General features: G+C 33.2%; 7 protein-coding genes and 1 long non-coding RNA gene across 13 annotated transcripts in view; 4 read left to right on the plus strand and 4 right to left on the minus strand.

Moving 5' to 3' along the window:
• Positions 1–5,599: 5,599 nt before the first annotated feature.
• On the plus strand, positions 5,600–9,561 carry LOC140835341 (U-box domain-containing protein 13-like). Its single transcript, XM_073200833.1, has 4 exons — positions 5,600–6,136; positions 6,798–6,914; positions 7,139–7,594; positions 8,039–9,561. The coding sequence occupies exons 1-4, from the start codon at positions 5,867–5,869 to the stop codon at positions 9,188–9,190; spliced, it is 1,995 nt and encodes a 664-aa protein (XP_073056934.1). The 5' UTR covers positions 5,600–5,866; the 3' UTR covers positions 9,191–9,561.
• Positions 9,562–23,387: 13,826 nt separating this feature from the next.
• On the plus strand, positions 23,388–26,586 carry LOC140835347 (putative E3 ubiquitin-protein ligase XBAT31). Its single transcript, XM_073200838.1, has 8 exons — positions 23,388–23,859; positions 23,951–24,010; positions 24,288–24,359; positions 24,606–24,727; positions 24,844–24,984; positions 25,072–25,179; positions 25,432–25,690; positions 25,927–26,586. Exons 1-8 carry the CDS (start codon positions 23,680–23,682, stop codon positions 26,293–26,295), a joined length of 1,311 nt encoding a protein of 436 aa, XP_073056939.1. The 5' UTR covers positions 23,388–23,679; the 3' UTR covers positions 26,296–26,586.
• An 866-nt stretch (positions 26,587–27,452) lies between these two features.
• LOC140835353 (probable protein phosphatase 2C 23) lies at positions 27,453–30,724 on the minus strand. The gene is made up of 4 exons (XM_073200842.1): positions 28,819–30,724; positions 28,607–28,720; positions 27,822–28,086; positions 27,453–27,723 (listed from the first exon to the last, which is right to left on the minus strand). Exons 1-4 carry the CDS (start codon positions 30,502–30,504, stop codon positions 27,608–27,610), a joined length of 2,181 nt encoding a protein of 726 aa, XP_073056943.1. The 5' UTR covers positions 30,505–30,724; the 3' UTR covers positions 27,453–27,607.
• A 15,947-nt stretch (positions 30,725–46,671) lies between these two features.
• LOC140835359 (fasciclin-like arabinogalactan protein 4) lies at positions 46,672–48,333 on the minus strand. Its single transcript, XM_073200849.1, is given in 3 exon segments — positions 46,672–47,607; positions 47,609–47,977; positions 47,980–48,333. Coding segments are annotated over 3 exon segments (1,248 nt in total). The 5' UTR covers positions 48,220–48,333; the 3' UTR covers positions 46,672–46,968.
• Positions 48,334–49,655: 1,322 nt separating this feature from the next.
• LOC140835363 (lysine-specific demethylase JMJ21-like) lies at positions 49,656–53,724 on the minus strand. Of its 4 annotated transcripts, none has more exons than XM_073200853.1 (6): positions 53,457–53,724; positions 52,144–52,398; positions 51,786–51,870; positions 51,436–51,662; positions 50,105–50,270; positions 49,656–49,920 (listed from the first exon to the last, which is right to left on the minus strand). In XM_073200853.1, exons 2-4 carry the CDS (start codon positions 52,293–52,295, stop codon positions 51,507–51,509), a joined length of 393 nt encoding a protein of 130 aa, XP_073056954.1. In that variant the 5' UTR covers positions 52,296–52,398; positions 53,457–53,724; the 3' UTR covers positions 49,656–49,920; positions 50,105–50,270; positions 51,436–51,506. The 4 variants fall into 4 exon arrangements, with proteins under 4 accessions (XP_073056954.1, XP_073056959.1, XP_073056966.1 ...); XM_073200858.1 differs by lacking the exon at positions 53,457–53,724 and adding an exon at positions 52,513–52,648 and having other exon boundaries at positions 52,144–52,393; XM_073200865.1 differs by lacking the exon at positions 53,457–53,724 and having other exon boundaries at positions 51,436–51,655; positions 52,144–52,502.
• Positions 53,725–64,064: 10,340 nt separating this feature from the next.
• Positions 64,065–67,608, plus strand: LOC140835378 (uncharacterized). Of its 3 annotated transcripts, XM_073200874.1 has the most exons (7): positions 64,090–64,108; positions 64,247–64,358; positions 64,540–64,606; positions 64,851–65,072; positions 65,414–65,469; positions 65,565–66,915; positions 67,468–67,608. In XM_073200874.1, exons 4-7 carry the CDS (start codon positions 64,919–64,921, stop codon positions 67,557–67,559), a joined length of 1,653 nt encoding a protein of 550 aa, XP_073056975.1. In that variant the 5' UTR covers positions 64,090–64,108; positions 64,247–64,358; positions 64,540–64,606; positions 64,851–64,918; the 3' UTR covers positions 67,560–67,608. The 3 variants fall into 3 exon arrangements, with proteins under 3 accessions (XP_073056971.1, XP_073056975.1, XP_073056980.1); XM_073200870.1 differs by lacking the exon at positions 64,540–64,606 and having other exon boundaries at positions 64,065–64,358; XM_073200879.1 differs by lacking the exons at positions 64,090–64,108; positions 64,247–64,358; positions 64,540–64,606 and adding an exon at positions 64,363–64,477.
• A 984-nt stretch (positions 67,609–68,592) lies between these two features.
• LOC140813354 (uncharacterized) lies at positions 68,593–69,469 on the plus strand. The gene is made up of 2 exons (XR_012113897.1): positions 68,593–68,808; positions 68,918–69,469. It is a non-coding gene; the product is annotated as an uncharacterized lncRNA (long non-coding RNA).
• Positions 69,470–71,110: 1,641 nt separating this feature from the next.
• LOC140835388 (heterogeneous nuclear ribonucleoprotein 1-like) overlaps positions 71,111–72,089 on the minus strand; it is a 2,392-nt gene continuing 1,413 nt past the window's right edge. Inside the window, exon 6 of the mRNA XM_073200882.1 lies at positions 71,111–71,900. Coding sequence (XP_073056983.1) covers positions 71,400–71,900 — 501 coding nt within the window. The 3' untranslated portion in view covers positions 71,111–71,399. The remainder of the gene's footprint in view (positions 71,901–72,089) is intronic.

A 72,089-nucleotide genomic window follows, 5' to 3' on the forward strand; every position in this document is an offset into this window, starting at 1 on the left:
TAAGATGTATGATATTATATTTAATATTTGGTATGATTTTAATGAGAGTGATTAAATTTATATATTAGATTATAATGACAAAACTAACCTTATCATAATAAATTTTATAATTTCAAAGTTGTTGCTTGAGTTCATATTTTTTATTTGTTCATACGCCGATAGTACTTGCATGATTTATTTATTTTTACCTAATTTTATATATTATATAATATGATAATTGAGCCCTTGATTTTGTGAGTCAAGTCAAATATCAATTTTTAATGTTAATCGGGTGATATTAATAATTTTATTAAGATTTATAAAAATTATTTATATAATTATCTCGAATTCATTTATATAATTATCATATTATATAATATATAAAAATAAATAAAATATTTATTTTATTTTAATTTATACCTACTTGCATAGATTTAAAAAAAATCATTTATAAATTGAGGGTGATTAAGTCATTTGTAATGTATTTTATCCCTAAATAAAAATTATCACACCTAATAGAAGAGATATTTTATCTTTCAAAAAAATTATTTATCAAGGGCCCATGATATTATCATGAGCTTTTTAAAAATGTACCAAACATGGGATAAGGAAGATTATTTATCAATCATTCCCTTATCTCATGTACCAAACTATGCCTAAATGTAAAATTGATCACTTAAAACCAACCCTCGGTTAGGGATAAATCGCGCGTCTTTTCTTCCTTGTTCTTTTTATTTAATTTCTCATTTATGAAATTGGTGAGTTTTGAATAGATTTAAGAGTAGGCGTCTTGTGAGACGGTCTCACGAATCTTTATCTGTGAGATGGTTCAACCTTATCGATATTCAAATAAAAGGTAATACTCTTAGCATAAAAATTAATACTTTTTCATGGATAACCAAAATAAAAGATCTGTCTCACAAAATACGACCTATGAGACCGTCTTACACAAATTTTTGCTTATATTTAAATAGTCGGTAAAAACTTGTGTGAGACGGTTTCACGGGTCATATTTGTGAGACGGATATCTTATTTGGATCATCCATTGAAAAGTATTACTTTTTATGCTAAGAGTATTACTTTTTATTGTGAATATAGGTAGGATTGATCCGTCTCACAGATTAAGATACGTGAGACGGTCTCACATGAAACCTACTCTAAACACTCAGACCTTGAAAATATTCATCATTAGTTGACACAAAAACCCAACACGAGTCATATCCACTCAAAAGCTCAATTATACGACTACGAGTTTGAAATTTTATCTTAAATTCAAGATTTTGATATCGATTAAACTAAAAATCATATATGTTTAGACATTTATTTACTTTTCTGCCGACGTCTATGTTAGGTGAGGGGTTAGATTTATTTAATGTGGTGGGGCCCACACATTAAATAAATAATAAGAAAACGAATCCCACATCGAAAAACTTAGAAAAATGATTGAAGGTTTTAGTTATAAATAGAGCTCAATTCCTTCAGTTATTGTATCCCAAAATCAAAAGCTTTTCAGCTTTGATAAAAAGAGAGTGCATAGAAAAAATGAGTGTATTTTTTTCTTGAGTGCGGGAATTCTCTTTTGTGAGTTAGAGAAAATATTTTCTCGGTATACTCGGGGTTGGGATCGTGAGATATTGAGTGTATTGGTGTATACACTTGTTGTAATATTTCTCCCGGTTATAAAAAGTTGCAGTGCTCCGTGGATGTAGCCTATATTGGGTGAACCACGTAAATCTTTGTGTTCTTGTTGGTTGTTTTATTCCGCAATTTTTTGGGTACTATTATCATCGTGATCGGCATCGCTTCGGGGTGTAATTCCCAACAACTGGTATCAGAGCCTTGTTGTGAAAATTCTTAAAAATTCTGAGTATGCTCTGTGGTTGCAGCTTTGTCTGATCTTCCACATCAGAAAAGATTTTTTAGATTTCCTGTTAAGGCTAGAGAAGTGATGGCCGGAGATGATGGATCGGGACCGGGAATCAACAAGTTCGACGGAACAGATTTTTCGTTCTGGCGGTTACAGATTAGAGATTATCTGTATAGCAGGAAGTTGCATCAACCTCTATCTGGAAAGAAGCCAGAAAAGATGGAGGATGATGACTGGAAGCTTCTTGACCGACAAGTGTTAGGGGTAATACGATTGACCCTAACGAAGAACGTGACACATAACGTGGCGGAGGCAAAAACAACTGAGGAGATGATGTCCATTTTGTCGGACATATACGAAAAGCCATCGGCAAATAACAAAGTACATCTCATGAAGAAGTTATTCAACTTGAAGATGGGAGAAGGTGCTTCGGTGGCTAAACACATCAATGAATTCAACACGATTGTTTCACAGCTAACATCTGTTGAAATTAAATTTGATGATGAGATTCGGGCACTTATTCTTTTGGTGTCTTTACCAGACAATTGGGAACCAATGCGGGCAGCGGTTAGCAACTCTGTTGGAAAAATAAAGCTACAATTTAATGATGTCAGAGATCAAATTCTTGCCGAGGAAGTTCGCAAGATGGATTCTGGTGAAAGAACATCATCAAGTTCTGCTCTAAATCTCGAGAATAGAGGAAGGGGCAGGAGTGGCGAAAAGAGTTTTAACCAATGGCATGGTGGGTCCAAGTCAAGAAATGGAAAAGACAAAAGCAACTTTGAAAAGAATGTGAAGTGCTGGAGCTGTGGTGAGACTGGTCACTTGAAAAAGAATTGCAAATCAACAAAGAACAACGCTAATGTTGTTACTGAGGAGGTACATGATGCTCTGCTATTATCCATGGAAAGCCCTGTTGATTCTTGGGTTATGGACTCGGGAGCTTCGTTTCATACCACTGGTAATCGTGATGTATTCGATAATTACATTGCGGGAGATTACGGAAAAGTTTTCCTGGCTGATGGAAAACCTTTGGAAATAATTGGTATGGGTGATATCCGGATGAAGATGACAAATGGATCTGTCTGGAAAATCAACAAAGTAAGGCATGTACCAAAGTTGACACACAATCTGATTTCAGTGGGACAGCTTGACGACGAAGGCCATAAGGTGACCTTTGGTGATGGTTCCTGGAATGTGAGAAAGGGAGCCATGATTGTTGCTCGAGAAAAGAAAACTGGAACACTTTATATGACTTCCAGTTTGAGAAATAAATTAGCGGCTGTGGATGCTGGAGCTAATTCAAGTCTATGGCATAGTAGGCTTGGGGATACGAGTGAAAAGGGAATGAAGATGCTTGTTTCAAACGGAAAGCTACCGGGATTAAAGATCGTTGAGCACAAGCTGTGTGAAGCTATATTTTTTGGAAAGCAGAAAAATGTGAGCTTTTCAAAAGAGGTCAGAGAACCGATATCGGCGGATTTGGAGATGGTACATAGGGGTGAGTATTCGGTTAATTCGGTTATCGACCGAACCGAATTAGCCATAACCGAACCGAACCGAAATATTTAGCCATAACCGAACCGACCGAATTAATTTGCATAACCGATGAAAACCGAACCGAATTAAAATCGGTTAATTCGGTCGGTGACCGAATTAACCGATTAGTTTAAAAAAAAATTGTGATTTAACTTTAATAAAATTTTTTAACACTACAATTTACACAAATCCATAAAAACATAAAATCACACACATCACAAATGTATAAGTTTTATTTGAACACAATTATTACATATTATATCGATTTTAAAATTAAAAATTAAAATATTTATAAAAATTGTTAAATAAAAAAATTTATTAAATAATAATATTTATTATATCGGTTAATTCGGTTAACCGATTTCAAAATTTTGAAAACCGTAACCGAACCGAATTAACCGATATAACCGAATTTTTTTAATTTGAAAACCGAATTTCCGAAATAACCGAACCGAATTTTCGAATTGGCTCGGTTCGGTCGGTTAATTCGGTTTAACCGAATTCTTGCTCACCCCTACTGGTACATACTGATGTATGTGGACCATCTCCTGTGACATTCCTTGGAGATCACTCCAGATATTATGGCACTACTGTTGACGATTCGAGCAGGAGATTTTGGGTTTATTTTGTGAAAAATAAATCGGATGTTTATGAGACCTTTAAACAGTGGGAGTTAGCCATGGAAGATGTGATGGATTTGCTGTCATCCAATCACATGTGGAGGTTGTCAGAACTTCCTGAAGGTAAAAAGGTTTTACAGAGCAAGTGGGAGTACCGGTTAGAAAATGACGGTAGCAAGTGGTATAAAGAAATACTTGTTGTAAAAGGTGAAAAGAAAGTCATTGGTTACACTGATATTTTCTCTCTGGTGGTAAAGTTAACTACTATCAGGACTGTACTTGGATTGATGGTAAAAGAAGATTTACATCTTGAACAGTTAGATGTAAAGAGAATGTTTCTTCATGGTGAGCTAGATGAAGAAATGAATCAATCACAGGGATTTGAAGTACGAGGGAAAGAGAAAATGGTGTGCAAACTTCAGAAGAGCTTGTATGGTCTCAAACAAGCTCCAAGACAGTGGTACATTGATGGTGTAATGAATAATGATGGTTTTCTGAGGTATCAGGCTGATCACTGTTGTTATGTGAAGCTTGATGATTATTATATCATACTACTGATATATGTAAATGATATGTTGATAGCAAGAGCTTGTCTGGAGGAGATTGATAAACTCGAGAAAGAGTTATCAAAGGAATTTGCTTTGAAGGATTTGGGTGCTGCAAAACAAATCCTTGGACTGGGGATCCTTAGAGATCGGGTGAATGGAGTCTTGAAGCTTGAGAAGATTCCTGAAAGCAAGAATCCAGCTGAGATGCTCACGAAGGCTGTTATCATTGAAAAACTGAAGTTGTGTTTAACTTCAGTTGGTCTCCTGGACTAACAAAGGAGGAATGAGCTGCTGCACTGATGGTGTGAAGACATGATTGAAATCAAGTCTTCAAGTGGGAGAATTGTTAGGTGAGGGGTTAGATTTATTTAATGTGGTGGGGCCCACACATTAAATAAATAATAAGAAAACGAATCCCACATCGAAAAACTTAGAAAAATAATTGAAGGTTTTAGTTATAAATAGAGCTCAATTCCTTCAGTTATTGTATCCCAAAATCAAAAGCTTTTCAGCTTTGATAAAAAGAGAGTGCATAGAAAAAAGGAGTGTATTTTTTTCTTGAGTGCGGGAATTCTCTTTTGTGAGTTAGAGAAAATATTTTCTCGGTATACTCGGGGTTGGGATCGTGAGATATTGAGTGTATTGGTGTATACACTTGTTGTAATATTTCTCCCGGTTATAAAAAGTTGCAGTGCTCCGTGGATGTAGCCTATATTGGGTGAACCACGTAAATCTTTTTGTTCTTGTTGGTTGTTTTATTCCGCAATTTTTTGGGTACTATTATCATCGTGATCGGCATCGCTTCGGGGTGTAATTCCCAACAACTAACCGGCACCATCAAGTAAAAGTGGTTAGATTAATGGACCATCTATCTAAATTTAAATTTTAAAAAGCAGAAGTTTCCCATTTTTTTAATGGGATGGGTGGGTCTTCAGAACTTCCACATTATTAAATTTTTGAAAAATAGTTGGATCAATTTTGCATTATATTTAATTTTATCCAAATCCAAATCCAAATCCAAATCCAAATACTTTTTCACTCCAAATCCAAGCACAGCCTAAAAGCTTAATTCCACCATACCTTCACCAAATCCTACTCATCTCCGAGAAGCCTGATCCTGACCCTGACCCTGACCCTGACCCGAATCCGATCTTCACCTGGACCCTTGACCCGATCAGTTCTTCCAGCCATCCTTCAACTTGGGAACGAACCCACCTTCGTTGACTCCAAAACTCCGTCTGTTACTTAAATAAACTATCGTCTTTTAAATATAAATATATATTCTACATTTCTGTTCAGATCTCTTTGTGATAATGGACGAAGATAGAGCCGCGTTATCGCGGAAATTGATCGAAACAGTCGATGAAATTTCGGCGATTCCGGAGTACCGAGCTGCCGTGAAGAAGCAGTACATGAATCTAGCTCGGCGGTTGAAGCTGTTGTCTCCGATGTTTGAAGAAATTCGCGATAGCAAAGAGTCGATACCCGAGGATTCCATGAAAGCATTAGCTTCTCTAGTGAAAGCTCTGGAATCTGCCAAGGAATTACTGCTGTTTGGCAGCGAAGGGAGCAAGATTTATCTGGTCTGTATGGAATGGTCATTATTGATCTTTATTGTTGATTTTGGGAATTTTTTCATTCTCTTCAAGTTAAATCACATGGCCACAGTTTATAATGTTTTTCCTTGTTTTATTTGATCTCTTCGATTTTTGTTTGTCTGTGACTCTGTGCACTTTTCTTTCTGGAAAGTTGGAGATTCTAACTCGAATCTTGTATCTGATCAGAGTTTTTTAAAAATTATCGTTTCATTTTTCTTATATTGTTTGGTTAATCATGTATGAGTTGCTTGTCGCAAAAAATTCCGAGAATGGTGAGATGTTTATTAGCCCCTGCTAACTTTTTAATTCCATTGCTGAAAATGAAGGAAACACAAGAAAAGTAAATTTATCTTGTGTCTGGTGTAAGATTTGCTTTGGGTTTGAGGAATCTTGGTTGAGATTGTACGTTATCAAAATTTTCGTTACTGCAGGAATTATGGAAAATTCTGAGATAGTCCCTTAAAAGCGTAGGATTTTCCACTGATGGCAGTTAAATTAATCTCTTATTTTCCCTTCAGGCTGTGCATTTTTAGATTGCATTTATAATTTTTTGCGTGTTGTTGAAAGTTGAAACAAACATAATCTGCATCATGTTTTTCCCATTAAAATTAATTGTAGAATTAGAAGAATTCTTCTCCACTTACAGGTATTGGAGAGAGAGCAAATCATGATTAAATTTCAAGAAGTTACGGCTCAATTGGAGCAAGCGCTGAGTGGCATTTCATTCGAAAAACTTGATATATCAGATGAAGTAAAGGAACAGGTAAATACAGGCCCCTGCCATATATTGGGACGCTGTTTTATGCATCCATGATCACAAATTATGATTTCATCTGAGAACTTATGTACCGCAACGGTACATTTCACGTCACCAATGCACTTGAAGATGTTTGTTTGGTGTTGCTAAAAACCATCGAGAATGTGGCGGCTATTCACTTGATTGAGGGGGATAGTCTCTTATTCTATCTTTAAAACCATCTTTTTCAGGTTGAGCTTGTTCTTGCTCAATTCAGAAGAGCAAAGGGAAGGGTGGACGCACCAGATTTTGAGCTGCACCACGATCTTTTGTGCCTTTATAACCAGAGTAATGATGCTGCAGAAGATCCAGATGTATTAAGGAGATTGGTTAAAAAATTACAGCTTGACGGCATATCCGACTTAACTCAAGAATCAATAGCTTTGCATGAATTAGTTGCTGAAACTGGTGGGGATCCAGAGGAAAGCATAGAGAAGATGTCGATGCTATTGAAGAAAATTAAGGATTTTGTGCTGACAGTAAACCCCAACATTGACTCCACGGCAACGAAAAAGTCTGTTCCTGCAAGTAGCAGTGGGAAAACATTGACCGATGGAGATCAGACGAACCTTGTCATACCAGATGACTTTCGCTGTCCTATCTCATTAGAGCTAATGAGGGATCCTGTCATAGTATCAACAGGACAGGTATTGGTTCAAATTTTTTTTTTTGCCTTCGCGTTGTTAATTACTGTTGTTATTCGATGTTCTTCATCAGAATGTAGCCTTTGAATTGAATCTTGTCACTTTATTTCTTTTCTTGCTAATCTCTTTCAACGAAAGTATGTGCTGCAATCTTATGTCTTGAATGAAACCTCCATGTTTTGTGGTTACCTCTTTGTGCAATCAGTGGATGACTATCTTTTGGAGCACCAGAAGTAAATGATTGAAAACAGAATGACAAATTTATTGATAACAAAACGGGTATCTTGCCGTTTTTTTTATGCTGTTGATTTCACCCCTGGGGTCGACCCTGGTTTGTATTTATTTAACTAATTTTTTTCCTGTTATAGACATTTGAAAGATTTTACATTGAATAAATTTTGGTTCTTTCCTAGCTATTTAACTGGTAAATTCTTTTATTTATTGTAGACATATGAAAGGTTGTACATTGAACAATGGTTGCGGGAAGGGCATGGTACTTGTCCCAAGACACAACAAAATCTTACTAGCAATTCTGTAACGCCAAACTATGTTCTTCGAAGTCTTATTGCACAGTGGTGTGAGGCAAATGGGATCGAACCTCCAAAGCGACCAAGCAGTTATCGAGCCACTAAGACTACATCTGCATGCTCTCCTGATGAGCTTATCAAGATAGAGGCTCTTCTACATAAGCTAACATCCGCCAGCCTCGAAGACCAACGGTCTGCAGCAGGCGAAATCCGCCTGCTTGCCAAACGGAATGCAGATAATCGGGTGGCAATAGCAGAGGCTGGTGCAATCCCTTTGCTTGTCCAGCTTTTATCAACTCCTGATTCTCGAACTCAGGAGCACTCCGTTACTGCACTTCTTAATCTTTCAATATGTGACACCAACAAGGGGAGCATAATATCCTCTGGTGCTGTTCCTTGTATAGTTCTCGTGCTCAAGAAAGGAAGCATGGAGGCACGGGAAAATGCAGCTGCCACCTTGTTTAGCCTGTCAGTAGTTGATGAAAATAAGGTGACAATTGGCTCTTCAGGAGCAATTCCACCACTGGTAACACTTTTAAGTGAAGGCACTCAAAGAGGGAAGAAAGATGCTGCAACGGCACTCTTCAACTTATGCATATATCAAGGTAATAAAGGAAAGGCGGTGAGGGCAGGAGTTATTCCCACATTGATGCGGCTACTTACTGAACCCCAAGGCAGCATGGTGGATGAGGCATTGGCAATATTGGCAATATTGGCTAGCCATCCTGAAGGAAAGGCAGCCATTGGAGCTGCAGTGGCCGTGCCTGTTTTAGTTGATGTTATTGGTAATGGCTCCCCGAGAAACAAAGAAAATGCAGCAGCAGTGTTGGTACATCTATGCTCTGGAGACCAACAACACCTTGCTGACGCGCAGGAACTAGGCGTTATGGGACCACTTCTTGATTTGGCGCAAAATGGCACAGAAAGGGGAAAGAGAAAAGCTTCCTTACTGCTTGAACGGATGGATAGATTTGTAGAAACACATAAGCAGGTGAGAGTGCAGACTGAGACTCAGACTCAAAACTCAAACTCAGAATCAACTATCACAACCACGGCCACCGCCATCAGTTGACACTGTTAATAGATAATAATTGTTTCTATTTCTTTTTGGGTTGGTTTGTTTTCGGTCCTTATAAAGCGTTGAAGGAAAGGCATATAGAATATAGCTTGCTTGAAAGGGAAAAGGTGAAAAGATCACCTCTCCCAATGTTTAAGTAATTTATTCCGATTGATTAGTTGAGGACAATATCCACTAAAAAAATCCATGTAAAGGGATAGAATGCGGAAACAGAAGCAGATATCCTTTGGCATGCGCAGTTATCCTTTGGCATGATGTGGATATATTTCAACTTGAGAAATATGTAAACATCCTCAGTTTTTTATCGGAGAAGTTGTATTAAATCTCTAGCTCCTCAAATATATATTCTTGTGTTATATTTATGCGCATGCCACACCGGTGTAACCCTATTGACAAGTATATTATGAAACCTCCTAAAAATTCAACCTGGTACACCTGTATTTACACACACCAATGTTATAGCAAGTTGTGATGCTCAAGGTGCAACATTGGAAAAGCTTGACCCCCAGGTAAGCCGGCAGGGGGCTAGCTGTTCGCAAGAACCAAGCTTGCAACAATGAAAAGCTGCTATATTTATCATTAGGGAACTTTAGTTCCAACATGCTAATAGCTTTGCTCGGCTAATGGTTGCCCTATGTATGCATAGACATAGCTCATTACATATTATTTCATAAAAAGCCATCAATTTCTTCCCTTTGAAGCGTATGCATGTAAAAATAATGGACGACAAATACAGTCCTACGTAACATTTTCAACTCGAGGATCCATTTATAGATTTCTTGGTAAAAAAAAAAAAGATCAATGCAAGTGCAACTATGAAATTACCGGATGTAATATACATGGTAAAACTTAAAAACTTTGAAAACTATATTATATAATTTGATAATCTTTTTACTTGAAAACATAACTAGCTTAAGGTTGAACTAATTTACTAGAATGTCCTACTTTAGTTTGATCCATATGTTTAATCATTAATGATGAAAGACAATTCATCTGATATAGATAGAGGCATGAAAGAGTGTGTTAGTGACTTGATGGCGAAAATGATGGTTGTTCCCCCTCCAATACTGATTAGTGCAATTTTTACCCTTATATTATGATGAGTATCGATTTGAATTATGTTAGTTTTGGAACAGTGTCATGCGTTTTTATGTTTGTTTTATTATTTGCAGGAATTAAGACAACAATCAAGTATCATGACATTTTTAGGGTGAAAAGTGAACAAGGATGGAATGAAGAGTGAACGAGGAAAGACTTAAGTCGGTGTATTCAATCTAAACTTTTAATGACTTTTAATGACTATTTTTAAAAAGTGGACTTTTGTGGAGTTGATGGATTTTGATTGACTTTTATAGAATCTCATGGAATTGTAAAACATATTTCATAGACTTTTATAGACTTTTTTTCAAGATTTTTGTAGACTTTTGTAAACTTTTGTAAACTTTTATAATTGTGATTTATTTTTTTATTAATTTTTTTAAATAATTATTGGACATGTATAATCTATTAAATTTTAATTATTTTTTTTATTTATGAAAATGTAAATAAATTTTACTTATTATTTAAAGGTTAAATAAATTTAATTTGTGAAAAACGACAAATGAACTATCCAATTTATTGAAATCAAAATTTCAATTCTTTATGTCAATTCAATATATTAATGAACAATATTTTTATAAGTTCATAATAAAATTTTATTAAAATGAACAATTTATGAAATACAATAATCATAATGATTCAAGAAAAAAAAAAACAACAATTCATCTATTTTTACACATAAATATTGGCAATATAATAAATTCAAGATTGACCAATCATACCTTTGAATAGAAGAAATTTTTTTGAGAGAGAGAACCCTATAGATGGCTTGAGATAGAAGAGAGATAGCGTATTTTTCAAAAAAGAAAGTCCATCAAAATCTTTGGTATAGGTGGAAGAATATTTTAGATTTTCTGCAATTGTACATAAGGCTTCAAGGTTTGTACATGAAAAATAAAATAAGAATCCTTTAAAATCTATGGATTTTTTGGATACCTCTTGACTTTTGTAGAGTTTTAAAAAGTCAAGTTTGAATACCACATGACTTTTTAAAACTCTACCAAAATCCATGTTGAATACCACTAAACATATATAGAGTCATTAAAAGTTTAGATTGAATACCTCTAGATTTTAAAATTCCATAAAAGTCATTAAAAGTTTAGATTGAATACACCCCCTTAAATTCGAGAGATAGGTACCTCAGCGCCTACCTTCAGGCACCTCAGCGCTTGATGATGTAAGAAGATGAAATTGAAAGAGAGACGCTTCAGCGCCGAACATTCAACACCTCAGCGCCCGTGCATCAAGAGAACAGGCACCTTAGCGCTAGTCACAGGTGCCCCATTGACTAAGCCTCGCATATTGAATTTTCGAAAAGCTTATACATGCACCTAAACGCTCGTTATCAGTGCTTGGAGTCCTACAGAACAAGGAGACTTTGAGTTTTATAAGTTTAAAAGACCAACCCTAGCGGTTTTTAAAGGACTTTTTGCAGATTTTCGAGAACAAGAAGAGAAGACGAGTGAGAGACGAAACACATATATTGGAAAACGAGTGAACTGATATATCGTTCATTTCTAGATTTATCTCCTTCTCTCATCTAAGGCGGCAAGAATACGATGGTTCTATGCTTTATTGAAAGATCCATAACTCTCACACTAGATCAATCAATAAATTCTGTTACACATGTACCGCTATTTATGTAATTCCTAGTATGTTGTTATATATGATTTCAATCACATGATTTATTAAATCTCTATAACACAAGTTAACTTGTGTGAGGTGATTTAGAATAAATAATAAAAAACAATAATCTTAGTATAAAAAGTAATAATTTTTCATGGATGACCCAAATAAAGTATCCGTCTCACAAAATACGATCCGTGAGACCGTCTCACTCAAGTTTTTGCCTTTTTTGAACATTCACTCATGACTCAACACTTGTAATAAAAATGAGTGTACGTAGACACAAATAATAGAGTAGAGAAAGCAAACAAATTAACTGGTTCAGCAAATTAGAAATCAACGAAATTTCGGTTTGAAACATATATATAATATATGAATCATGGAAAAGACGATAACATGTATGATATACTAATACGGATGACAAATCAATTATATCTCAAGAACAAGATCGATAATATGAAATAACAAATTTCACTCGAATCCACAGCTTAATTTATTTCTTAACTTTCTTTATCTTACCACTACAAAATAATTCAAGAAAATGGGAAGGAAAAACTGATTCAATTTCATCGATGGAAACATCAAGCAAAGCTCTATCCATTTTTCTCTTTGTGGATGGCAGTGGTTTGGGTTTTCTGGGAGCAGGTGGGCATTCCTTACAGGTATCCACTGCTAATTTCGGCGTTATGCAGCCTTCTTCTTCTTCGTGATCGTCCCGTCTCGCGACTAGTTCAGGTTCTGAAGATGGCAGTTTGATATTCGAAACAGAAACTGAAAGCATGCCTTTGTCTTCTTTGTGGAGATTTCCAATGAAGTCGTGTTTCTGCATTGCATGCAGATCTAATTTCTCGGACAGAAATGCTTGATCGGAAACAATTTTTCTCGTCAAACCCATCAAGTAAATAGGCTCTGAATCACAGTACATGAAAGGTTCGAGACGTGTGAACTTTCCATAGATAAATATATGTGAGAATATTAATATCCGATGGAAGTCGTGGTAATATCGTGTCTAAGATTGGAGGAATAGAGAATGTGATTCTTTATACCTACACACACACACACATGTACATCTTTTAAGTTTATGTATTTGACTTTTTGTTGATGATTTTAGCTTTTCCGATGTATAAGGGGGGTTATTTTTCAAAGTTCTAATGTTAAATTTCTTGCATGATCCCTTTCTGGTGAGGAATCCAAAGCAAACAACTTTTCTTTCGAGTGGATTTTGTCAATCCTTGGAGTTGTCTTTCTAAATCATTTCCTATGTTTCACTAAAAAAACATTATGCGAATGACTTTGTGATTATATACCAACTTTTAGGAGATTTGCATTAAATTCCCAAGTGTAATAAATGAATACATTTCCGGATTTATTTGTAATAGTAAATCCATTATCCAATGAAATCATTGTTTCACATTTACCCATATCACCTTTCTGGTGTCTGTCAATAAAAATCCAAGTTGTTCATCGTATCATACGTACATATATTCTAGGTATTCGGTAATAAACAGTTTTTTTAATATCAAAATTTGTTTAAACTTCCTTTTTTACAATCATTTTTGAAACAAGTGGAAGCAAAAAAAAGGATGGTCCCAATTAAATAATTAAATTAGAGGTCTTGAATTCCATATTGAACTTTATTTTTTGAAATCACGAGTTTTAACATTTGTTTAAAAATTACGGCATGAAATTTTTTAAAAAATTAAGTGAGATTTAGCTACCTCAGTTGCTTAACTTATCATCGCAATCAACGTAAAAATTCAGATTTTTTTAATGAAAATTTATCAAAGAATGAGCATCGGATACTCTTCAATTTATATATGATGTTTGATTAGGTGAGAAGTATTTAATAGTAACCTGACTCAAATCGATACTCATTTTTTAAACATTTTTTTTGCAAAAAAAAATTGGTGAAGACGTTGGTTAAAATTGGATTTCGAACTGTAGATCTCATTTCAAACTTGATATTTTATGCTAGATGAGCTATAAGCAATTGGCAAAAGCATTTTCAAAAATTCGAAATCGGAAATGACGTTTTTTTCTTAAAAACATATTTTCATTTCATTCATTCATTTTTCTGTACAAGTTTATCATACAATCTTACATTTTCAATTGCTGATCTCAAAACATATGAGTTTGAACTGTAAACAAGAGAAGGAGAGCCTTTTATACCTCAAATCACAACTGCCCTTAGTGCTATCAAATTGGAACCAACTAGTTCAGATGATAAAACAGCAGATCACCTGAGTAATGACTTCATGTCATTACTTGTGAAGAAATTTGATAAATTCATGAAAAGAAACTAAGGTTCATTCCATAGGCAATATCAGAAAAACAGCTCTAAAAAATAACCAAATTCTTGCTATATTTGTCATAAGCCAAGACACTTTATTGCTGACTTTCCTAAACCAAAAAATGACAGTAGAAATAGCTCGCGATTTATTAGAAAATAAAAAAATATGAATGAATATCAGGTGACATCACTAACCTACTCATACATACATGATATAATATATGTATAATATAAAAATTATATACAGAACAAAATCAAGATATGAATTACTTTCTTTAACATAAATATATAATCCTTTTAAACTAATATAGTTAAAAATAAAAATAAAAAACGTATACATTAAAACCAAACATATATATCCATAATGTTGTCATTCAAGGGTGACAATTCAACTATTCCACACAACAAAATGGATTAGTTGCAAGCTACCCTATTCTTTGACTCTCCCACCACTCCAATAATGTAGTCCTATGATCGCGCATTCAACCAGATATTACAAGAAGTCGGTTGAATATGTAAATAATCCCAGAATCTGTTCGAATATTTTTAAAAAATAACCTGAATATTGTCAAAACCGGACAGACCTCTAACTCGTTTAATTTCACTCTTCATATTTTCGACGAAGTCGAAGATATATGTACAACTATATATAATTGTGTGTGCTAACTTCTAAACAATCAAACAAAAAAAAACCCTCATGTGAGATTGTTCATTAATGTGGCTGATTGATCATAGCCTTAGTCACATGCATGTACTAATACAAAAATAGGGGGGCAATGCATGTTGTTGTTGTAGTACTGTTATGTGAAGTGGAAACATGCGTGATTTTTTAGCAGATTTTGGATCCATGTTCCCACTTTGGATTTGGAAATTTGGCGATTCTTGAATTTATTTGGTTTCCCCCACTTTTCTTCAAGTGGGATGTAGATTTTTTGTAAATTACATAATGTTGCGGAGCAGCTTAAAGTGATGCATGGGGCCAAGATTCAAATAATGCATCATCAAGAGGGATGATGATTATGAGGAAATATATGCTTAAAGTTGGGGATCCAAGGAACCAAAGCTTGGAAGCTACTGAAATCCATGTCATTATATTAAGATATCACTTTTTTATATATCAAAAAAGTATTTCGGGAGAAAAAAGAATTTTTTATAGGGTAATTTGTAGAAAAATACATCTGTTAATCAATTTTTTAAGATTCAGTACCTATCAATTTTATTTTGTATTTTAATACCTGACAAGTGACCAACGTAGTTTTTTGTACATGTTTCAAGCATTTTTACTTTTTTACCATTTTTAATTAATAAAAAAGTATATAAATCCTTATTTTTGTTGGTCAAATTCTCTTTCCACTCATCATTCTCGATGTATTTTGATGACATGTACATTGAATTAAATAATTTTTATTTAAAAAAATTCACAAATAAGCATTGAACTCTTTGAAATACTTAGTTTTACTTGCGAAATACTTAATTTCAATTTTAAAATACTTGATTCAGTAAATAACATACTCAAAATATGTATTAAAACACTGGATATTCGAATATGCAATGAAAGTTCACCAAGTGTTCGTATTTCCATCCAAGATCCATTTGGATGGCATGTTCATTTCATTTAATTATTTTTTTGTTTTTAAAAAAACAAATTCGCAACTAAGCATTAAACTTTTTCAAGTAATTAGTTTTACTTGCGAAATACCTAATTGCAATTTTAAAATACTTGATTTGGTAAATGAGATACTCAGAATGAGAATTAAAATACTGGATATTCGAATATGCAACGCAAATTCACCAAGTGTTCGTATTTCCATCCAAGATCCATTTGGAAGACTTGTTCATTTCATTTAATTTTTTTATTTAAAAAAAAAAACAAATTTGCAACTAAGCATTGAACTTTTTCAAGTACTTAGTTTTACTTGCGAAATAACTAATTTCAGTTTTAAAATACTTGATTTGGTGAATGAGATACTCAGAATAAGTATTAAAATACAGGATATTAGAATATGCAACGTACTTTTCAAAAAAAAAAAAAGAATAGGCAACTTAAGTTCACCAAATGCTCGCATTTCCATCCAAGATGTATTTGGATGACATGTTCATTTCATGTAATTATTTTTTTTATTGTTAAAAAAACAAATTCGTAACTAAGCATTGAAATTTTTTCAAGTAATTCGTTTTATTTGCGAAGTACCTAATTTCAAATTTAAAATACTTGATTTGGTAAATGAAATACTCAAAATGAGTATTAAAATACTGGATATTCGAATATGCAACATAAGTTCACCAAGTGCTCGCATGTCCATCCAAAATGCATTTGGATAACTTGTTCATTTCAGTTAATTATTTTTTATTTAAAAAAATTCACAACTAAGCATAGAACATTTTGAAGTACTTACTTTTATTTGTGAAATACCTAATTTCTAAAATACTTGATTTGGTAAATGAGATACTCGGAATGAGTATTAAAATATTGGATATTCAAATATGCAATGTAAGTTCACCAAGTGCTCGTATTTCCATCAAAGATCCATTTGGATGATTTGTTCATTTCATTTAATTATTTTTTTTATTTTAAAAAAACAAATTCATAACTAAGCATCGAACTTTTTCAAGTACTTAGTTTTATTTCCGAAATATCTAATTTCAATTTTTAAATATTTGATTTGGTAAATGAAATACTCAAAATGAGTATTAAAATACTGAATATTCGAATGTACAATGTAAGTTCACCAAGTGCTCTCATTTCCATCCGAGATGTATTTGAATGACATATTCATTTCATTTAATTATTTTTTTTATTTAAAAAAAAAAACAAATTCGCAACTAAGCTTAGAACATTTTGAAGTACTTACTTTTATTTGCGAAATACATAATTTCAATTTTAAAATACTTGATTTGGTAAATGAGATACTAAGAATGGGTATTAAAATACTGGATATTCGAATATGCACGTAAGTTCACCAAGTGCTCGTATTTCTATCCAAGATACATTTGGATGACATGTTCATTTCACTTAATTACTTTTTTATTGTTAAAAAACAAATTCGCAAACTTTTTCAAGTAATTAGTTTTACTTACAAAATAACTATTTTAAGTTTTAAAATACTTTATTTGGTAAATGAGATGCTCATAATGAGTATTAAAATACTGGATATTCGAATATGCAGCGTAAGTTCATCAACTGCTTGCATTTTCATCCAAAATGCATTTGGATGACATGTTCAAGGACTTTTCAGCAGCCACAAAGCTTTGAAAGAGAAAAAAGGCTTGGAGCAATGAATTGAAGATTTTCGGAACAATGTTCTCCGAGATAATAGCCCGTGATAGGAACGAGTAGCATAATCCATGGATTTACAATTTACATATAAATATGAAGTCGGATACATGTCGATAGTCATAGTCCAGTAGGTCGAAAGCTAGGGGATTTAATAAAACAAACATGCAATTCACCATTGATAGGAAATCTCGTCGAAAGCATAGATCATTGTCGACCGAATTAAGAAGATTAGCGAGGGATAGGTGAACCGAGATTCTCCACAAATTCATTTCTCATTGAACTTTAATCAATCATTCTAGCTTTATTTATTTCATCATTTATTCCTTGAACAATTTCTTTAAGTTTTTATTTAATAATTGTAGTAGTAAACAATCATCTGAAGTATCACTGTTAAAAATTGAATAACTGAGAATAGGGGTGGGTACGGTACGGTATACCGTACCGAACTACGGTACCGTATACCGTACCGAAAATATCGGTATGGAATTTTTCCATACCGATACCGAAAATTCGGTATACCGCACATTCGGTATACCGAATTTTCGGTATGGAAAAATTTCATACCGGTACCGTACCGACACCGAAAATTTTGTCGGTATACCGACATTTTTTCGGTGTACCGAACTTAAATTTTAAAAAAATAATAATAAAAAATTATTTTCGGTATTTCAGTATTTACCGAAATACCGAAAAAAAAATATTCCATACCGATACCGAAAATTTCGGTACGGTATGATACCGTACCGAAATGTTCGGTATACCGATTTTTTCGGTAAAGTCGGTATTTTTTTAGGTACGATTTTTCGGTATTTCGGTATTTTTCCCACCCCTAACTGAGAATAATAATTGAGAAATACAGTCCTTAGAGGAACGATACTCGTACTCTTGTACACTATATTATTATTTGACATCGTGCACTTGCGATTATTTTGAGCTTGAGTATTATTAATTTTTACTAAGAATTTTACAATAAAAAGTTTTGCTCGATCACTAAGCATGGAACATTTTGAATTACTTACTTTTACTTGTGAAATACCTAATTTTAATTTAAAATAATTGATTTGGTAAATGAGATATTCATAATATGTATGATAGAATACTTGGTATTCGAATATGCAACGTAAATTCAGTCATGATTGGTTTTTTCAACTAAGATTCATTAGAATACTTATTCATGTAATTTATAGAAATGAAAACAGTTCATTACTGATCGTGAAGTAAGAGTAAGTTGTTTGTAGATCAAAATAAGCACTTACTTTTAACAAAAATATAGTAGCTTACTTGTCCCGGAGTAAAAGTAAGTTCTTTCTTTGTATGCCGAAATAAATTGTTATTTTTATTTCATAGAGAGTTATGAACAATGTATTTGTTAAAATTTCAATTGCATTGAAATTGCACCATAATGTATATTAGAAATATTCATTATTTTATTACCTATTCTGAGTATCTCATTTATGAAATCAAGTATTTTGAAACTGAAATTAGGTACTTATCAAATAAACTAAGTATTTTAAAAGTTTCATGCTTAGTTGAGAATTTGATTTTTTTTAACAAAATAGATATCACATGATAAGAATATGTCGTCCAAATGCATCTTCCAAAAAAAGACCAACACTTGGTGAATTTACGTTGCATATTCGAATATCCAGTATTTTAATACTCATTCTGAGTATCTTATTTACCAAATCAAGTATTTTAAATTAGGTGTTTCGCAAGTAAAACTAAGTACTTGAAAATGTTCAATGCTTAGTTACGAATTTGTTTTTTTTTAACAATAAAAAAATTAAATGAAATAAACATGTCATTCAAATGCATCTTGGATGGAAATACGAGCATTTGGTGAACTTACGTTGTATATTCTAATATCCAGTATTTTAATACTCATTCTGAGTATTTTATTTACCAATCAAGTATTTTAAAATTGAAATTATGTATTTCGCAAGTAAAACTAAGTACTTCAAAAAGTTCAATATTTAGTTGTGAATTTGTTTTTCTTTTAAAAATAAAAAAATTATTTAAATGAAATGTACACGTCATCCAAATGCATCTTGGATGGAAATACGAGCACTTAAGTGAACTTACATTTCCTACTAGAATATCCAGTTATATATTAACTTTTATGAGTATCTCAATTATCAAATCAAGTATTTTAAAACTGAAATTAGGTATTTCGCAAATAAAACTAAGTAATTGAAAAAGTTCAATGCTTAGTTGCGAATTTGTTTTTTAAAAATAAAAAAAATAATTAAATGAAATGAACAATTCATCCAAATGGATCTTGGATGGAAATACGAACACTTGGTGAACTTGCGTTGCATATTCGAATATCCAGTATTTAATACTCATTCTGAGTATCTCATTTACCAAATCAAGCGTTTTAAAACTGAAATTAGGTATTTCGCAAGTAAAACTAAGTACTTGAAAAAGTTCAATGCTTAGTTGTAAATTTGTTTTTTTTAAGAAAAAAATTTTAAAAATTAAATGAAATGAACAAGTTATCCAAGAGCACTTTGTGAACTTGCGTTGCATATTCGAATATCCAGTATTTTAATACTCATTCTGAGTATCTTATTTACCAAATCAATTATTTTAAAACTGAAATTTGATATTTCGCAAGTAAAACTAAGTACTTGAAAAAGTTCCATATTTAGTTGCGAATTGTTTTTTGTTTAAAATAAAAAAAATAATTAAATGAAATGAACATGTCATCCAAATGGATCTTGGATGGAAATACGAACACTTGGTGAACTTGCGTTGCATATTCGAATATCTAGTATTTTAATACTCATTCTGAGTATCTCATTTACCAATTTAAGTATTTTAAAATTGAAATTTGGTATTTGGCAAGTAAAACTAAGTATTTCAAAAAGTTCAATGCTTAGTTATGAATTTGTATTTTTTAAAATAAAAAAATATTTTAATTTAGTGTACATGTCATCAAAATACATCGGGAATGATGAGTGGAAAGAGAAGATGACCAACAAAAATTAGAGATTTATATAATTTTTTATTAATTAAAAAAGGTAAAATGTAAAAATACATAAAACATGTAGTGAAAACTAAGTTGGTCTTTTTGTGAGGTATTAAATTACAAAAAAAAACTGTTGGGTACTGAATCTTAATTAAATCGTTGACAGAGGTATTTTTCTCCAATTACCGTTTTTTATTCCGTCTGACACCAAATTATATTAAGAAAATTGAAGTGGACAATAAGTTTTAACCAACAAATCTAATTTACTATTGAATATTTAGTTTTCGAGATTTTTTTTAAAAAAAATAATTTGAAAAATAAGGTAGATGATGGAGTTTTACAAAATTAATGTGAACCACCACCTTCAATGACGGACATTTGCAATATATTTTGCAGCGTCCAAGCTGTCATCTGCAGCTGCAAATGATAGTTTGTCAACATGGCAGCGGACACTGTATTTTTTTTTTTGAATTTGGACATATATATTATTAATAAAAATAGATCACTTTAAATGGTGAGTTAGTCAACCGGTTTTTTTTTTAAAAAATCATTTATTTGTAAAATATTAATTATTTTCTCTTTAAAAATATTGAACTTATTTTTGTTTTTTAAAAATATTTATTTAAATATGTATTTGTTTAATTTTCGAAAAAAAATATATATGTGTATCCATTCATTTTTTTTATTTTATTATCATTAATAATATGACTAATAAAAAAATAGTTGGAATATGAAAATTTTAAAATTTTATGCAAATTTTTTGAATTTTTACTCTTTTTATTTTTTTAAAAAAATATTTTATTTATTTAAATATATGTTGATTTAGTTTTCAAAAAAATAAAAGAATTCCTGTATGTGTATATTATTTTTAATTTTTTTAAAATTAATTGATTTGAGTTCCAAGTTCCAACTTTCATTTTTTGTAAATAGACTAATTTGAAAGATAAATCACTTTTTATTTTTTTCGTAGGCAAACATTTTTGAATCTGTCTAAATTTTCTAAAGATAAATTTCTTAATATTTTTAAAATAAAACTTTTTCTAAATTGTTAATCGGTTAACCATTTTAAAGTTATTTATCTTTCAAATTATTCAATTAAAAAAACCCAATTTTCATTGACTTCTAAAATGTAGAAAATGTCATGTTGTGGGTTTCACTATAATTCTAATCCGTTATTTATTTAAATTTGTGATGAGTGATGCAATGCAACGCAATCATGGCACATAATTAATTAAACCTCATGCTTTAATCATATTGTTCCCAACTCCCACTGTTGTGTGATTTTCTGTGATTAGCAAAATCATGTTTGGTGAATTTTGATTATTTAGTTACATTGTTAATTATATTAGCACTTCTCATTAAACAAGCGGCGTTCCTTGTGAATATCCATAATGTTGAAAATATGATTCTCTTTACTCTCATATGGGGCTGCAATTGAGTCTTCGTCTCGTACTAAAAAAAATTTCTGATTAGCAAAGGTCTTTTTCGTCGCTAAAACCGTCGCTAAACAAATTAGTGACAACCCGTGGGATTCTTTACAAATAAAATTTTAATAGTTGAGCTTGAGTAACTTAGGTATTACTTGAGTTGAACATACGTTGAGTTCGAAAGGCAGTCACATGCAGATTTTGTTGTCCTAGTGCACTTTCTCCCCATATGAAAAAAAAAAAAAAAAAAAAAAAAAACCCTTTTCTTTACCATGTGAAGATATATTCTGACGATAGTGAATTCGGTTCCTAACCAAAAACACACATGACCCCAACATGAAATTAATAATATTTAAAATCCTGCATTATACTAATTAATAGTAAATCCCTGAAAAATGGTGTAAATGTATTTTTCAGTTTAGATAAGATGTTGGGTAAAAACTTGTGTGAGACAGTCTCACGAGTCGTATTTGTGATACGGATATCTTATTTGGGTATCCATGAAAAAATATTACTTTTTATGCTAAGATTATTGCTTTTTATTGTGAATATCAGTAAGTTTGACCCGTCTCACAGTTAAAAATTCGTGAAATCGTCTCACCAAAAGAGATACCCTGAGATGTTTTTATATCAATGAACTTTATATCGATTTGACTAAAAGATAAGGTCCTTAATGTGAAGCAGCCCATGATGATATAGTTTGGGTTCACTGCTACAAAAGCAGGCTCAGGCCCATTTTATTATGACATTTCCAAATTTTGTCATCTCTGTGATTGCAAACAAAAGAAGTTCGACATTATAATCACGGGACAGTGCGACGTTAAATGGAGCCCATATTTACAGTTTTAATATGGCCCTCACAAAAGTTATCATCGGATTCAACGAGACAAATATATCTATATATATATATATATATATATATATATATATATATATATAGATGATGATTTCACCTTAAGTCAAAGACAACTATGAAATTAAATAATATTGTTAAACCCGTGTGTTTATTTTCAAGATTTGTCCAAGGGAACCTCAAATTTCGCCAGTTTTCTCTAATTTACTAATAAAGAAGTCATCATGGTGTAAAGGTCACAAGTTGATTCCAAATTTGCACCAAATTAGTAATATAATATGACCAACTCTACATTTTTTTTATTTTCTTCTTCGTTTTTTGGTGATTTTTATTTGTTAACAATTTACTCACTTAACTTAAATTTCGAATTTAATAAAATCATGTCTGAATCCAAGCATTTTATTACTATTAATCCATAATTATTATCAAATTGAGGAGCAATCGAGTAGGTATGTGAAGATGACCAACCGGCCCCAACGAAATATATATATATATTTTTTAAAATAAATTTTATATAAAATAAATAAATATGAAAAAAAAAATATTTCTTAATAAATATAGTAATATTCTGAACTTGTTTTTCAAAGGTATATGGTGAAGAGTGGCAATTTGAACAGAAAGCAAAAGACCAATCGACATTGAGTCTCAGAGTTGAACAATCAAACGACAACAGGTACTCTGTTCCTTTCTATTATTGTAATGGCAGTGTATTATTTGGGAATCTAACTGCCCGTAAAATATCTCACTGCTGCCCGTCCTCACACGCTCTCTCTGACACGGTCAGCTTTTCTTCCTCCCTCCCAATAAATAACTATGTAAAGCACTTTCCTCACCACCCGCCACCACGTCCAGACGGTGGCGCATATCTCCGGTTGGAGTAGGACCGACGCCACCTGTACGTACAAAGCGATCGCATGTATTGATTTTGAGGAGGAGGAATAATGGGTCAGGGTCTGAGTTGCGGAAGTAGTGATGAGTTGGGGTTGTTCAGTGCGGTGCAACTGGGAAATTTGGAAACTGTCAAGGAAGTTATGGGCAAGAATTCAGCTTTTGTTCACAGCTCTACGGTGTATGATCGCAACTCGGTTTTGCATATTGCTGCCGCCAATGACCAGATCGAGGTGGGATTTTTTAATTTTGTTTCTCCGGGTTTATGAAGTTTCTTTGCATGTTTAATTTGGTTTTTGGTGGTTTCTCTTTTGTGGGTTTCAGGTTCTTTCTTTTCTTCTGGACGGATCTGTCAATCCGGATGTGTTGAATCGACTCAAGCAGGTACTGTGCCATTTTATTTCTTTTCTCCTTTTAATTTGTGTATAAATAATGTCAGCTTGAGGGTAAAGTTAGGAGTTTGAGTCGAAAATTATGGATGTGCAGTCCTTCGCTTGTAGACGTTCCCATGAATTTAATATTACCAGCAACCTATTTTATTGCGGGAGGGGAATTTTTTCAGGTTTTTAAAAAAATTGCTCATGAATTTTTACTTTTTTTTTCCGTGGGTGCTACTGACAAATTAAAATTTTGATCTTGGGTGTGATTATATTGTTTGTAGACTCCATTGATGTTGGCTGCAATGCGTGGCAATATCTCCTGCGTGAAGAAGCTGATTGAAGCTGGTGCTAATGTATGTATACCAAACTAAGTTTCATTCTTGGCATTCTTATTCTCCGAATGCCAATATTAGGATAATTCTAATGTGCAGAACCTGAAATAATAACAAGTGGAACGATGGAAGTTTTATATAAGTTTTATATAAAACTTCATTTCTTTAAATATGTAAAAGCAACAAGTTTTGATACTATTTCTCGGTGGAGTGAAGGGTGAATTCGAATGTTACTTTACAATGCCTAACTTTTAGCTTTGGAGACAGATTTTAATGTTTGATTCGCGTAGTGGGAGAACCTGCTTGCATTATGCCGCTTACTATGGCCACTCTGACTGCCTTCAGGCCATTTTATCGGCTGCCAGCACCTCCCCAGTGGCTGCTTCTTGGTGGGCCCTCTTCCAGCTTTGATTAACCTAGTACGATACAGTGATATTCCTTCTAATCTTTCATTATAAGGCGCAGTTCTCATCTGTTTTTCAAACCGTGTAAAAAATTGTTATAGGGGATATTCCCGTTTCGTCAGCATTAGAGATCGTAAAGGAGCAACACCGTTGCACTTGGCTGCTCGTCAAAGACATCCTGAATGTGTTCACATATTGTTGGACAATGGAGCCCTTGTTTCTGCTTCAACTGGTGGATACGGGTAGGGTAATGTTGTCAATGCAAGTCCTTAGTCGTGCCCAGGGTGTATTTGACATGGTTTTTCTTATCATCTTGTGCTATACTACAGCTTTGCGGGTAGTAATCCCCTGCACTTTGCTGCAAGAGGAGGTTCTCTTGATTGCATTAGAGAGTTGCTGGCTTGGGGTGCAGATCGAATTCAGCGAGATGTATCAGGGTATTTTTCTTGTAACTTTTTCATTAGTTTTTATGTACAGAAAGCAACTTACACTTGGTTAATCTTTTGCATGCTTGCTACAATAAAACATCATTTACTTGTCAGCTTCTTCATAAGGAATATTGTTTATTACTTTTGTCATATGGAAGGAAGAAACTTTCAAGACAAATAGACGCAGGCAGTTTTTTCATAATATCATTTCATTTTCCAATGAACGTAACATAAATGTGGATTTTTGTTAACATGATTCAGGAGAATACCGCACACAATAGCTTTAAGGCATCACCATGAAGCATGTGCAGCTTTGCTGAATCCTTCATCCCCAGAGCCTCTTGTCTGGCCGTCATCTTTGAAATTCATAGGCGAGCTTAATCAGGAAGCAAAATCTCTGTTGGAACAGGCCCTGATGGAGGCCAATAGGGAGAAGGAAAAAATTATATTAAAAGGAACCGTTTGCTCGCTGCCATCTCCATCAGCATCTGACTCTGGCTTTGATGATAACATATCTGAGGTAATCCACTATTATCTCTGTAAGACGTTCCTTTCTATCTGCTGCATCTCCCCTGACCTCTATGTGCATATTAGACGGAGGACTTGTAGGCCTACGAGAATGTCTTTCTTTTTTTTGATAAAGTAATTTCTCTATATAAATACACAAGAATTTTACATAAAGGTTCATGATCCAATCTTGGCAATTATGTATTGGCTCGAAGGAATCATGTGATCTATCCAAATTTTCTTTTGTAGGCAAGTGACTCGGATCTTTGCTGCATATGTTTCGATCAAGCTTGCACCATTGAAGTTCAAGAATGTGAGCACCGAATGTGTGCGCATTGCACACTTGCCTTATGCTGTCACAACAAGCCCAACCCTACAACCGCGTGCCACTCTGTACCCGTTTGCCCTTTCTGCAGAAGTAGCATTCTCAAATTAGTGGTGGCTAAGGTGGTTAAAACTGAAAATGACATTCCTAAAAAATCTTGGAGGTCTCTGAACTGGAGTGAGGGAAGTAGCAGCTTCAAGGGCGTATCGTTTGGGAAAATGGGTGGCCTTGGTTCAGGCACGATTATATCCGAGGACGAATGGCTCGATAAACCATTAACTCTGGATACATAGCAGCACCCCCCCCTCCTCGTGTATCCAGAGCATCGACTTGGGATCGAAGGGATCAAATTCACTTTAAGTATATTATTTTTACAGAGCTTAATAAATAAGTGAATCTTTCACATCATCAGGTATGAAATCACTTGTTTGTAAAATAGCAAGGGTGTTGATTCTTTTCAATCTTGAACTTTAAAATTATTATATTCGTTGCTTCCCTGTCTTGTGAAACTTGTAACAGTAACGCATAAAAGTTTTGTGTATAAATGTGAACCTAGTCAATGAAAATGTACTAGTTTCTACATAGTCGGCCTTTCGTGAAACTGGGGAGACATTGCAATGAATAATTTGGACAGAAGACCGCTGCATGTCATGCCGTCATTGTCCTATATTTGGTTTTATTTAATTTAATGTTACTCTCTGTCAGTCATGATAACTTCTTTTTTCATAACTATTTTGCCATCATTGATTTTAACTAATTTTACTGAATATTCTATCTATTTACTCTTTACGACGGGTCAAATATAAATTTTATATATCAAAATTCATAAAAATATGAAAGACTTACATACTCTAATTGTATTAAAATAAAGTGATAAACACTATCGATATAATATAGATTAACCTATATATAATTCGTGTTTCTGTGTCAAGTAACTTTTTTACAGCCTAAAAATTGCGCCAATAAATACATGTTAGGAACAATGAGATACAAATATTACATCTAAGCATAGCCTACTTGAATTGTTTGTCCAATATTAATGATTTTCTGGCAGGTTCTCTTCCACCACCATTACTGATACATATCTGATATCTACTCCTTCCCCAACCACAAATGCATTTATTCCTTTATCTGCTCAAAATTAGTTAGTAGTTAAGTTTTAAGAATTAAGGGGTTCGACCACATTGCAAGTCCTACATTTTGATGGATTTTTTAAACAACCTGGCGTCCATATACATTGCTAGGTCTGGTTACATCTATTTTTTTTATTTATTACATTTATTTCTATTATGATAAAAAGATATTATGATAAGTTTTTATGTTTAAAAACTCACATTTCAAGCTCTTTTTATACAACAAATATTAAATTTAAGCTCCCCAAAACAAAAGAAATAAATTCTTGGGATGTCATTTATTTCAAAAATTTACAATTTGCTATGGCAATAGATGATGGAGGAATGTTCATCTTTACAATACCAACGGCCAAGTTTCTCTTAAATCTCAAAACTTAGTCGTCTTCATAGAGAAAAATCACAAATGGGTGTCCCTAGCTTTTTCTTTGCTTGGAAAATTATACAATTATCAGTTCTACTTGGTTCTCACTCATTATGCACAAGATCTCCAAATTCTTCCTTCCAAAGAGATGACAATAATCGAGACATCGTCATGGTAGCGACGTCTATCACCTTGTGGTATCTCGAGCAACTCGTGAAAATCTATACCTGAAATCGAACGTAAACAGCAGATGCGACGTTTTTAGCATTCCATATCATGAAAGGAAATATAAACATTTTGTTGAACGTAAATAATACATATGTACCTGCTCGTTTTGCTGCACGAAACAACAGTTCCTCGACCAGATGTTGTGCAGGATCTCCCTCTGGTGACCAAGAGATGAAAAGTTCCACTTCTGATACAGCTTCTTCATTTGTGAAGTATTGGTAAAGTCCGTCCGATGACAATATTAGAAACCGATCTCGTGATCCTAATCGGTGATGGTGAAGTGAAGGGATGCAGTTTATATATGGTGATGGCCCGACATAGTCGATTCTAAACATTTCTATAAGTGCATTGTTCCATTTAGGCTGCAGAAACAAAATCAAGAATAAAAATGAGCTACATTTAAAAAAAAATCTACTCCACTCTTTAGCAAATTGTATTCTTGACAATCAATTTCAGTATAATCTCTTCAAATTCCTAAGGTATGAAGGAAAGCTATTGCTGATATGAAATCAGCGATATTTTTTTCAGTGTCGGGCCCGCCCCAAAAAAGGACTCAAAAACCAGAAAAGCAACCAATTGTCCCACAGGAATTCCAACTTTATACTGAGATTACTAATCCGTGTAGTTGTATATCGCATGATAGTGAAATACAGTAACAAATTTATCATAAAAATATCAATGAAAAATCCAAAAACACGAAAAATAATATGCTCCTAGACAAGTAAAGAAAAGTCACTTTTCTCTGCCTCTTGGCGTTCTCACAGGTTCTCATAATATACCACCAATCCTCTTACTTTCGATCTTTATTCGTTGGTAGAACATTTCATTGTCATGAATAAAAGAGAAATCTGCTTATTAAAAAACTTATCTAACACGCCGCACCTGTTTGAGAAAGCCAGCACCAAAAGCCCGAGTCACCTTTAGCGAGCCTTTTACACGGTCATTAATCACTGCCGAAGCATCATCGGGATGCTCATTTCTAACCCTCGCAACTTCCTGAAGACAAAAGACAACAATATACAGCGAAATGATCAATCAAACACGAGCAACACCAGAACAAATAAAAAAAATCGGTTTCATTTAGCGGGTTTTACCTCGTCAATGGAGGTGCTATGATCCATGGTTAACTGGCAACTAGCCAAACTCGGCTGCAAATTCGACGTATCGCCATCGAAAGACTCGAGATCATACAATGTTTCCTCGTTGATTCTTTCCAAATCTTGGCTCCAAAGATCGGGCTCTTTCTTCTGAGCCAAAACAGCTCGACTATCGCCCACATTCAATACGTAAAGGTCGTCTCCCTTCATCAACATTACAAGAACACAAGAACCCATCAAGGCCAACTCAGGATTATCCATAACCATTTTATCAGCAAGATCTAGATAAGCATCCTCTGTTTTCTTCAATGCTTGTGAAAGAGCCTTTAACACTTCAGTATGATTAGTCGCATCTGTGCCATTCGACCTGTTTTTGTTCAATTGTTCCTTTAATCTTCTATCAAGTTCCAATCTTTCCCTATCCCATTCACACCTCCATCTCTTCTGATTGTCCTCCCATTTTTTCGCAACGCTGCGGTGCTTAATCTTTGAATATCTTCCCCTCCTTTTCCTGTACCAGTTATCTCCGTTTGCATGAGGGTAGTTCTCTAGTTCTATACATTTTGAGCAGCTATTGATCGTTCTATCCCGTAAAGATTCATCAGTCAAACTAGGATTTGGATTACAGTCCGGTTTTATCGAACAGGAATTGTCTATTGCGGCACATGGATTTGAAACGGATGAATTATCAGACTTGTCATTCTCATCCCAAAGCAGACCTTTCAGCTCTTTATGTACAGCTGAATACAAATTGGACAGCAGATAATCCGGTGCATCGGGGCCATTAAATCCATCGTAAATTCCCACGAAAACCCATCCATGTTCCTCGGAAACCACTACATGAACTCGATCCTCGCCGGCTTTTCCCTGAGCCCACTGAAGATTCTGGTTTTCTAGTGAATCGTAGTCATCCAAACTATATTCGCTGCTGAAATTAACACTACTGATTGTTAATTCATTTTGCTTCTCCGACCCCACTATCCAATCGTGTTCCTTCATCGAAACCACGCCTTTGATTGGTGCAACAATGGATTTCTGACCTCTAATGATGCCTTTCGAAAAGGCCCGCCTAACGGCCCGAATAAACGACCCTTTTCTCGATCTGTGCCGGAACGCAAATCCGCCATGGGAATAGCTTCTCGGGAACTGATCAGAGCCACCCTTGTCTAGAGGGCCCGAGAACATCCCACGATCAAGTGGGCCCGACATGAAGCCTCTCTCAATCGGGCCTGACATGAATCCCCTCTCCATCGGGCCTGAATTCGGAATCAAGCCGGATTTAAACAACGGTCCAGAGTATATAGACGAATTTCTCGGTACAAGCTGAAGAGGGATGGAAGCAAATGAGGTTGAGCCCTCGAACGCGGAGGCCCGGTCGATACTGTTGTAAGAGTAAAGATCGAGCGAAGCCGTGGACAGCGGGGTCGAAGTATTGGCACTCACGGAGGCGCCGGAAATCAACTTAAACGTGGTCGTTGCAGGTTCATCAAATTCGGAATGAACTTTAGAGGATGAGAGCCGCGTCAACTCTGGCCGGACGTAGCAGAAGGAATGACCCAGATCATCCAACGGATCTGATATCATCAAACCCGCCTCCATATCCTTCCTCCGCCGCCGAGTATAGTCGGCGGTGGGTTCCATTCCAGTGAAACAAACCGTCAGCTTCCCCACTCCGTTGCCCATTTACGTACTTGTTCTTTAGCCAAAAAAAGAAGAAGAAAAGATTAAACAAACGAACTCAAATTGTTTTCAACAGAGAGAATGGAGTAGTTCAGTTTGTTCATATCCAGCGATAAAAATGTGCAATTATGAGTAGGAGACAGAGACAATAAGCGGTAAAGTTGAGAGAGAGAGAGAGAGAGCCGTTGACTTTGGGTGGACAATAGGACTGGAATCGGGGCTAGGTGGACGATGCTTTGTTTTGTATTTATTTTATTATTTTAGTAAGGGGACAGAGGTTGACCTGATAAATGTTGAATTGGACGGGTTAAGGTTTTCGTTTCTCCACGCGCATCATATTGCGCGTGCCACACATTATTCTCTATTTACGCAGATGTTTTTTTTTTTATTTTTTTACAGCCACAATACAAAAAATTAGTATATATCCATCGATATTAATAAATAAATATATATATATATATTATTTTTAAAAAAAATTATGCAAATATCATTATAAAATTTCGAATAAAATGAATCCGCGAGTAAAAAGGAAGCAATTTTTCTAATCAATTAGTTTACATAAAATGTATATAAACAGATAATATACTTAGGATTTTGTTTCAGAATGTTCATTTAATTTATTTTGCAGTTTCGATACAATCAGCTTTTTATATTTTAAATTAGAAATGATAATAAATATAGAAATTATTTTGATAATTGCCGTTAAATTATCTCTTGATACTCTACCTTAAATTGGAATTAAATCGAATTTTTTTTTAGAGAAAAATAAAATTTGTCATAAAATTGGCTATCGAACTCATTGATGTCATATTTTCACGTGCTTTACGTAAATTTTCGAACTAAAACAATAAACTGAAAAAACAAATTAATCAGATAAAATACATTGAACAAACTATGTGCAACATAAACATACCATTTTTATTAAATTGTGTATAACATTTAAATACATTCTCATCAAAAGAATCATCTATACCCCTTAATATTCTAAATAATGACTCGTAAATTTAAATTCATTTGATTTCGAATTAATGATATGTGTGCTTGTCGATCAAGTCCCTTAATATTCTATTATGAAGTTCATGTCCCACAATGGTTATAAATAAATGTTTGAACGAGTAATGAGCTATATATTGATTCATACAATAATTTTAGTTACCCAATTTCGTAAAACATTAGAGTTGTTGTCAAGAGATCCATTGTATTGTATAGTTGCGTATATGTAGACTTGGATTGGAGACGTGACAATGCTTTCCCAAAAATAGCCTCACAAGTCACCAGATAAACAGGATTTGATATTTTATACTCTATCCAAGTATTATATTGCCACATATATTATATTGACAAAAATTTATGTGAGACGGTCTCACGGGTCGTATTTGTGAGACAGATATCTTATTTAGGTCACCCATGAAAAAGTATTACTTTTTATTGTGAATAAGGGTAGGGTTGATCCATCTCACAGATTAGATCCGTGAGACGGTCTCACATGAGACTAACTCAATTATATTTTCTCATATTTGAATTATTTCGAACAAGTCATCAATATTTACTAAATTGTTGAGAACAATAAAGAAAGGTCGTTTGTTGATGGCCTTTGGCAAGTAAATTAACCAGCCAATTTCTGTTGTTCATGGCGAACTTTTGGCAATTAGGGAGGGTGTTAGTCTCCTTTACGAAATGAATTTTAGAGATGTGCAGGTGGCATCTGACTCTCTTTTGGCAGTGCAAGCAGTCACTACCGACAAAGAGGACCATGGCTACACTGGAGCTTGTGCAGCAGAGATTTTACCCATGTTAAAGCAGCCAGTTGTTTCAGAGATAGTACACGTTCGTAGGGAGGCTAATAGAGTAGCTCATACTATTGCTCAATTTGTTTTTTCTTCCCCTTCATCTTTTGTATGGGTGAATGGTGAATTTCCTTCTTGGTTGAGTAGGACTTGTAATGGAGGATCTAAAATAATAAAATTGCAAGCTTTCTTGTCAAAAAAAAAAAAAAAATATATTATAGAAAAAATAACAAATACTAGAAATCCTCATACCCAATTACTTATTTATTTAATCGAATAAAAAATCCAATCTATATCCCACTCCATTCGGGTCATATATCATATTCTCTATCAATTTGAGACAAAATTGTCATTCCTAAGCTTCCATGGCCTAGTTTGAATGAAGGATATTAAGAATTTGGAAACGTGGAATTAATTCATCGATCGTCCATCAACGTGTGCCTACACCCCATATCAACGGTTGAGATTCCACTTCATGGGGGAAAAAAAAAATTAAAAAAAAAATTGTACCAGAAAAAATTCCAGCTCTTGGATGTACCCTGCAGGCACTGCCTGCAGGGGTAAGATGGAAACAACTTCGAGTCAAAAACTGACGATTGCCAAAAAATTAGCATGTGTCTTTTTATATATTTGCAACCCATTTTTTGTTTTATATATATATATATATATATATATATATGTCTTTTATCATATATATATATATATATATATATATGTCTTTTATATATTTTGCAAATGTCTTTTTATATATTTGCAACCCATTAACATTATGATATATAAAATATACTTGAAAATAACGCGATGGTCTTAATAAAGAATGTCACGGTCTCGTTTTTGACTTATAATTTTTTTTATGATTCATGACAAATAAATGCGACAAACCTTTGAAAAGTAGTATGTCATAAAGTTTTCAACTATATAAAAAGTAAACACAATTCGAATATAATAGGAGCTTATCAATTATCACACGTAACGTGAAGAGTCGACTTTTATAAATTCCCTCACCACAAAATTTATATGTGAAATACTCATAGATGTTTATATTTAATTAGAATAATTATTATTAATTTTAATATTTTTATTAAAAATAATATTTAAAATTTTAATTAAATAAATATGTAAAATAAATAAAAACTGTTAGGTTTATTTCGTCCGACAGATATCAAAAATAATGAAAATATCAGAATATGATGTAAAAAAGTAAATTCGTGTTTTATCAGAATTAGATGTTGTGTCAGATGTTACAACATCTCAGACAACATCTTAATGCAGCGGAATATTAAAGTTTGTAACACAAATTCGCTTTAAAATAAATCGATGGACAAGATTAAATATGCACAAGTATAAATACTTGTGCGGTGCCTTATGACAAAAATTAATCACTAGAAAACCACAATGTTTACACAAAAACCTATCACTAGTGATTGTACCAAAAATCAATTTTCTCAACAAGTTAAGAAAATAAAGCTTTCTAAAAACAACCAACAATATTAAAATATGAATAAGAAAGCAAAAACGAGATCCCTAAAAACACGAGCAGTTAGATGTAATCTTCAGTCAACATCGTTACGGATGTTGACTGTAGATGTTGGCAACATTCAGAGCAACACGGGATCAACACTCTTCAAATCACAGCAACGTCTTTATAGAATTATTTGTCTCTGAAATCTCGACATGCAAAAGTGCATCAGTTATGCATTCATGAAAACCTCCAAGCGAAGAGTGAAAAACAAAACGGACGACTCCTCTTCAAAACAGCAACGCCTTTGTAGGATGTTTTTATATGAGAACCATGACGTGCACAGTGTCGTGTATATTGATTGAGAAGAGAGAGCCAGCATCAATGTCTTTGATCTCTTATATATAGACATAGACTTTATATTCACAAGGAAACCTATTTCACAAGGAAAGTGAGAGTTTAATTAGAAATAAACTCTTTTAAAACATTGATATCATATCTCATTAAATCATTATCATATATATAATATCTAGAAAAGGCAAACCCAATATTCCACATAATCTTATCAAGAATGATATTAGATTTAAGGAAGATATTATATCACAATAAAATCTTAACATAATTATCTAGAAAGACAAAACAATAATTAAATATTTCAAAATCATATCAAGAAGATATTATTTCAAGGAATAAATTATATCTTGAAATTCAAGATTATTTTTCCTTTCAATCTCCCCCTTTTTGCCTTTCTGGACAAAATCAAATCAAACTCTATTTCTCAATTAAACTCCAGTTAACTCCCCCTCAATATGAGAAGTTTTCTCCCCCTGAAAAAAATCAAGTTAGTACGGATGTTGTTCGTGGTGTTGGCAACACCTGAGACAACACCTGCAAAAATCATTAACAGTTCATTAAAACAGAAACACATCAGGGAAAGCAGAATAAAAAAGAAATCGAGCAAGGGAATCAGATAGATGTTATCATTTGATCATTTCAATTGACAGTCATTTGAGTTTGAGTCGCATCTTCTCCCCCTTTTTGTCTAGAATGGACATCTACCTCTATATCCAGACGATAGTCAGAAGCTAAGTTCTCATAGGAGACAATATCAACTTTAGCATGTAATCACTATCCAAAATTACTGAGATAATTGCGTCAAAAGTTATTTCAAAAAAAATTTCCAGAATTGAAACACACATCGATTTTAACACCACTGAACCATCAAAGATCACAAATATTCAATTTTTCGTAAAATCTGGATTTTCATCGAATTTTCTTCGTCGAAATACTCATGTCCTCATGACACAACAATATTCACAATGACATGTTTATGCATGACCTATTTATGCCTAAAACAGAATGTAACAGAATTAGAAACATGAAAACAAATATGAGATATGTTCACAAATGAAGTGTTGGCACAAATGTTGGCAACATCTTCTGACAACACGCACAATTTCAGAAAACAATTTTGATTTTTCTTCACACTTGGTGATTTAACAACTTTATGATCATAGAAGTGGTAGCTCCCACACTAGAAGAACGGTCTTCTTTAGGACTCCTCTAGGTAGCTTTTTCCAATTTCTTCTATTTTACTTTCTGTATGAAATTCAGAAGAGGTAGCTCCCACACTAAAAGCACAGTCTTCATTGGACTCTTTTAGGTAGCTTTTTCCCATCTTTTCTTCTGATACAAATTAATATGAATAATTAATTTGTCTTTTACTCAATCTTTTCAAGTCATTTTTCGTATGGGACAATGTCATGGAGTACATGATCATCCTTCAACTACTTGTGATTTAATCAGATTGTTAAGCATATCCAAGTGTGTTAAGATTAGATAGAACAAGAAATTGTACGTGCACCATAAGATTATGCAACATTGTGATATCACATCATATAACAGTATGCATGTAATGCAATGTCTAAGTCCTAAAAATGTACATGCATGTTTAGATGTTGTCCGAGATGTTGTAACATCTGAGACAACATCTACGAATGATCATATAGAACACATGCTGAGAGATTTCCTAAGGTTGGAAAACCTCTCAAAGTCTAATGCTTTTGTGAATATGTCAGCCAGTTGGTTATTTGTATCAACAAATTCAATTCGAATCAATCATTTTTATACTAAATCTCAAATAAAGTGATGTCTAATGTCAATGTGTTTAGTTCGAGAGTGTTGCACTGGATTTTTGAAATATCAATTGCACTCGAATTATCACAGTACACAATTAAGGTTTCACTCTTAAGCCCATAGTCTTCTACAATTTGGTTCATCCATAAAATAACTCAACTTACCAACCATGCTCATTTCAAAAGTAGATGAGATGCACTCAACAAATCATTAGCATGCTTTTGAGAAGAGGAACCAAAGATTATATCAACAACACATACTTGAAAAATAAGAATCTCACCTTTGGACTTTTGAATAAAAAGAGTTTTGTCAACCTCACCTCGTTTGAAGCCAATTTCCATTAGATATTAACTCAATATGTCATACCAAACACGTGGTGCTTGATGTGAGTATAAGGAGCTCTTGCAAATAAGTCCAGCCATCTTTCGGTAATCCACTTTTTCTTTCTTTCGAGTTTTGACACCTTCATGCATACTTCCAATTATTTGAGATGAAGGATGATTTTTCTGGATTTTAGTTGGAATGTTCTGTCCATCATCTACTGCATCATCATCACTGTTTGTCACTTTCTCAGATCCAGTTACTTCAGTGTCAGGTGTTGTGCTAGATGTTGTAACATCTGGGACAACATCTGGGGAACATCTGTATTTTCTAGTGATATAGAAATTTCCAGAAGCTCATCCACATCATCCTCAACAGTTTTCTTTTTCAGATCTGCATGATCATCAAAAACAACATTAATAGATTCCATAATAGTCCTAGTTCTAAGATTAAACATCCGATAAGCACGACTATTAGTGGCATATCCCAAAAACAAACACTTATCACTCTTTGAGTCAAATTTTGCAAGTTGATTCCTGTCATTCAAAACATAGCAGACACAGCCAAAAACATGAAAATATTTAAGGTTAGGCTTCCTTCCCATGATTATTTCATAAGAAGTCATGGTTGAACCACTTCTCAAATAGACCCTATTCGAAATATGACAAGCTGTATTAAGGGCTTCTGCCCAAAAACACTTTGAAATACTCTTTGAAGCTAGCAACACCCTTGTCATTTCTTGCAAAGTTCTGTTCTTGCGTTCGGCAATGCTATTTTGTTTTGGGGTTTTTGGTGCTGAAAATTCATGTGAGATCCCCTTCTTGTCACAAAAGGATGAGAATAAAGAGTTTTCAAATTCCTTACCATGATCAGTTCTGATCCTTCTCACCTTTAAACTATGGAAGTTTGTGATTCTTCTTACCAATTGTTTAAACACATCAAGAGTGTCCGATTTCTCCCTAATGAAACTTACCCATGAATATTGTGAGAAATCATCAACACAAACTAATGAATACTTCTTACCTCCAAAACTTTCCACTTCCATAGGACCCATTATATCCATATGTAGTAATTCCAGACAGCATGTTGTCCCAGATGTTGGCAACACTGGGTGCGACACGCGAGTCTGTTTTTCCTTTTTGACAATCACTGCACACAAATGGTATATTAAATGAAAGATTAGGCATACCTCGTACTGCATCGTACTTACTCAAGTTCTTTAAGGTTTTGAAGCTTGCATGTCCGAGTTTTTGAGGCCAAAGATCAAGTTCGGTGATTTGCACATGTTTGCATGAAAGATCTTCACCTATTTGGTAGAAATTATCCGAAGACCTTGTACCTGTCATAATGCATATATTAGTTTCATCAAAAACTTCACAAGTATGTTTATCAAACTTAACAAGCAAATTATCGTCACACAATTGACTTATGCTTATCAAATTTGAATTTAATCCTTCAACATGAAGCACATTATGGAGCTTTGGTAGTCCTTCCACATTCAAAGTTCCCTTTCCCACAATCTTTCCTTTAGCTCCCCCTCCATAGGTCACTCTACCACATTTTTGCTCAACATAATCGGTGAGATATTCTCGTGATCCCGTCATGTGGCGTGAGCTTCCACTATCAAAGTACCAATGACCTGCAGTATTAGTTTTCAACGAAGTATAGACAACTTTACAGTGAGTTTTTACCTTTGGGACCCAAATTTGTCTTACTGTAGGTCGATGGTGGGAGGTGTTGCGGAAAGTGTTGTGCAACATTTGAGGCAACATCTGACTTGTCTTTCGATTCATGCGATCATCCCTAAGTTTAAAGCAATATGGCCTGATATGACCAGGCTTAAAGCAGTAATGACAAACATACCTTCTTTTTCTCTTCTTAGAAGCCGGTGCAGTGGATTGTCTTTTCGGAGTAAAGCCTTTCATTGAAGGCATAGGCTGTGATGGTGTGAGTGTTTCAGTCTTTCCCTTCACAAAAACAGTGGTTTTTGAGGATTCACCAGTTTCATACACACTGTCTTTGAAACCTAAGCCCTTTTTGTCATCTCTTCCCATCAAAAGTATAGAATCAAGCTTGGATGTGCTTGAGTTAAACTTGGACAAGGTTTCAGTTGTCTTTTGAAGTTCTTCTTTAATCTTTCCAAGTTCCAAATCCTTTTTGCTCAAAATTACCTCGAGTTTGGCAACTACGGCTTTTAGATCAGTGTTCTCTTTCACAAGACTTGAGGTCAACTTGTTTCTTTTGGTCCAATCTTCAAACAACTCTTCATATAGCTTTTGCACACTCTCAAGAGTGAGTTCTTCATAATCAGCCTCTGATCTATCATCTCCACTCAAATTTCCAGAAGTTGTGGAGTTCAAACATACTGAATTTTTGCAGATGTTGCGGCCAGGTGTGGCAACACCTAGGGCAACACCTAAAGGATTCACTTGCAACCAGCGTTTTTCTTCATTCCTTGGTCGAAACTGTTGTTGGACAGGAGGTTTAGGAGCTGGTGGTCGAAGTACTCCTTTTGCAAGTGATGTGTCCATTAAATATTCTGTCAAAACAAAATAAAAACCAGAATCAGCACTTAGTATATCAAGAGTAGGCTCTGATACCACTTGTTAGGTTTATTTCGTCCGACAGATATCAAAAATAATGAAAATATCAGAATATGATGTAAAAAAGTAAATTCGTGTTTTATCAGAATTAGATGTTGTGTCAGATGTTACAACATCTCAGACAACATCTTAATGCAGCGGAATATTAAAGTTTGTAACACAAATTCGCTTTAAAATAAATCGATGGACAAGATTAAATATGCACAAGTATAAATACTTGTGCGGTGCCTTATGACAAAAATTAATCACTAGAAAACCACAATGTTTACACAAAAACCTATCACTAGTGATTGTACCAAAAATCAATTTTCTCAACAAGTTAAGAAAATAAAGCTTTCTAAAAACAACCAACAATATTAAAACATGAATAAGAAAGCAAAAACGAGATCCCTAAAAACACGAGCAGTTAGATGTAATCTTCAGTCAACATCGTTACGGATGTTGACTGTAGATGTTGGCAACATTCAGAGCAACACGGGATCAACACTCTTCAAATCACAGCAACGTCTTTATAGAATTATTTGTCTCTGAAATCTCGACGTGCAAAAGTGCATCAGTTATGCATTCATGAAAACCTCCAAGCGAAGAGTGAAAAACAAAACGGACGACTCCTCTTCAAAACAGCAACGCCTTTGTAGGATGTTTTTCTATGAGAACCATGACGTGCACAGTGTCGTGTATATTGATTGAGAAGAGAGAGCCCTGCATCAATGTCTTTGATCTCTTATATATAGACATAGACTTTATATTCACAAGGAAACCTATTTCACAAGGAAAGTGAGAGTTTAATTAGAAATAAACTCTTTTAAAACATTGATATCATATCTCATTAAATCATTATCATATATATAATATCTAGAAAAGGCAAACCCAATATTCCACATAATCTTATCAAGAATGATATTAGATTTAAGGAAGATATTATATCACAATAAAATATTAACATAATTATCTAGAAAGGCAAAACAGTAATTAAATATTTCAAAATCATATCAAGAAGATATTATTTCAAGGAATAAATTATATCTTGAAATTCAAGATTATTTTTCCTTTCAAAAACTTTTATGAATTTAATTTTTTTTTAAACAGGTAAAATATGTGATATGTTACAACAAAAGATCAAAGTTGATTAGTCTAATATTTTCATGTTTTATGATATAGATTATATGGGTTGTAAAAACAGTGATATCAGATATTAAAAGGAATATTATTTTTGTTGGGGATATGAATGACTTTAGTAAAATAGTAAGATCGATCTCCAAACGATATGAGACGAGTTCAACGGATAGACAAACACTTCCTCGAATTTCACGTTGTCACGAATATAAGGAAATAAAGTCGCACATTGCCTAACAATTATAATTTTGGTCTAATGGTAAACGCTTGATTCTTCGATATGTTTCAGAGTCAAGATCACGAGTTCTACAAGAAGTATAATTATTGATATGTAAATTGTTGTGAATAATAATTATCTGCTGGATAGAGTAATCAAAATATGTCGTTTGAATTGTTGTACGATTTAAAAAATTAAATTACACAATTACTATTAAATACAATTTTTAGTTAAGGAACAAAAACTGGGTTATACATGTAAAAATAAAGATTTAAAACAAAAAATTGTCATCGTGAAGACATGTTCCCAGATCAAGTTATGGCTGTAGGATGACACGGCAAGAAAATGACACGTGGCGAACTCAATTTCCGAAAACATTAATCACATTTTGTCAACCTGTTCCCAAAACATTTCATTTTCTTGACTTGACTTTTGTGTCAAAATTAAATTAAATAATAACTATATATTAACTGAATATAATAATACATTCATTGCTGCTTCGGTGTTTTAGTTTGTGTGCTTATACAGTATATGTGATTTTTTTTTTATTTAAATTATAAAAATTGATCAATATATGGATTTGATTTGCGCTATGATATATTTGAAATCAAAGGCAGTAAAGATTTGAAATTTTTGTATAATCAATTTTCCAAATAAATTAATATGTAATGTTTGTATTACATATTTGAAATCTTTAGCTACAAAGTCATCTATCTAAATGTAATATTTTTATGTTATATAATGATTAAGAGAGATGTATTCAATGTAGCAGATTTATTGATTTTTAATGAATTTCGTAGATTTTAAAAATTTAGAGGTATTCAATTAAGACTTTTGCATACTCTATAGAAGTCTAGTGATATTCAAAATAGACTTTCATAGAGTTTTAAAAAGTAGAGTGATATTCAACATTGACTTTTAAAAACTCTATCAAAGTATGGAAGTATTCAAATTTTCCATAGTCTTTTGATAATTTCATGGAATTCATTAACATACAAACACTAAAGCCTAAGGTACAACTATAAATGGTCAAAAATTGTATTAGATCTAACCTAAAGATTTGAATGGATTTTTAAAACTTCTAACTCATACATAAGCTATTTATTTATCTCTATATCGTTTCACATCTCTTCTTATCTTCTCTCCTCTCATCTGTCTCTATCACTCACTCAAATTTTTGAAATGTATCTCTATGTATATTTTAATACTTCCATTCAAATTTTTTAATTTTTTGTTGATTGTTCATTTAATTATTTTTATTAATATCCTAGGAAATTTTGAATTTTAGAATTGATTTTGTGATTTTTTATTTATGATTTATACAAATTAATGTAATATTCAATAATAATAAAAGATGATCCAATAATATGCCGCTTAATTCTTAATAATTGAATAACCTCGCACCCACCATGATTTTTTAAATTCTTTTTAGCATTTTCGATTAATATGTAAACTATAATATTTTTATACAAAATTGTATCTACAAAACGATAAATAATATTCTTTTCACATATATATTATCAATTCAAAAACAAGGCCACAGATTAATCAATTGATGTATTTTTAAAAATTTACAAACATGCATACAAACCACATATATACACATGTAAGGATTAAATGATTTAACTTTTAAATAAGTAAATTTATTTTTCAATATAAATATTGAAAAATTATTTCAAATTGAATATGTTATATATGCCAATTAATTATTGGTTCAAAGAAATTAATAAAAAATAATATATTATTATTAAATACATAATTCATAAAAAAAAATCAAAAAAAAAATCACAAAAGTCTATAAAAATTTTACAAAAAAGTCTGCATGAACCACATAAATCTGTGAGATTCTGTAAAACTCAATAAAAAACCATCAAATCCATAAAGTTTATCATTTGAAAAAATCATCAAAACTCTGATATTCCATGATCGTTACATGTTTAATTAACTATTATGAAAAAATAAATTAAGATTTTATTTTTCAACATAGAGACAGCTTGAGACAGCTTTGAGGATTTGTAAAGAAATCAGTGGTACATTATTGTTATTATAAAGTCGTATTTTTTATATTGAAATATCATTTGTTTTACACATTGATTTCAAACACTAGGGAGGGTGTCCAAGTCTTGGATGTTTTCCAGTGATCTTTCTTTTCATGAAACTTCCAAAAAATATTGTTTAACCAATTAATTCTATATTTCACATATTTTCTTCTCTATTACAATTTTAATTTCAAAATGCGTTAGCTTTGATGTAAATTTAACTTTAAAAAAAAATCTCTGTAAGAACAAATGTTTGTAATTTTATAAAAATTTACAGTTGATAATAACAATAAAAATTAAATATTTCAAACAATATAACAACAGTTCAAACGGTCACATTTCAATTTATCTACTAATATTTTGTTGGCAAAAACTCGTATAAGACGGTCTCACGTGTCGTATTTGTGAGACGGATCTATTATTTTGGTCATCCATAAAAAAATATTACCTTTTATGATAAGAGTATTACTTTTTAGAGTGGATCTCATGTGAGAACGTATCACGGATCGTAATCTATAAGACAGCTCAACCCTACCTATTTTCACAATAAAAGGTAATACTCTTAGCATAAAAAGTAATACATTTTCATGGATGACCCAAATAAAAGATCCGTCTCACAAATACAACCCGTTAGACCGTCTAACACAAATTTTTGCTTACTTTTTATTGTGAATATAAGAAGGATTGATCCATCTCAAAGATTAAAATCCGTGAAAGATCTCACATAAGACTCACTCTATTTTGTTTTTCAAAGAACCGATACCCACACGTCATTATCCTCAACCAGAGAGAATTTTATTGGAAATTTGATCCAGTGCAAAATGGATTAATTTTTCCCGATTGACGATTGATTTTCGTATTAGATGTGGGCCCACCTGAAGACTTAATTTAGAAAGAAACAAAACATTTTTCAAGATTCCAAAAATATAATAAATGTTTTTTTAGAAATAAAATATAATAATGGGACGTAAGCAAGTGGGCAATGTTCATAGGCCAGCCACCATTCAATCCCCCAAATTTGCTGTTGTCTTCTTCTAAAATCCATTCTTAATTCTCTCTCTGTCTCTTACGTAAAGGAATGCGTTTGCCCTGATTATCCTTTTTTTTAAACCTAAACCTATGTTTGGAACCTAATCATTTTAAAAAATAAAACCAATCTATATTAAATTGTTGCTAAAAATTATACTGCATAGCGTGAAAATGACAGATGATTTTTGACATTTTTTTAATGATATTATGATAGTTAAGAAAATGGAGTATATTTTATAAAGTTACAATGATTATATATTTGTTAGGTGATAGAAAGTGGGATACAACAATAAAAGTAACAAAACATATTTTTATAATGGTATGTGAGTTAATTTTGTGAGACGAATCTAGTTTTTGATTCACTTATGAAAAAATATTACTTTTTATATCAAAAGTATTACTTATTATTATAAATATGAAAATGATTTACCCGTATAACAGATAAAGATCCATGAGGTTGTCTGACAAGATACCTAATAAGTAGTAAAATAGTTACTTATAACCCGGTTAACATTAATTTGATATGTTTTGTCTAGTTTGAGACTTATTGTGATAACACAAAAACTCTTATAAGACGGTTTTAAGGGTTTAATTCGATTCGGATATTGAATATCGGATATTTGCTCGTACACCACATAGTCAACTACAATCACAAATACAAATTGACTAGATGCACCCATGTAATAAAAATTTAAGTTTTCAGAGCAAAAAAATCAAGAAAAAACTATAATGTCTCTTGTCCTAAAATATCTCTTCATATTCCTAAAAAAATGTAGATATTCAAAATCTAACAACTGATATTTTGTATAGACCAGCTGTAGCTGACACCTCGAATTTTTTAATTCCACACACATATTATATATATATATATATATATATATATATATATATATATATATATATATATATATATATATATATATAGCAATCAAATGCTAGCAATAAATTTGAGGATATTAATCGAAAACAATTCATTTATACACACATATATATGTCTACAAATAAAGTTCACGTGTTATAATTTATAAATAATCAGTCAAAATTAATGGGAACAAAGTCGAAGTTCGGTTTGACTAAAGCACAGCCGACAATGGACAATGTACAACTGGAAATTGACCAAATAATAGCATCTTTTTTATATATATAGAAAATGCATTGATTTAGATCTCTATAAAAGAATAAAAAAATGAGATGCTCTTACAAATTTTCTTTTTACAAGTAATCGTAGCGGATTGCTAATTCCAATGTGAATATATATTTATTTCCTATAAGCACATATTTGTAATTAACACCGAAATATTCCAAAAAAATGATTATTTTGAGTAAAAACTCAAAAAACACAACGTTGTCGTCTTCTGTTTTTTTTTTAAACAAATTTTTTGTTTTGGGTCTTAGGAAAGCATTCATTATAAAATCCTTAATTTTTTTTTTAATGATAATTTACGAAGCAAAGTCTTTTATCTAAAAAGTATCGACACACTCCATTTCCAGAATGTGGGCCTCAAATACCCAAAAAAGATGCTTAAAAATGGGCCTCTTACAAAAGTATGAAAGCCCATTTTCTGGTACTAGAAGTGGATATTTGTACAGCTTTTGGGGGAGACAGAAAGTCATGAGATTCCCGTACAACTTTTCTATTTTTATTTTTTTGGGGGAAAAAGTACTGCGATTAGAGTATGTGTCATTGGCGGGCACCACGGACTACGATCAGGCTAGGGGTGAAAGAAGTCGTGCTAACAAACAATTATACGAATAAGGAATATACATTTCAAGAATTCTATTTACTTTATAGATCTCGCCAAAGTATATTTATTATAGAGATTAAACAAAATTGAGGCGACTCGAAAAATATTTGATTTTGTCTTCCAACTTACCGAATTCGAGTCGAACTCGAACATGTCGTGAGATTTAGTATTTTATTAATATAATATAATTATATATTAAATAAATAAATTTCGAACATTTCGAATACTTATTTTCGATCAATAATTCAAATGGTTCACGAATATGCTATAATCTTTCGAGTCGAACTCGAGCTTTAATGCAAACCAAAAATTTTAAAATTTTTGTATTTCGACTCGAGCTTGAACTCGAGTAGAGTTAATTCGACCCAAATTCATGCCTTCAAATTTTTGTAAATATTCGAATCGATTCGATTCTTTACGCCCCTAAAGTTTAATATAATAACACAAAACAAATGTAATATCATATCATATGTAAATTTTGTGAGATATATCTCGACCCGATTCAACCTTTAATGAAGATATGTACCGAATCGATCTGTTCCCCGACATAAGAAAATCTGCTCTGATGATGAATATAGCAAAATCTAATTTAGTTGTATTCAAGTACAATGCCTTTCCAGTAGTTGTAATCCTTGAAATGCACTTTCTTTATTTGTTTGATTTTAATGGCAATAATGGATCTTGAACAACGAAAACAGAAATTTCACAGAGGTACACTACATATACTACCAGCTATCATCGCAATAATTTTCTCAAAGTTTTAATCGGTTTTCTTCCAAAGAAGAAGGAAAAATCAAAACAGAGCTCAGCTTGCTTATTTAAGCGTCCACCAAATTTCTTTCAACAAAATTTGAGGGAGATCAGTATTGCTCTATGGACTGTACCAGATAGCAGTGTAATCTAACATGTAAAGAAGACTGAATCTTAAGCATATTGTCGTGCAGACAGTTGATCAAATTCCTTGTGACATATGAGACCTACAAAATCGAGAATTCGATGACGAAACTGCAGATAAGGTATCGAAGTTAAGCCTTACCAAGAAACAGTGGATGGAAAAAAACCTATGTACCAAACTTGGTTATTGGACAGCTCAAATCTCGGTTATAAATGATGCTTCTCCTATTATGTTCTGTCCGTCCACATAGATGGAAAAAAAGAAAAGGCTTTATTCATGTAGCCAGGAATGTTGTTCAGGTGGATTCTTCACTTCATTCGATCAATCCAATTGGGATAAATTTTGGTATACTGTATTAAAATATCAAGACCAATGCCAGATGACCTCTTAATTCATTATACTTGTAGCTAAACCGGGCATACATACTTTTCAACAAACTAGCAGTATCGGCGCCCAGAAACTCCTGCTTATTGGATTCAAATGGTTTTTAAAAAAATCGTTTTTAACCCAGGAGTGGAGTAAATATACAAGAATGTTGACAGGAAATCGATAAAATTTCCAACAGAGAGATACTAATAGAATAGAACAAGAAATGAGAAACTCTTGCGCTCTTTACTACAAGTCAGAAATATGCTCATGAAATTTTTGGTAATTTCTTCAATGAATCACAATTCCAAAAAAGCTGTAATTTTTTCTGGGTTTCTGTTAAAAATAAGAACCAATACAACTGTTCCCGTAATCTGTTTCCATACGGAGTACATTTTTTTCGAAAAGTACTGTACTATAACTTGCAATAAAATCTCTAAAATTCTAGAGTCACTCGTACAACAAAATTTGTTATTAAATTACACAATTTAATCCCAAAAAAAAAAAATCCAAGTTCTGTACAAGCAACAGGAATACAGATTCAAGAGATGGTGATTTTTTAACAATTAAATCATGAATGAAAAAAAAACATCCCCTAAGCCTAGATTATTGGCAAATAAACATTTCTTTTCGACAATTTTCTCACCTCCGGAACGCTCAATCCCAGTTGAACAATGGCAGCAATATGTGGCACCAAATTCAAAACTTCCGTGGTACAATCCAGATTTCCAAATGAAGCCACCAAATCTTGTAGCTATAGCAACAGATAACACAATCCAACGCACCATACACCCAACACAGTACGCAGCACCGTGATTGCGTTACCCGCCTCCGACAGCATTTCCAGCCCCGGCGGTGATGACAAATGACTCGGCGGACCGTTTGCTGCCGGAGAATCTCCCGGAGGAAGTGCAATATCGGGTGGCTGAGCCACCGCTCGACCGCCGTCACTAGGCTTTTTCACCTCAATTGGATTCCTCCCGAAATATTCTCTGGGCAGTAACACTTTCGATACCCCAAAAATAGCCACCGGATTCTGATCGAACACTGTCTGCGTGATGGATGCCTGGACTATTCCGGTATCAATGCCGACGGACCCATTAACCCGGGAGATATTCAAGGTAAAACTGCCAGCCCCATTCTGCTCCGTGGCCAAAGTGGGTTGAACTGGGTTCACAATGGACTCCAAAGAACCCAGCGGGTAGTATGAATGTAAGACGTGAAATCTCAGCACCATAGCCTTTTTCTCCGCAGGTAATGACTGAAATCTGACGGATGAAGGTAGATCGGCGAACCCTTCATCTGTAGGAACGAAAAGGGTTATCCCAGCGCCGCCCTCGTCGGCTTCAAACTCAGAAACAACACCGGAGGCGGTAAGCATCGATGCCGCCACAGTTAAAATTGTGCCCATCGATAAGCGCTTTCGTGATGTTCAACCCCAGAGTGGGGCGGGTTTCGGAAGTCATGAGGTCGAGATTGTAAGGGATTAACAGCGAACTAAGCGAGAAGATTGACACATTGTAAGGTATGTTTTCAATTAGGGAGAGAATGGTGGCATTAGAGGTTTCAGAATGGACGGTGACGTCCCCGGACTCGGCATCGAATGTAATGTTAACACTGCCAGAGTTGGAGGCCGCGCGGCCGGTAGTCTGGAAGAGGGTGGCGACGCGCTTGCCGTTGTGAGGCAGGAGACGTAAGTCGGACCAGGAAAGATACTCGAGAAGAACGTGGTAGCGGAGGACATCGGCGAGGGTGGCCGAAGAGGGCGGCCGGCAGAGCGGAGATGGGAATTGGGCACAACAAGAAGGGTGAGGGAGGTGCGCTCGGCGAGATCGGAGGCGATGGCGGTGGAGGAAAGCAGCGAGGTGAAATCGGAGAGATCGGGAAATGGCTTAAGGAGCTGGGCGATGTTAGAAGGGAAAATGGATAGAGGGCAGGTGGAGAGTAGCAGTAAAAAGAGGAAATTGATAGGGGTAAAACGGGGAATGGAGTTTCGGACAGCCATTTCTGTGTGTTGGAGTAGAGTTGAGGTGGGAGTGAAGACACAATGTGTGTGTGTGTGTGTGTGAGTGGGAATCGATTATGCTGGGAATGATGGCTGCCAGAAATGCGATATTTTTTTAAAAAAATCTAATTTAATGCACGATATATAATACTAATCTTTTATTTTATTGATACGTCACTCAAATAAATATTCAATTTTAATACGTTCAAAATATAAGTAATAGTTCAATGATGTACATATAAATGAATGTGATCGTAAAAACTTATCAAAATTATAAATATTATTATATATTATATACATACGTAACTGTAGTACCAATCATCATTTAATTTTATAAAGTTTTTATTATATAAAATAGGCACCCATTTAAATTATCGATTGTAAGAAAATTTTGGATATTCTCTGGCGAAGCATTCTTGAATTGCTGAGTAAGATAAATATATATATTATCTGGACTTATTGTTTTATTTATTGTTATTATAAAATTGGGAAATAGGAATTGTGTGATAAAAGATTGGAGAGGGTGCATATATCATGACAACCTAACACATGGTATGTCATGATTAAACTGACGTAGGTTGAGTGAGTGAGACTACAACTGAACTTAATTTGGAAGCTCATAGAGGCACAAGTAGAATGGATGGAAGGCAAGCTATAACATCATTGTAATATTTAAGAGTAGGTCTTTTGTGAAACTGATTTCATAAATTTTTATTTATAAGACAGATCAATCCTATCGATATTCACAATAAAAAGTAATATTCTTTCATAGATGATATAAATAAGATGTCTGTATCACAAAATAAAACTCGTGAGATCGTCTCACGCAAGTTTTTGCCGTAATTTTAATATCAATTTAGTAATTTATGATTTAAAAAAATTCAATACACTAAATTAAAACATATGATTTTTTAAATAAAATTTTATGTTTTAACGACTTCAAAAGACAATTTGTTCATATACTATGATATTGATTTAACTTTTTGTTGAATTATTGGGAGTATTTTAGTTTTAGGAGCTATGACAAGTCCTACTAAAAGGTATCAAAATTGGTTATAATTAGCAGTTTGTGAATCTTTTGTTCAATAATGTAGCGTAAATTGTATGAGTACGAATAATTAAAAGATATTTTAGTTACCTTAATTTATGATGCACCAGAAAACCACTTTAAAATGCATTTCTTAGCATAAAAAATACACGCCTGTACGCAATACAAAGGTGACCTTTCCTTTCCTCGCCTTTTATTTAGCCTTTATTTGATTTGAAGGCTATTTTGATACATATAAATTTTAAAAATAAAAATCGAAAACTTGCCATATTAATTAAGCTTAAAAAACAAGAACCATGAAATCTTGATAAATATCAAATTTCCAAATTGTTTCTAATTTCTTTTTTGTCGCAAAATATATTGTAATACCATAACTTTCGCGCAGAAGTTACAAAGAAACTAGCAGTTTGGTCCTTTCATCACAGGATAAAACGCGAACGTCCCAATGAATCAAATAATTATCAGTATCCTATATACCAATCCATTGTAATAAAGTCGAAAAATATAGTTGGGCCGAACAAATACCGGTGTAATGGTTCAGTTCTCCCCAAATTTTTTCCTCTACTTCCTCCCATGAATTTGCCACCTTCAAGTCTTTCCAGAGAATGAAAATTGCGCCCAGAATGTTTTCATCATGCAAAATATAATAGCACCTGTTAGACATTAACCAATCCAAACAAATGAGAAAGGAGTCACATTTCAAAACACAAATAATGAAACATTTTGCAACAAACGAAAGAAAAAAGAACAGATTTTGGTAATTGCAATGTAGTTGATTGAAAAAGCATCAAATACAATATCAATTAGGGATACAAGGGATTATAGAGCCGAACTTACATTGCTCTGTATGAGAGTCGCCCAAACCTACTATCATCAACCGACTGTTTCAGTGATTCTTTTCCAAAAAATGGACGCCTGTATTTGTCAAGGAAGTGATTCAAGAGACGATAATCTCCGCGGAAGACATCAAGATATATTGGGATTAGGTCAAGCAGTGGATCCCCTGTAGAACAGAATTATACCAATTTACTCAATAGCAGAAGGCAGAAAGAATAAAATCCAGAATCATCAATTTACTCAAAATTGAAGGCACAAACATTAAAATTCAGGACGATTCTGTTATAAGCACATTAACAAGAATAAAATCCAGAATCATCAATTTACTCGAAAATAGAAGGCATAAAGATTAAAATTCAGGATGATTCTGCTATAAGTACATTTCTGTTAATGAAATATAAGTAAAGGATTTACATGCAAGATCAGCATTCACATAAGATTAGCCATTGTCTATAAGGCGCACGAAATCTTGGGATTAATCCATAGAGGAACTCCTTATATAACATATAACCATCAGATGTATTGATTCTACGTGTAACATATGTAGAACCCACACATGACACAAGTATTAATGCATGTACGCACACGAAATATTTCTCCTGATGTAGCATATACCAATCCTCAAATCCAGTAAGATTTCTTGAGATTGAGCCACTGAATTTATATCCACGGCTATATGAGTATGTTAGCCATCATAGAGTCCATACCAAAAGGAAAACAAACACGCATTGAAACTAGAATTCAATTCTGTGACTAGTTGCTAGTTTGATTGTTCCCACAGGGTCCCAACATGCTGCACACAAATATATATTCTGCGAGCCGGTAATTGACAAAATTTGCATGAACAAACATAAGTGATTTCATACGACACCTCCCGTGAAAGAAAAACAGAAGATAGCTGTAGGTGAAAAACACATAAATTTAGCATGCCCCTATAATGCAAATCAATTTTCATTCTCAGAATGACGACAAACATATTTTTTTTATGAGTCAGCCAGTCAGGTGACTTTTATTGAACATTGAGGAAGCGTATATTCCTTTGTATACAAATTCATCCAAATAGGTTCACCACAAGTTCATATGCATTTTATTATTGTTTAAAAATTAACCGCTGAAGATTAAAACATTAATGTTGAGTGAAACTCTTCATACTTCCTCTTCAAAACATCTACTTCACTGAAAATAGGATGAATAATGACAATAAAATTATCCAAATATGAAAGCAGGGGTGGGGCTGCTCTTACAGAAGCACAAGGAAAATATCTTTTCAAGTATCTTAAGGAGGCACAGAAAGAAGATGAAAAAACTCGGACATTAAAGAAAAAACTCACCTATAGTAAATCACTAAAGTCAAGGATGTGGCTAGGATACCATGAATAGATTTTCCTGCTGCTTCTATAGGTTATACTAGACATATCCACATTACCACGTTCTGCCAAACAAGAATCAGAGCAATTTCCCCTGATATAGAAGCTGAGCAACATGGTGTCATGTATATGTTGTCATCCATCACATCCATGTGTATCCAGATGCAAGATTTGCAAGCTTCTGCTGCATTCTTCACAGAAGAAAGATTAAATATATGAATTAAAGCTTGTAGATATTTAATAATTGCCAAGGATAAAGTTTGAAAGTGAATGTCATGAATAAAAATTATTACTACTAAGAGAACTATGATCACCTCAAATATATCGATGAATATGCTCAGATCACGAGGGATGTAATCGTCGACTTTCTCTATCAGTCTGCTAGGAATAGGATCACCCCTGCAAGATAGGAAGGAAAGTGTATAGATTTAAAAATAATTTAAGCTCGCCATTCATACACAATAAAAAATATGCTGCAGTGCACCATCCACCTTGCATGTAACATCAAGAAGCATATAATGTCCCAAAAGATAAAAACACACTATCTTCCCAACCATCAAGTTCACTGACTAAGAAAAAGGCCAAATTACGATTGTGGTTGCACACTGCTATACAAAGTTCATTTTGTAAAACCTGGAACTCAAAAGATTGATGATAGAAACCCATTCATACCATGCAGTCAACCGGTGATGGACATCCTTCCTTTTCTGGTTTATAATGCTGATAAATAATTTCCACTCAACTGGATTGCCTACGTGAGTGGAAATATATTCTAATCCATCACCATATGATAGCTGCACTTGACCTTCTCTAGCCCTTAGCATTGCGTCTTGAGGAGATGGACAGGGAAGAAGATGAAGATCACACAGCTGCTCACCCAAAAAAGAAGCCAGATTTAAGGCCTCTTCTGATGAAAGGGTGTCTCTACTGCATATCAAACAATTTTAAAGTGATGGATAAAAAAATGCATGATGATTTAGAGCCCATGAAGCAGGCCATGCTTGAAAAAACACCGCAGAAAAATTAGTGTTTGAATAATACTTACAGCTCAGCAAAATATTTTCCCTCTACATCTTTTTGTCACAATGTAGGGCCGCATAAAAGAACTTGATTCGCTTAATGGTGTTCAAGCTTTCTGATATTCAAATTGTTTTTTGCTCCAGACCCCATATGGGTAATTAAATTATAGATAAAATTACAAGAATGGCGAATGAAGAAATTTTAGGTACTCTACAATTTGTCTAATTTGAAGTATATGGTTAGTATCTTCCAGAAGTCATTGCATCTTAATATAAATTAAGTGGCCAAAGAAGGGGAAAAAGAAATAATCTTCCTCCAATTTGTTTACCTTCACAGATGAAATAAACACATCAAACCAGCTATAAAATAATTTTTCCCTCTCAGAAAGAGTGGAAACATTAATTCTTCTAGTATCTAGATGTTATTCTCTTCAAATAAAATTATGCAGAATATCTTACAATTATTATCGAGATAACTATTATCTTTTTACTGTTACTAGTATCATTTAATTATCTCGATACACTTAATTTTTAGGAAAACTGCCAAGTGCCTGGTGTGCATGTATACATGAACAAGATGTGCAAATAACAAAAACATAAAATAAAGAGCAGTCCAACTTAACCCTGTCGAATAGTGAATATCCTCAACAATTTCATCATTACAAATTCCGAGTTAGAATATGCGAGTGGATCATGTGAGTAAGGGTCCACCCTTACGGGCCAACGGCCATACCCTGTGGGCTGTGTAGCAAAAACCATGCCCCGTTCTTACGTGAAAAACCGTGACGTTGAAAGTTGTTTGATCTTGAGAAATCAACAATAAGCACATAATGTACACGAACGATTCGCTTATACAGGTCGATATGCGATTAAATTTGATCGTCTATCCATCTTCACTATCATGATTGCGGGTAGAAATTTGAAAGCATGAATCTAACCAGGAACAGGATGAATTGACGACCATACCTGCTGACGCATGAAAGACGAGCAACATCACGAGGCGTGAGATTCACTAATATAGCACAAAAGATCTCATCCGGCAGAACGCGGAGATCACCCAGTGCCTCCACTCATCGCCGATTTTCAAAATCAACAGTTGATTCTGATCGCGATTCGCCATTAGCGTGACCACCTAGACCGGTGTCCATCGAAAACAAATGGAATTATCCGAACGAGTGCAGATATGCAATCGCAGCGTAGAAATCACGCCATTGTGGGAAGTCTCGAATTGTTGTAAGAGCAACTCCAATCCTTGCTCCACAATGGAGTTGCTCCATTGTGGAGCAAGGATTTTCACTCCAATCCAGCACCAAAAATGGTGCTGGACTAGAGTTGCTCTAAACGCAACTCTTAGCGCAGCACTTTCTATTTTATTTTTTTTTAATTTTTTTTTTGTTTTTTAATAATTATAAATATTTAATATTCTATTATATATTAATTATATAATTAATATTTTTATTTTTAAAATTTTAAAATAATTTATTCTTGAAACATAAATAATAATTTAAATTTTTTTAAAATTTTTTAAAAATTAAATAGATTGTATAATTCTATTTTTTTTAATCGATTTTCTAATAAATAATGAAATAATATAATTACATTTATTATGTATAATTATGTAATGAAATTATAAATAGTTATTATTGAATTAAAATTAATATTATAAGAATATTCTGAGAATATTCTTTTTTAGTGTAGAATGTAGTGTAGATAGGTTGGAGATGAATTTAGTGTTACACTATTGTAATGCAGAATATAGTGCAGAATGTAGTGCAGTGGGTTGGAGATGGTCTAATAGATAACAACACGACTCTGCCGCAAATGTTAATGTAATCTCCAACAGCCAACAAGCTTTATTCGCTGTTCTCCGAATTATGGTGTTAATTTATATTAGTTATTATTGTTGTGATTTTCTTCACAAATGAGAGATCTATTTATAGAGTTTCATTACACATAATCCAAAAAATAAAATACATCATTACCTACATCATCACACACAAATTTCAATATTTACAACTCTTATTTTCAACATTCAAATATTCAATACACATATTTTAAATATCATTTTTCAACACTCTCCCTTGTGATGATGATCATGATACGATGATGTCTTCATTACGTGTTTTTGTACTACCTCGTTAAAAACCTTACTAGGAAAAACCCATTGAGATAAAAACCATAGTAAAAGAAAAAAAGTGCAGTCACGTAAACTCCCCCTCATGTTGACACGAACAATTTTTCACAAATCTCATAGATTGCGCATCCCAATATTATATATGTGATTTCTGAATATTGATGTAGAAAGTGCCTTTGTGAAGAGATCTGATGAGTTTTCACTTGATTGAATGTGACGAACATCAATACATTTATTCTTCTCAAGCTCCTTGGTGAATGCGAAGAACTTAGGAGGAATATGTTTAGTTCTGTCGCTTTTTATGTATCCTTCTTTCATTTGAGCAACACATGCAGCATTATCTTCATATAGTATCACAGGCTTCTCATCGAATGATAATCCGCATGAAATTTGGATATGTTGGGTCATTGATTTTAACCACACACATTCACGACTTGCTTCATGTAGTGCAATAATCTCGGCATGATTTGATGAAGTTGTTACGAGCGTTTGTTTCTGTGAACGCCAAGATATTGCAGTGCCTCCACGAGTAAATACATATCCAGTTTGGGAACGTGCCTTGTGTGGATCAGATAAGTATCCAGCATCAGCATAACCAATTATACTTGGATTAGCATCTTTTGAATACAAAAGTCCCAAGTCTGTCGTTCCTCGTAGATAACGGAATATATGTTTAATTCCGTTCCAGTGTCTCTTTGTTGGATATGTGCTAAATCTTGCCAACAGATTCACGGCAAAAGATATATCAGACCTTGTACAATTTGTAAGGTACATAAGGGCACCGATGACACTTAGATATGGTACTTCTGAACCAAGAATATCTTCATCATCTTCACATGGACGGAATGGATCATTTTCTATGTTTAATTATCTAACAACCATTGGAGTACTTAAAGGATTTGATTTATCCATATTAAAACGTTTAAGGATCTTTTCTGTATAATTTGTCTGGTGAACAAACATTCCACATTCTTTTTGTTCAATTTGTAAACCCAGACAATACTTGGTTTTTCCAAGATCCTTCATTTCAAATTCTTCCTTCAAGTATGACACAACTTCTTGAATTTCCTTATTCGTTCCAATGATGTTTAAATCATCAACATATACATCAATAATTACGCATCCGGATGTTGTTTTCTTAATGAAAACACAAGGGCATATTGAATTATTTACATATCATTTTTTCATCAAGTGATCACTTAGTCGATTATACCACATTCGACCTGATTGTTTTAACCCATATAATGATCTTTGTAATTTCACAGAATAACATTCCCTGGGTTTTGAACTTTGTGCTTCAGGCATTTTAAATCCTTCAGGGATTTTCATATATATATATATATATATATATATATATATATATATATATATATATATATATATATATATATATATTACTATCAAGTGATCCATATAAGTAAGCTGTAACAACATCCATAAGACTCATTTCTAAATTTTCAGATACCGCCAAGCTAATCAAATACCGAAACGTAATTGCATCCATCACAGGAGAATACGTTTCTTCATAATCAATTCCAGGCCTTTGAGAAAAACCTTGTGCAACAAGTCAAGCTTTATATCTTACTATTTCATTTTTCTCATTTCGCTTTCGAATAAAAACCCATTTGTATCCAACAGGTTTTACACCTTCAGGTGTAAGGATTATAGGTTCAAAAACATTACGTTTATTTAGCGAATCTAATTCAACCTGGATGGCATCTTTCCATCTTATCCAATATTGTCGATTTTTACATTCACCAAAAGATTTTGGTTCATGATCTTCGTTATCATTTATGATGTCGATTGCCACATTATAAGAAAATATATCATCAATTTCATCTATATCTTTTCGGTTCCATATTTTTCCAGTATTAATGTAATTGATAGAGATTTCATGATTCTCGTCAGTTTGTGGTTCTGACAGAACATTTTCATCATCATGTGTTTTTTCAGGAACACCATTCTCTATTTTGTGATCATCATGTGTTTTTTCAGAAACATCATTCTTTATTTTGTGATCATCGTATTTCTCTATGAATTTTCTTTTTCGAGGATTTTTATCCTTGGAACCGACTGGCCTTCCACGCTTCAGGCGTTTAATGACATCATGAGTATCTTCCATTTGTTTCTTTGGAATTTCAATTCGAGTAGGGGCATTTGCAGCATGTATATATGATTTAGTTACCCCTTTTGTGTCTGCAAATGCATCTGGTATTTGATTTGCTATTCTTTGCAAGTGTACAATTTGTTGTACATCTTTTTCACATTGTTTTGTTCTTGGATCCAGATGTAACAATGATGATACATACCATTTAATTTTCTTTTCGGTATGTTTCTGTTCTCCCCCTAACATTGGGAAGATTTCCTCATTAAAATGACAATCAGCAAAACGTGCTGTGAACACGTCGCCTGTCTGAGGTTCAAGATATCGAATGATTAATGGACTATCATAACCGATATAAATTCCAACCTTTCTTTAAGGTCCCATTTTCTTTCGTTGTGGTGGTGCAATAGGCACATACACCATACATCCAAAAATTCTCAGATGAGAAATGTCTGGTTCTTTATCAAATGCAAGCTGTAATGGGGAGTATTTATGATATGCACTTGGTCTGATGCGAATTAATGAAGCAGCATGTAAAATTGCATGTCCCCATATAGAAATAGGGAGCTTTGTTTTCATAATCATTGGTCTAGCAATCATTTGCAGACGTTTAATCAATGATTCAGCCAATCCATTCTTTGTATGTACATGAGCAACAAGATGCTCAACAATGATTCCCATAGACATACAATAATCATTGAAAGTCTGGGAAGTAAATTCACCAGCATTATCAAGTCTAATTTTCTTGATTGTATAATCGGGAAACTGATTCCTCGATTTTATTATTTGAGCAAGTAATCTTACAAATGCAACATTTCGAGTTGACAATAAACATACATGTGACCATCTGCTGGAGGCATCAATCAGTACCATAAAGTATCTGAATGGTCCACATGGTGGATGGATTGGTCCACAAATATCACCCTGAATACGTTCAAGAAACATTGGTGATTCAGTTTGGATTTTGACTGGTGATGGTCTTATAATAAGTTTTCCAAGAGAACATGCTTTACATTGAAACTTATTATTCTGAAAGATCTTCTGGTCTTTCAGTGGATGACCATGTGTATTTGCTATAATTCTTCGCATCATTGTTGAACCAGGATGTCCCAATCGATCATGCCAATTGGTTAATATCGAAGAATTATCAACTACCATGTTTGATTCAATTGGACTTATATGTGTATAATGCAATCCAGTAGGGAGCATTGGTAGTTTTTCAATCACATATTTCTTTCCTGATTTATATGTGATAAGACACAAATATTTCTCATTCCCTTCATTCATTGTTTGAGTATCATACCCATGGGAATATATATCATTAAAACTCAACAAATTTCTTTTCGATTGTGGTTAATATAAAGCATCATTGATCAAAAAATTTGTACCATTAGGTAACAAAAATTGTGCTTTACCACATCCTTTAATCAAGTCTACAGGACATGATATTGTATTGACCGTTGTTTTTGTTGGTTTTAGTTCCAAGAAATATCTTTTATCTCGGAGGATAGTGTGCGTTGTACCACTATCGGGTATGCAAACTTCAGCTTTGCTCATAGCATTTTCCATATTTGAACTTCAAAAAAATATGCAATGAAATAAATTATTGGCAATATATATTTAATATAACACATATCATAATTATACAATAAAACATTATTCTATGAATACATAAAAAATAAATTATTTTACATTTATATTCTACCATTATATTGTTCATTTTCAGAGAAATCGTTGAGAAAATCTGCAGCATCAATATTGTTCATTTCTATCCCACCAACATATTGATCATTTCCAGAGAAATCATTCATAAAATCACCAGCATCAAAATGAGTTGAATCACTCAAACGGTCACTGCGTTCAGTGAAGTTGGTCTCCTTTTCTTTCCCCTTTAATGATTCTTTATAAAGTTTGCAAAGGTGCTCAGGGGCTCGACAAACTTTGGACTAATGTCCTGGATTACCACATCTGTAACAAGAACTTTCATATCTTTTTGAGTGATTCTCATTAACACTTGTATTCTCATGATGCATTTTCGGTGGATGGTTTGGGACGCTCTTTTGAGATGAGTTATAAAAATAACTATCTCTATTATTTTCAAAACCACGGCCGCGTCCACGACCACGACCAATTCCACGTCCACGTCCACGACCTCGACCAAAACCTTGTCTTTGAAATTGATTTTGGTTTCCAGGTTTAAATTCATTTTTACTTACAGCATTTGCTTCTGAAAATGATGTTGATCCTGTGGGTCGGGACTGATGATTTTTCATTAATAGCTCGTTGTTCTTTTCCGCCACAAGAAGACATGCGATGAGTTCAGAATATCTCGCAAATCCACGTACTCTATATTGTTGTTGTAGAGTAATATTTGATGCATGAAACGTGGAAAATGTTTTTTCAAGCATCTCAGATTCTGTGACCTCATGTCCACAAAATTTTAATTGCGAGATTATTCTATACATCGCCGAATTGTAATCACTGACTTTTTTAAAGTCTTGGAATCTCAATGTATTTCATTCATCCCGGGCGATCGTAAGTATAACTTCTCTTATATGTTCGAATCTTTCTTTTAATCCCTTCCACAAAGCCATGAGATTTTTTTCAGTCAGATATTCACATTTCAATCCATCGTCGAGATGTCGACGCAAAAATATCATGGCTCTTGCCTTTTCTTGTGACGTGCATATGCCATTTTCTTTAATGGTCTCGCTTAGACCCAATGACTCAAGATGCATTTCTATATCTAGAGTCCATGACATATAATTCTTTCCCGTGATGTCGAGTGCAACAAATTCGAGCTTTGTTAAATTTGACATGGTGGTACTAAAAAAATTACGATTCATTTTATTAGTTAATTAATAAATATTACAATACAAAGTAACGGATAAACAACAAGTACAAGTATTTGTAAAAATAAAAAAAACGCACGAGGAGGATATTCTCCGATAAATTCAAGACTCGTGAGTATGATAACCAAAATAATTAAAAATATCCTTGAGAAAGCCATCTTCTTTTTTCTTCGAAAAATTTGATGATGAATAATTTTTAGAGAAGAAGAGAAAGTTGGAGTGATTGAATATGTTTGTGAGATGATATTTATAGGGCAAAAACTAGCCGTTTGTTACTGTTTATGACCGTTGGTGTACAAAAAATAAATGTATGTATTTGTATAATTTTATGGTAATAATATGGTATATATAATATTAGACATGTTTAAATAATTATGTATATCATATCATAATATTATAATGAGTGTCATAATTTATTTTGTTTAAAAATCTTATAGGCTTTTATACTTGTCGTATCCCTTACCGAAAGTGTGGGATGTCGTCTTAACATCCTCCCAGGATTTATAACAAGTTTATGAAAAATTTATTTTTATTATTTCTAATAATAACATTATATTGTATATTAAATAAATACACAATAAATAAATAACAGTAAAATAAATATAATTACTTTTGTTACCTTTTTCTTCTGTTTGGAGCTTGGAAAAGTATGTAGGACTTTTAGAGCTTCGTGCTGATAACGTGTTGTGAAAAAGTAAAAATTTATGGTAAAAAGTAAAAATCTCAAACTCTCAAAATTTACCAAACTACACACTTTATAATATTTTTCTCTCTACTCAATTGTGATTTTCTTCACAAATGAGAGATCTATTTATAGAGTTTCATTACACATAATCCAAAAAATAAAATACATCATTACCTACATCATCACACACAAATTTCAATATTTACAACTCTTATTTTCAACATTCAAATATTCAATACACACATTTTAAATATCATTTTTCAACAATTATCATGATTAATTATATTTATTGTATTAAATTCAGTTTATGTTATATCAAAGAGAATAATCCTGGTAAGACATATAGATTGACTCTCAGTCATGATATGGTAAAACTTGAGTTAAAATATCTGATTATATGAGGATATTGAATCTCGTCTTTCACATTTAACACCTAAATAATTCTCGATAAATCAACACCCTGTTGAAACAATAATAAATTGAACAGTTTTCTAAGAATGTCAGAGTTGATGAAATAATTGAACGTTTGATCAATGATTAGGAGTCAGATTTTTCTTACAAGCACATTCTTAAACGACACATTACTTATTTATTGTGGTTTATCTGATTAATATAATTTGCAAACTATCGTGTTAGCACCAAAAAAATAACTGCAGTAAATTCTTAAGTCATTAGAAAAAAAAATTAAATTGAACATAATTCTTCAGTGGGCTGTAAATAGTTTATTGTGAGATGCGATCATGGATCATCCCCTATTCTAATACTTTGGGCTGTTATTATCGGGCCTCCCCAAACCTTTTGACCCAAATATGAAATACTCCTCACATTCATATCTTTTTTTTATTCTTTTTGAAAAAAAAAATTTAAGTTAACATGTGATAAAAATAAATAAAAAATTGAACTGATTGTATTATATTAACACTCAAACAAGAATTATATTTTTTTTCTTACAAATATTTAAGAATAATTTTCAATAATCAGATTTTGTTATTCAACATATGTTCGAACTATTCTTTGATAAATTTCATTTTTGGTGTTTTATAATAATAGGTATAAATCTGAAGTTTTGGGTATTTTATCAATTTGAATATCAATTCTAGTAATTCAACTATTTACCACTAATGAATTTAATATTTTATTTACTCGGTGTCAAAAGTAGTTTCATAGCGCAATGCATTGAAAATCAAATTACTTTTGGTCAAAATAGAAAGGCATGCAATTTGCAAAACAATTTATTTCCAACCATTATCCTACTAACCTACAATCAATTCTTTAAAAATCCCAATAGAAAAATAATTTACTAGAAAATTTATTTATTTTTTTCATATTTCAAGTAGCCATAAAATAATTTTTTATTATTATTTTATAAAAAATTTAAGTTCGGTATACCGAAAAAAATGTCTGTATACCGAAATATACCGAAAAAAATTTCGGTGTCGATACGGTACCGGTATGAACTTTTTTCATATCGAAAATTCGATATACCGAATGTGCGGTATACCGAATTTCCGATATCGATGTGGAAAAATTTCACTCCGATATTTTCGGTACAGTATATGGTATCGTAGTTTAGTACGTATACCATACCGTACCTTACCCATCCTATGCAAGAATAGGCAATATTCATGAAATTGGGAAATGAAACTTTTGATTTGGTGAACGCGTTTATCCATCTAGAAAGATGCAAATTTAGACTTCTAAACCCCATTTTCCAATTTAATGTTTAACCATGGAAACATATTTGAAAGACATTAATACATACATTAAAAAAATTGAAACGTAAAATTATTTATTAATCGAATAATTTGTCATGGTCTCCGAATTGGAATTTCTAGTAAATCCTAAAATTATGCATTTTTAGTCACTTTCATTTGTCCAAATTGGTTGGCCACGTTAATTTCTAAATCCTATATTGGACAGACACGATATTATTAAGGTGGCAGTCTAATGAAAACCAATTTTCTTGGTAACATCAATGCATGATATTGAAAATATAAATTTTTCATTTTGAAAATTCAAAGTGTTAATATCTCCTAATAATACATCCTATTAATATGATAATCATGAAGTCAATTTAAAAGTTCCCTTCATAATTAATCGTAATAGATCATTAAAAAAAAGGAAACCACAAAAATGTCGAAAATAAAAGTTGAAATTATTGAATGTTGTAAATATTGAAAATTAATGTATGCTGATGTATGTAATGATGTATTTATTTTTGAATTATTTCCAAAGAAATTTTATAAATAGGTCTCTCAATTTGTGAAGAAAACACACAATTGAGTGGAAATTTTTTTATAAAGTGTGTAGTTTAATATATTTTGTGAGTTTGAGATTTTTATTTTTTAACAGTAAATTTCTACTTTTAACAAAAAGGTTTAGTTTCTAGGAAGTTCGTATATTCCTTTTTTTCTTCGTCACCGGTCCAATGAGTTTGACTTCTAAATTGAATTGACTCTCACGACCAAATATATATACAACACATACATAGTTTTGATATGTTGCACACTCACCGTATACATTTATGTAAGCACCGACGATATGTCAGTCACATATTAGATGTAATGAAACATAAAAGAATTATAAATCTAATAGGTTAATATCACATCGTCGGTGCTCACATAAGTACGCACCGGTGAGTGTACAAAATATCAAAACTAAATTAGATGATATTCAATTAGTGGTAATTGATGTTATATATAAATAAATAATAATTAAATACCATCTAATTTTAAGATAGACAATCAATTCGAATAATAATTACCTATTTTATTTGATAATTTTATAATTATAGTCACTAGAGATTATTTCGTACTAGCATAAGCCCGATCCACGGGTCTAAAATAACTTGGATATTTGATAATATATCATACGAGGGCTTGTCTCAATAATCATCAACCCTCATTTTGTTGTTGTACTAATAATCAGAACTCAACTAAATCAATTATTTATATATTATACGTTGAGTCAACACAATAGCCTCCAAATCACATTAGCCACATAATCTGCAGAGGATAAGTCATGTGTAATAGAATCGTCTAAAAAAAGTGATGATAAGAGAAATCGAACATGATCATGAGTCGAATGCTAATCTACCTCACGAACATCTGTCTATACATTTATTTTGAATTATATATTACACAAAATCTTATGCCTCCTTTGTTGAGCCCAATAAAAGCCATAAACAAAGGTAGGCAACTAACGGTAGTTAGTCCGACTTCTTCCTAATTTCGAACATCCTAGCTAGCGAGTTGGCCATCTACTTGTTATTGCAAGTATTTATCTAGAAAAACTCTTGGCATCCTGTGTTGTTGCTTAATTTGTAGTTTCAAAATTATTTATTGTTTAATGATATGATTTAATCAACCTAACAAAGTTCGTTAGCTTGGTCTTCCAACTTGATTTTATTTCTATTCTCATAATTTTTTTGAGGGCTGATTATAATAAATTTAGCTTAAAGAATGATCAAATAACAACCCGAATTTTATTAACCTAACAATCATATAGCGTGATAATCTAATCGACGAAAATGATATCGCATTATATATAATTTTAAAAAAAGATAAATAAATGTTAGAATATGTAAAGAGTGGAGAATGTGTGTTTTGTAAGAATATGAGAAAAATGGTCAAATATATTTATTAGGAAATAAAAACAAAACAAAAACAAAAATAGAAAGACATATATATATATATATATATATATATATATATATATATATATATATATATATATATATATATATATGATTATAATACATAAAAAAAAAGAATAAAGAAAGGTTGGGAGCGTTGACCGGTTAAGGTTTGGCGGCTGATTTCTGGTCGTCTTCCGAAGCAGAGAGTGATACACAACTCTACCCTTTTCTTTCTTTCTTTCTTTCTTTCTTCTGTTTGTTTATTTCAGAAATGTTTAATACATATGAGTTACATTAATATTTATAAACCAATTATGATTTTGCTATAAACATATATATTTTAGGTAGATGGTAGTTGCAGCTCTACCTTTGGTATTGGAGCCTCTGTTCTCCCTCCAACTTATATATTACTCAGCCGCAATAGCTCATAAATTGCCGCAGTTCTCTGTCCAAAAGGTTCTAAACTTTTCTCTGCGTTTCATAATCTTCGTGTTATCTCCGATTTCTAAAACTTTCCCGCTCCCTGTTTTTTTGTTGGACTTTCTGTTCCTAAGATATTAAAAATATGTTCTTGGGTAATTTGCTTGAGCTCTGTTTCTTTCCTTTTCTTCATCTTCTTCTCTTTTTCACCAAGCAGAAGAGATTCGATAACAAGTCTGTTTTTTAATCCACAACTCGAAGCCATGAAGAATAATTTCGTAGTTGTAACCTGTATAGGCAACCTTGTTTCTGTGTGTGATCATTAGTTTGTGGTGTTTGCTGATTGAAGGAGTAAATTTCTTTTGTGGTTGTCCGTTCATATTCAAATTTTCAAACATCATGGTTTGAAGGATAAATTAGATACAAACAATTCCTAGTACTTATTTATCCTAAAATGACTGAGAAAAGTCAGATTTGTGGTTTTACAAAGTATTGACTATTATGTTTGTCGAATGTTTATTTAATCAGGTTGGGTTGAACGAGATTCAAACAGTTGAATATAACCCCCCAAGTTTTTAGAAAGGAGTATTCGTAAGATGGGAAGGCAATTTTGGACGAAACACATAGGCGATGGACAAGATCATAAGCAGCCGGGTTGCATTTCCGGATTAATCAACGTCCTCGACTATCATCATTGGCATTCCAACACCAGGAATATGACCCACCATAATAAATATGCAGGCCAAACAGGTATAAATCAAAAGCACTCACAGGAGAAGCTGTAGGCCTAGGATTCAATTTCCCTCTTGGAGAAAGCTTTAACATCTTCTGGTTGCACCAGTGTAAAAGCAATGTTTCTAAAAACATGTGAGCTTGAGCGTTAATGAAAAGTTGTAGTTGATGGTAATAGTTCAATTAGCCAATTTTTTTAGATTTTACAACAGTGTAACTGTCGTTTTTATTTGTTTGTGTGACATTAAATAACAACACAGAGTATTGAAAACAAGTGTTGCTCCTGAACATTAACTGTTTTTTAGTGTAAGTTTATGATCTCAGATTTTCATTTTCCTATTGGTTTTATGTGTTTGTAGGAGATTATCCTTGCGAAGTTGAAAAGCTATGGGATGAAAAACAGAGTCCATTTCCTGTGAGTAACTGTGTTTTTAACTTGTAACAACGTGAATTTCTCGACAGTTTGGTTGAATCCGAGACTGATATATTTATATCCATTTGCGTGATCAGAAAACGAAAAGGGCTCACGCAAACAGCAAACGGTCTCTCAAATCACGCATAAAAGCATTGATTGCAGAAGAGATGTACAAGGAAAGCAGCAATGCACAAACCAAAGAAAGCTTCTTGTTCAAATCAAGATTACAGAGAACTTATTCCATCCACCATCTGGAGTCTCTTGATGATAGCATCAGTAAAATCTGCACAGACTGGAAAGATCCGATCATTTTCATTCCCAGTAAAGTAGAGAACTTGCCCCCTCCATCAGTGGCTATAACTCAAACTAAGCCTGCTGACTCGAATGAGGCAAGTGGCGGAGAATCCGACATCGTTAATGCTGCGAACATTGGATTGTTGGAGAAGACCGATTTCTTGGGCATATTCAAGATTGACAAGGAATTGTTTGTAAGAAATATGCAAATTTCCGATGAAAGCGTCAATCGTTTCTCCCAAGATGGTCTCGCTTCGAATGGAAAGTTAAAGTTAAGCAAATCGAGATCTTTCCCTTATATTAATTATTCTCAGAGACTTAAGTTTAAGCCCAGTAAACTTGCAGACAAGCAGAAGGAAATTTGGTCATTCCGTAAAGGAGAAAATTTGCAAGCTGTCAGTCGAGAACAAAAATTAGCTAGTTCAGACGAAAGCGATCAAGATCCACTGATAGAAGGGGAAATACAACAAAGAAATGAATGGATGGCACCTTCAGATATCATAAAAGGCGTTGTTGATATAAGGGGAGAAAATACAATGAGCAGAATTGGTGAAAATACTACAAGGATCTATTCCCACAGCAGCAGTTCTTCTCTAAATGAATCACTTGATAAATATGCTCGGTTGTTCGAGAACAGTTATGGAACAGATGCCAAGATGAATCCCTGTATGAGCTTGAGGTTCACGAACGAAAATGGCCATGCTTCGATGTATTCAAGATGGATACGCTCCCACTCCCTGTCAAATGCTGATTCTTTTTATTCGAATTTAAATCTCGGGGTAGCTGGCGATGATGCTTTTGGAAATGACTCATTCGTGATAGAAAGAAATGATAGTTTTCGTCAAGATGTTGTTGAAGACGAAGAAAAGGTAGTCAGACTAGTTGCAAGAGATTCAGAGAAGGAGCCACTGGATTTGTTGGAGACAGTCGAATGGAAAACAGAATCCGTGGACGATATGCAAAGTAGTGATGCTATTGATGAAAGTAGTGAAAAATGGGAAGATTTCAAAGAGGAAGCACTGAAACAGAAGAACGATGATTTCTTTTGTGTCCCAGAGAATGTCGATGGCTCTGATCCTTGCTCGATTTCAGATTTGTACACCATTTCGCAAGAAAAATTATCTGCTTCCGAACAGCTTAAAATTTATGGAGGTATTGTTCAGATTCTCTATTTTTTCAGTAAAAGCTATACATTAATCCCTGACCTTCGTTAGAATTTATCTTAAATATGGGAGACAATTTCATATGTAAAAGGATTTAAATCAAGAGTAACATCTCGAATAATATCTGATAAGAAATCGAGAGTAATATCTAACTAGATTAAGATGATAAATATCTTGAAATTTGATATATATATATATATATATATATATATATATATATATATATATATATATATATATATATATATATATATATATATATATATATATCAAGATTTGCCGAATCTAATTCTTGTTTTGATGGCCTGGAGAATATCTATAAATAGTTATGCCTAAATCAATGCAATTATTTAGTACATAAATTGAATATTAATGTTGGCTAAAGGTTGGAATTCGTCTCTACTTTTATATTTCTCCATATCAAATTTTACATGTTATAAATTAAATTCCTAACAATATAATTCTACCTTATCTAACCTTCGTTGGTCTCGGTATCGAACTGATTTTCAACGGGAATTGTTTTTTTTTTTTTAATAAACAGACAAGTTTGTCGAAAGTGTTGGGCACGCCACGGACTCAGGTTATGTGAGGCTTATTCTCGATCAATCTGGCATGGCAAAAGACGCAGTATGAAACAGCGTGGCACGCATCAGACCAGCCACTGAGCCCACAAGTATTCGAGGATGTAGAAGCCTTCTGGCCACATGAGCACGATCAGTTAACCAGTTGGCAAGATTTCTGCATCATATGTTGGCAACATCAGATGCTCTTTGATTTGGTTAATGAAACGTTAGTTGAAACATATGATGTTTCCCTTCCATATTATCCTAAACCCTTGTCGTCGAGTTGCCACGTTCGACCATTCCCAGAAGGAAACCATATAGTCGACGAGGTGAGCACGAAAATAAGTAAATTACTGAATCTGACGATGGATGAGAAGCAATCGTTAGATCGTATCATGGTTCGGGACTTGAAGGACGAGTTCAGGTGGATGAATCTTCAGTTCGAGAGCGAGTGTATTGGGCTTGAACTGGAGGACATGATTTTTGATGACCTCGTGGAAGAACTTGTGTGTTTTTGAAGGCAAACTACGTTTTCATGTATATACGAGGAGCATAGGTCGCAGTTTTTCTTTAAACTGAGTAGGATACAGCTCACATTCTTTCTTTCTACTAGCTACTCTGCACACGCGGTGCGTGTGTACAATTTTTTTTTATAATTATTTATAGACTAAAATGAAATTTGACAAATTATCGAGGTACTAAAGTGCTATTTGAATAATTGTAATAAAAAAAATAAAAACAAAAATGTTTTTTGAAATTAAAAAAAAAACAAAAATGTAATTTTGATATCAAATAAGGGCAAAATAGGGAAACCAAAAAACAGACCAAAGACACCAAAAACAGTTATTCTAATATGCTTAAACTTAATAAATACTAAAAGATTATATGGTATATATGTACATGTAATTTTAATAATAACAACATATACATGGTTTTAAATCACAAGTTATAACTTAATCAAATTTACTTTAATGTTCAAGTACGTATAATTCATTACAAGATTATTAAATTTTCAAACAATCTAAGAAAATAAATCGAAAACGACATATCTACTTTTTATAAAAAAAAAAAATGAAAAAATGTCCTCCTTGAATGTCCCATACGCCACAGTATGTAATTCGACGACCAATTTTTATTTTTTTTTAAAAAAAGATATTGCCCTATAAATGGGAGCAACCGCTCGTACAATAAGAGCAGCAACATCAATAAAATTTCTTATATTATATAGTAACAAAATTTTCATAAGTAATTCAGAAAATGTCTGCCTGTGGAGGAAATTGTAGCTGTGGTTCTGGCTGCAAGTGTGGCATCGGCTGTAGGTAACGAAAGACTGCACTCCCTTTAATTGCAATATGTATTTTAATTTAATTATCGAAATCGAAATTCCTTCTAATAACATTTTCTTGATCGATCTATAAATATTTCCAGCTGTGGCATATACCCAGATGTGGAGAAGACCACAGCGGCGACCTTTATCGAAGGGGTCACATATGTAAAAATGTAAGCTAGATGCTTGGATCGATAGATATGAAGGAGAATTCCAATTCCAAGTATTTGAAATGACTAGATTCGAGAATGAAATTGAAGTATAAAAATATACTTAGATAAACCAAATTGAAACAATAGATTCCCTCATGCAAACACAATCTTAGTAAACTATAATACAATTTAGGTGATAAGATGATCTAATATATTCTTGTGAAAATTAATTTTCTTTGGGTTCTTTGAGGGATCTGAGAAAAGCTTTGGCGCAGAAGGAGGGAACGCTTGCAAGTGTGGACCCAATTGCTCCTGCAATCCTTGCAATGCTGATCGATTCAACGCTCACACACATAGACATATATATGTATGTCCAGAGAGAAGTGATTATGTAAATATATTGGTTTGAAACAAAAATATAAATATTTCAAAAGTGTGTGATTGAAGCTAATGGAATAAAGGCAAGCAATTACGTACAAATTCGCTGCTGGATTTATGCGATGGGTGGTGGCCGATATCTTGTGTATTTGTAAACTTTATCTTGTGTGAAAATTCTGGGTCCTGATGCATGTTTTAATTGAGGAAGCTGTCTTGAACAATATATGTCGTATAATATTATTAAATGAATATGTTTTTTTTAGTCGATCTCTCGTAATTATATTTAAGAAACTATACTTTTTCATTAATCGAGTCAGATGATAAATACGTTTCAAAAAAACTGATACATGAGACAGCTTCATAAGAGTTTTATATTATTGATTAGATCTATTGTTACTTTGATCTCACAAGAATATACATGTAAAACGAATTGATCTGTTTCATATATATAGTGAAAAATAATATTTTTGATCTAAAGAGTAATATTTTTCGTGAATCCAATCAGATCAAAAATCCGTTTACAAAAATTGATCTATAAGACAATCTCACATAAATTTTTGTGTTAATTAATTATACATATGTTAACATTCAAATTATTATATTCTTTCTAAAATCTAAAAGTAAATATTTTAATTTTATATTGGCTAAAAGATGTGAGATATTAAACAAAGAGAAAGTTTTTTGTAAGACAATTTCATGAATTTTTATTATTAGACGAATTGACCCGATCTATAATTATCATGAAAAATAATAATTTTTAACATAAAAACTGATATTTTTTTATGATATAGGTTGGGTCAGAAATTCATTTAACAAAATTAACATGTAAGACAATCTCTAAAAATTCTTGTGTTAAATGAATGAATGGAAAAATAACATCAACCGCATTTTTACTCGAACATTCCAAGTTAATGAGATCCGCAAGATATAACAGCAGTTCTTGATTATCACATCATAGTTCCAGAAAATTCTCATAATTTGTCTTCAAAATATATACGCATGTCTTTCAAAAAATTAAACTAAACACCGACCCACGTTGATCTACAAACTTACGCCGGTAGATATTGAGTGATAATTCCACTTGAAAGACCAGCAATTAATATATACAGTGCATAAAATTGAATGAAATTTTTTTGTGGGCGTGGGCGAGGGAGCCGCCCGACACAAATCAGATTCAACAAATTCGGCAAGTATCCAAAACAATACCATCGGACTTGATAAACTATTTTGATTTGAAAACGACCAAGTTTACAAGGAAAATGGAAGATGGTCAATTTCTAAATGGGAGAATAAAAGGGAAAAAAAAAAATCAAGTCCACTCACACGGGCACAAGCGTGTGACATTGCATACCAAGATAATGCGAAATCTACCACCAGATAAGCCATCAAAAATTCCAAAAACCTGAAGATCGCAGATATATAGGTTTTTTCACAAATTGAAGCTCGCTGTTGCTAACCAATTTTGTGTTGCTGAACAGAACTCCATTGACAGTACTCAAGAATCTTAGCAGAGAATGCCAACTAATCAAACTATCTGTCTAAGATGGAATCTAAAACAAGCGAAGCTAATCTATCTTATATCGACTAAAACAACCGGTTGGTTTTATCGGGAGCACAAAACTCATACTATAACTAGTTGAGGTCATCTCAACAATAACGGCAGGCCGGTTTCATAGTTGAGCAAAATTGAAGAGCCTTAAGTGATGATAACTGCCTTACGAATTGCTTTTGCAGATTGCGCATATTTCTATAAAACAAATGATCTAGACGGAAAAGACCTTGCAATGGAGAGGAGCAATCTACACTTAGTCGTACAACTAGATAATATTCATACATAACAGCTCAAATAATATCTCAACATGGTATCTAATCCAAACGGTTCAAGCACAACCAAACTAAAGCATAGATGGAATAAGAAACAAAAAAGTAAAGAGCTAGGGATCTTCTTATCAATCTTCCTCTATATGTTCTCCTTGCTAGTCCTTGGAAATCTAGTAGATTCTGAGCCATATGAAGCAGACATGAGAGAACTAGAGGATGCTTAGGGCAACATCTACCTGGCATAAGGATGGTAACGACTACCGCCACCATAACCTGACCTGCCTCCATAATACCCTCCTGCTCCACCATAACCAGCACCAGGGCCTGAATCATAACCAGAACCAGGGCCTGCCCCACCATAACTACCATAACCACTTCCTCGGCCATAGCCACCTAAACCTCCACCATATACCCCGCCAAAGCCTCCACCATAAGAACCAAAACGACTAGAGTATCCAAGGGGGCCATCACCCCGATAGCCAAATTCGGAACTCCCATAATCCCCATATCGACCACCAAATTCACTTCCACCGCCGTATCCACCATATTCATCAAACCTACCACCAAATCCTGATCCCGCTGACCTATAGGAAGGAGGACCGAAACCACCACTTTCATAATCAAAATTACCATAACTATCCCCATAGTTGCCACGACCCCTAGAATGACTACCATATCCTGAAGCAGGACTTGGGTTTGAGGGTTTCTTTGGTTCAGCCTTCTTGACCTCAACCTACAACAAAGAAGCAAGTTAACCTAGAACTTCCACCTGCAATATTTTGTCAGCTAACACTTAAATTACAAGGTGAGTTTGAAACCTAATACCTGAATCAACCATGGTAATCTAACAATATGTGATTGAAATAACTATATTAATATGATTTACCCAGTAAAATACCTTCAACATCGCACCAATAAAGAA

The sequence above is a fragment of the Primulina eburnea genome, chromosome 1 (assembly GCF_022965805.1).
Source record: "Primulina eburnea isolate SZY01 chromosome 1, ASM2296580v1, whole genome shotgun sequence".
In the NCBI taxonomy this organism is placed as follows: domain Eukaryota; kingdom Viridiplantae; phylum Streptophyta; class Magnoliopsida; order Lamiales; family Gesneriaceae; genus Primulina; species Primulina eburnea.

What these genes read in the sequence shown, in the direction of transcription:
- LOC140835341 (XM_073200833.1), top strand. Translation starts at nt 5,867, where the DNA reads ATGGACGAAGATAGAGCCGCGTTATCGCGGAAATTGATCGAAACAGTC. An exon ending in AAGGGAGCAAGATTTATCTG is followed by an intron (nt 6,137 to 6,797) that starts GTCTGTATGGAA and finishes CTCCACTTACAG; the next exon opens with GTATTGGAGAGAGAGCAAAT. An exon ending in CAGATGAAGTAAAGGAACAG is followed by an intron (nt 6,915 to 7,138) that starts GTAAATACAGGC and finishes CATCTTTTTCAG; the next exon opens with GTTGAGCTTGTTCTTGCTCA.
- LOC140835347 (XM_073200838.1), top strand. Translation starts at nt 23,680, where the DNA reads ATGGGTCAGGGTCTGAGTTGCGGAAGTAGTGATGAGTTGGGGTTGTTC. An exon ending in TGTTGAATCGACTCAAGCAG is followed by an intron (nt 24,011 to 24,287) that starts GTACTGTGCCAT and finishes TATTGTTTGTAG; the next exon opens with ACTCCATTGATGTTGGCTGC. An exon ending in TCCCCAGTGGCTGCTTCTTG is followed by an intron (nt 24,728 to 24,843) that starts GTGGGCCCTCTT and finishes AAATTGTTATAG; the next exon opens with GGGATATTCCCGTTTCGTCA.
- LOC140835353 (XM_073200842.1), bottom strand. Translation starts at nt 30,504, where the DNA reads ATGGGCAACGGAGTGGGGAAGCTGACGGTTTGTTTCACTGGAATGGAA. An exon ending in ATAGCACCTCCATTGACGAG is followed by an intron (nt 28,721 to 28,818) that starts GTAAAACCCGCT and finishes TTTTGTCTTCAG; the next exon opens with GAAGTTGCGAGGGTTAGAAA. An exon ending in TCGTGCAGCAAAACGAGCAG is followed by an intron (nt 27,724 to 27,821) that starts GTACATATGTAT and finishes GTTCGATTTCAG; the next exon opens with GTATAGATTTTCACGAGTTG.
- LOC140835363 (XM_073200853.1), bottom strand. Translation starts at nt 52,295, where the DNA reads ATGCTAAGGGCTAGAGAAGGTCAAGTGCAGCTATCATATGGTGATGGA. An exon ending in CATCACCGGTTGACTGCATG is followed by an intron (nt 51,871 to 52,143) that starts GTATGAATGGGT and finishes CCTATCTTGCAG; the next exon opens with GGGTGATCCTATTCCTAGCA. An exon ending in TATTCATCGATATATTTGAG is followed by an intron (nt 51,663 to 51,785) that starts GTGATCATAGTT and finishes TCTTCTGTGAAG; the next exon opens with AATGCAGCAGAAGCTTGCAA.
- LOC140835378 (XM_073200870.1), top strand. Translation starts at nt 64,919, where the DNA reads ATGGGAAGGCAATTTTGGACGAAACACATAGGCGATGGACAAGATCAT. An exon ending in AAAAACAGAGTCCATTTCCT is followed by an intron (nt 65,470 to 65,564) that starts GTGAGTAACTGT and finishes TTGCGTGATCAG; the next exon opens with AAAACGAAAAGGGCTCACGC. An exon ending in ACAGCTTAAAATTTATGGAG is followed by an intron (nt 66,916 to 67,467) that starts GTATTGTTCAGA and finishes TTTAATAAACAG; the next exon opens with ACAAGTTTGTCGAAAGTGTT.